Source organism: Hibiscus syriacus, unplaced genomic scaffold (assembly GCF_006381635.1).
Source record: "Hibiscus syriacus cultivar Baekdansim isolate YM2019G1 unplaced genomic scaffold, ASM638163v2 tig00110303_pilon, whole genome shotgun sequence".
Lineage (NCBI taxonomy): Eukaryota > Viridiplantae > Streptophyta > Magnoliopsida > Malvales > Malvaceae > Hibiscus > Hibiscus syriacus.
Genome location: NW_024062672.1, coordinates 1,688,061 through 1,760,149, shown reverse-complemented (window position 1 = coordinate 1,760,149; position 72,089 = coordinate 1,688,061). Strand labels below are relative to the sequence as shown.

The following is a 72,089-nucleotide window of genomic DNA, read 5'->3' as shown; positions in this document are numbered from 1 at the left end:
ACGAAGGTCGTGATTACTGATAGGCAAATCATTGACAACACATATATATTTTATAAATATAATTGTTCGAATTTAATTTTTTTAAGAAAAATAATATTTTCTTTTATCGTTATTTAATTAACATTTAAGTTTTCTTTAAAATCTCATTTGTTTGTGGTATTTTTTTATTTGTGAATTTATATGCATAAGTAGGGTGAACAAATTCGACTCGAATTAACTTTGAGTTATAATTTTATAAACTCGACTAAAAAAACTTCAAGTTCAAGTCGAGTTATAAAATAAAACTCGAATAACTCGAATAGTAACTCGAGTAACTTGAAATTTTTAGTAATTAGTGGATTGATTTTCAAGCTTGAGTAGAGTCCCTCGACTCTATATGATATATGTATATCACATATAAAAAAATGAATAAATATATATGTATTGTAAATGATTATAAAAAACTCATTTAAATTGTAAATATTTATAATTAAATTGAAACATAAACTCAAAAATTTGACTCAACTCGACTTGTCTCGAAAAAATTTGAAGTCAACTTCGAGTTATAAAAAATATGACTCATCAACTCTAATAATTCAAAAAATTTTAACTCGATTTGACTCGATCGAATACTCACCCCTCACATAACTACATATATTATGTGTGAAGTCTTTTAAGTAATTAAGCACCATTATAAACGGGGACTTCATCATCGATTGGATCTCATTAAGGCCCATTTCTCACGCAAATCTTTATTTTTCTTCTAAAAGTGGAAGTGCTTTTATTATTAATAAATCAAGTTATATCGAATTTTTTAAATAATTTTCATAAAAAATATTTCAAAATTCATACATAACATGAAATCTCAAAATTGATTTTATTTAAAAACAAATCGTGAATAATAAGAGAAGGTCAATAACATAATTTAATAAAATTGAAGGATTATGTCTTACATGGAAGTTTATATTCAATTTAATGAATTAAAGCATGAAATAGTGATGGTAATCAAAGTCAATGGAATCCTTATGGAAAAAAGGGCAAGATTTGTCTAGTTCGTAAACAAATGGGGTTGACTGGACCTCTTGGATCATGCTATTACCCCCTTGTCTCATATCATATCCCTAATCTCTGGTCCCCACTCACCATCCTCAAAACCCCTCCCCCCCATTTTTACTCAGCTATCCAATCCCATCATCACCTCTTAACATTGTTTCCATGGACAAGTCAAAATTTGGATTAGGATTACATAGTAGGAGTTACCTCTTCTTACATAAGATCAAATCGGTCAAGGATCCGTATTTATGTAAAGGTGAACACGTATTTATGTAAAGGTGAACACGTATTTATGTAAAAATTTGATTTTTTTTTCTGATAATAATCTATTTTTTATTCTGATCACTCTAAAAATTTATTTTCGTCTATCTTACATGTAAAAGTTTTATGTTTTTAATAAATATGTATTCACCTTAAAAAGTATTTGTAAATCGGTCACTAGAGATGATTGGATACCAAACATAAAATAAAGAAATGAAGAGGAGACGTGGTTTGTTGTGCACACTCTTGTTTCTTTGTGGCTGTAAATGAGAGTTTCTTTGTGATTATGTCATACACAAATATACATTGGCAACTTGGAATTGCATCGGGAATCAGTTCATTTAGATTAAATGATTAATCTACGCTTTTGGTGTGCAGTGGAAGTGAACCATTCGGTGAACTCTTGAATGAAATATAGTTTGATGATCAACCGAGTCTTTTGAAAGAAAAGAAAAAGTGTGCTATCAGAAGTAGCCAAAGTTATATTTTTACTTTTGGACAAAGAATCCCCATGTTCAAGCTAAGTGGATTTCATCATTTGCAGGTTTTAAGATTATGAAATTATTTCAAGTTTCAACAATGGTTCTTGCCAGCAGAAAAGGGCTTCAATTATGAAAATTTTGTATCTATGGAGTAGCCAATTATTGTTTGCGAAACACTATTTACAAAATATTGAACCGATCATACAACACAAATTCCTATGACATTATTATATATTATAAGGTAAGCAAATGTAATCTGCTTGCAGTGTTTGTTTGGAATCATTTATAAGGATTCAATTCTATCTTTTAAAGCTCAAACCTCTTATTATATATATATATATATATATATATATATATATCAAGTTATTCAAACTCTTAAATCATAAAATATTGTATGTTTAAACACATCTAAACTTGTGTCATTCTAAATATTGCAGCAGAAATTATATCAACCCAACTAAAACTCAGTTAACAGAGATGATGCTTTTTGTTTTTATTTTTTATATTTTAGTTATGTATTAAGATGTTATTATAAAATTTAGGATAAACTACATATTTAGTACCTAAACTATAACTTCTGTTCTATTTTGGTACCAAATTCTATTTCTTTTCAAAACCATGTTTAACTTTTACTTTATGTTTCATTTTGGTACCGCGCCGTTAGAAACTTAATAGTGATATTGATGAATTACCATAAGGTAATTCCATGTCATTATTGGAAAAAAATATCACTTCAACATATCTACCAAGTTTTTAACGTGAGTATCAAATTAAAACCTAAACTAAACGTTAGGTATGATTTTGAAAAAAATAGTTTCATTTCCAACATGGAATAAAAGTAATAGTTTAGATACTAAATGTGTAGTTTACCCTAATATTTAAGATATTCATTTACGTTGTCATGTTTTATACTATTTTCTACACCAATCAATGCTTTAATAATTTGTTTATTTTTATATTATTTGTGGCCTGAGTAGAATTATATATAATGGGAGAGTGATCGAAATGGAAACACGAGACAAGTAATCTTATTCCTAATTTCTATCTTATTTTTCATTGGAAAGGCAAGGGATCTTGTGATTTTTTACACCAAATCCTTTGATTGCTCCTTTGTTTTAAAACTAGGAATGACCAAGCATCAATAATGCTATTTTATGCACTCACACAAATACAAGTGTTGTTGATCTATATTATTTGTTTCCCTTATATCATTTGTATTTGTGTTTTTATTTCAATATATATATATATATATTCGAGAGTGAAGTAAAAAATTGTGTCAAGGGAGGTAATATAAATTTATAAATCTTAGAGTTAAAACTAAAGTAGTTGTTGAAAGACTTAATTACTATTGTCTTATGAAGTTGCTTTAGCCACCCATCTGTACTGTTTCTCTGTATATCTCATTGAATATAAACCTAACAAGCTTGTTCATATATTATCAGTCAGGTTCCCTATTAAAAATTTGAAATTTTTTACTGTTCGAAATTACACAGACTCCTATTATTATTATTATTATTATTATTATTATTATTATTATTATTATTATTATTATTATTATTATTATAGTGACAAATAATAAAAAAACAGATGAAACATGTGCGCCCAATTACCAAAGATCTTGGGCACCTGTTGCTTGATCGACTGCCAAACCCTAATCTTCCATATTGTGCGTCAGGTTTGTTGGCCCCCAACCCTTTTGATTTGCTTGCCAATGGATTGTTTAGTAACATGGGGCTTGTCTTTCAAAATTACCCAATATTATATTTAGTGCATTATCAGTATATAAATTCACATATTATTAATGAAATTGTAATATTGAATGTTAAAGGATTTGCATGAATTAAGTGAACTTATTAATTAAGAGATTGTTGTTATATTGAAATATCAAACATAACGTCGGTAGGAATAGATAAATATTTATTATCAAATTGTTGATAATCTTCCGAACAAATATTGTCATGTATTCAATCCAAACTAATAGAAAATGTTGAAAAGTTTAATATCCAAAAATCAATTACCATATTTTTTTTTGGAAATATTGTAAAGATGAGATGTTAACGTGTAATAATTGTCCGTGTAAAAATTTGTGTAATGAGAGTTTTTCACATACAAACTCTTGCTAAAATATTTATTGTATTTGTTAAATCACAAGAAACTAAAATGCATAAATGAAATACTTAGAATTTATCCGACAAGCTTAATGATAAAAAAAACTATTCTTTTAAAAGTCTTGACACGATTAGTGTATAAATATTAATGACTACAAATTTAAATATATATATTACTTTATAATCATCTCGAAATATAATTTTTTATTTCTCTTAGTCGGTGCCATATCTTTTAGATGCCTAAAATAGTCTATACAGTCTCTCTTTGTACTAAATAACCCATATTCTCTATTTCTCTAAAAACAATAAAACAAATCAACATCTTCTCTCAAACCAAAAAGAATTTTGGGTCTTCCATGGAACCAACACAAAGCTCCCTATGGTCATCTAATTTCTACCCTGAAAAACCCCCAAACCCTAACGAAAACCCAGTCTTCGACGGTGAAAGGGAGCCCATGTTCGAGAAACCCTTAACGCCCAGCGACGTCGGCAAGCTGAACCGGCTTGTTATCCCCAAACAGCACGCGGAGAAGTACTTCCCACTCGGCGGTGACTCGGGTGGGTTGCTAATGAGTTTTGAGGACGAGTGGGGCAAGTGTTGGAGTTTCCGTTACTCGTACTGGAACAGCAGCCAGAGCTACGTGTTGACCAAAGGTTGGAGCAGATACGTGAAAGAGAAAAAACTCGATGCTGGTGATATTGTTTTGTTTCAACGACACCGTCGGGATTGTAGTAGGTTGTTTATAGGATGGAGGAGGCGCGGTGCTCCAGAGGTGGCGGAAACGGAGTGTGGCGGCAAAGCCGGTGGCGATGAGCGGTGTGGATTATATCACGTCCATCCTTATCTTGGGCACATTCAAGGCCTTGGGGCTAATGTTCCATACCAACCCGACCGTCTTCATGCAGGTATATTACATTATTGTCATACCGTAAACTCTTATTTTTTTCCTTTATTTTTTTTGAATAGATACTGATTCTTATTTTATAAATTCTGGGATTATTGTTAACTTGGAACTCATTCACACATTGAAGTGCGTGAGAGACACATTCCAACTATATGGGAGCAATGTGCTTCTATACGGTTGTTTTCTGGAATTTGTTTTTGGATGAGTTTCTTTGAATTTTTTAATCCCACTATCATATATATATATATATATTAACTTAATTGTTTTATGTTTTAAAAATATATATTATAAAAAGTTATAAAGTATATATCATTGTCCAAGCAGAATTATATTATAAATAAAAACATCAAATATAAATCTTATTGTGAGTAGATTTTGAAAAGAATGTACAAGTTTATTAGTATTATCACATATGAAATCTGAAAAATGGATGAGAAAATGGAACTTTAATTAGGTATAAAGAAAAGGTTCTATAGACTTAAATTTAACTAATATTACTTAGTATAAATTAATTGAATTACAAAAAATTATTCGGAAGGATATTGGAATATGATAGTTTATCAAATATATTTTAATTCGTTGGTAATATATTTCAATTAATTATTCAATGATATGTATAGGCTTAATGGTTGTATCATGATGGGTGGGGTTATTGATAACATGGGAGCATGTTTCGCTATGTTAAATATATTTACAGGAAGCATGATTCAAAATGGAGGAGGTGGGAAGCCAAATAGGCTGCTACGGCTATTTGGGGTGGACGTGGACGTCGAGTGCCACCTTGATGTCTCCCAACCATCCACGTCGGAAAGCTCATCAGCGTTGAGTCAGGGTCCGACCACCCACCTGTTTTACTCTCAGTCCTAAACTTAAAGAATGGACGGCAACTCGGTAAGCAATGCACATATTCTCATAGGCTATTTCAGTGGGGGGTTTACATCTATTTGAAAATCTGCATGCCTCTACCTTGTTAGCTATATATTTTGTTTAACGTATCTATTCTAGAATTTTACATTTGTTAATTCTATTAAAAAAATATATGTACATTCGCTCTCAAAAATATTTTTAGATTTATTATTAGGCTGTTTCATCACCATCACTGATTCAGTGTTACAACCTTAGATTAATTAATTAAGAATTAAAGACAGTTAATAAACTAGTAAAGTAAAATATTGAGATTGGTTACGTGCTGCCACTTCTGATGAGACAGATTAATCAAAACCATAATTAGTGACGTCGATTGGTTACCACGTGGCCTAATCCCAATAGTTTAGCTAATAAAGCATGGTTAAGTTGCGACGTGGTTTATTTGGGTCCAACTAATTTTAAAAAAAAATCCAAGTAAAAAATATTGTTGGGTTGAAATTGATGAGATTGGGAATGATTGAAATGTCGTCCAAATAATTGAAAATCAACGGGGGTTGGTATGGTCATAATAGTTGGGCACATACTTCTAAAATTGCTGCTGCTCCATTAAAAGCATTGATGATTACAATGTCTCATTCTCAATGCAAAAGAACAACCCCCCCCCCCCAAGAATAGTAAAATACAAAGTTTTTTTTTCCAGGGGGTACAAGCCTACTGAAGGCATTTCTCAGGCTCTGTTTGGTTTACATTTGTGTTTTATTTATTTTTGCAATTAATGAAGAAAAGGCAAAACAAGGAATACTGTGGATCTTAAACAGAATGCAAACCATGTGTTACTCTATACGAAAAGTATTGTTTCTCTTTTAAAGGCTATACAAGGTATCCACAGCTATTCAGGCTACCTCCTCCACATTTTCTTCAGAACCCACTTCGCTCATCTCCATTTCCTCTACTTTCTCAAGCTAATAAGCCTTTAACCAATGCAGAAAGTTCCTCTGGCCTTTAACCAATCTAATAAGCCTTATCATGGGCAATATAGAAAACTTTTTTCAAGGTCTATGAAAGGTTTCAATTAATCAAACTAAATTTTAACATGAGAAAAAATTAGTTATTGAAAATAAGAAGGAATTCTTTCGTCCAAAAGTTGGAAGAACGCATATAAATCAAAGCGGAGAGATCACATAATGATAATATACAAACATTATTTGACTTATAGACATCCTCAAGAAACTCATACCGTGTTTGTTTCTTTCATCTTCTCTAATGATTTTTCTATGATACTTTCTTCTTAACCTCAACCAATTGAGCACGTCCAACGTAACCAATAGACCTAGGACGATCAACTGTAACCTTAACATCCTGAACAAATTTGAAAACGGTAAAGCAAATTAAAACATGCAAGAACAATAAAGCCATTCTGAAAGGTTCATGGTTAATATATCATGCATCACATGTTTCTCACAGGGCTGGCCCTGAGCATAGGCCAGGGGTGCGACCGCCTAGGCCCCAAGCTTGAAGGGGCCCATTTTTTAAAATATTGTTAAGTTTAATAATTAAAAAGTATTTTTAAACGTATTTTTTTTATTTCAAACACTTGAAAATATGTAATTTAGTGAGCCTCAATAATTAAAAAATATTTTTAAACATCATTTTTTATTAAAAAATTCGAAAATATGGTGATCCAATGGGCCCCATTATAATGATGGGAAAGGAAACTAAGTGTAGGCCCCCATTTATCTGATTGTCATCCCCTCCTAGCCTAGGACCCTTAAAATGTCAGGACCGATCCTGGTTTCTCATTCTTATAATGGATGACATCTTTTGTAACAAAACTACAGTTATAATTGTCAACAGATTGAGCTTACCTCCTCATATGCTGACTGATCAGCACTTCTTTTAACACGCTTCTCAAGCTCAATTAGTTCATTCCTTAATTGTTCAAAGCGGTGGATTTCATTTGGGTCTGAATCGAAATTATTGGCATTTGAAGCATTCTGCTCAATCAATTCATTTCCCTGGAAGCAATAAAATTGCAAATAGCTTTCATTTACATAAAATTCAGAGATTTCCAACACCATACTATATGCTTTAGCACCTGGAATATATGTTATCATAATTATAGTCTAAGAATTTTATAACATAAGTGTATATTTGACAGTTTATCTAAGAAAGAGGAGCTAAAAAACATGATTATTGGATGACAGGTTTCTTATCAGATTCTTCACTACCCTCGAACCTTCAATCAATGATCATGTTCAACCTTCCATACAGTTAAACAACTAAAGCTTGATGTACATGTACACAGCTTTATAATATATTGATTAACAAAACAGAAGTTGAAACCAGGCATTATTTAGCTATTATTCCAATATCTCAACAGTATATCTCCAGAGTTAAAAGGTCCAGTTCTCAAGTCCTTTGGAATTAGAGCTTGAGGCCTGATCACTGGTGGTGATATAGACCAACGGGAGAATAGATGAAATGCAAATCTGATACTAAAAGGACCAAATGCTACCAACAAGTGTAAAATGCTACTTGTGAGCAGGTTATACCGATTTCTCTATAGCTTGTAACTCTGTGCCAGGCTTCCTGGATGAAGGGTGTAAGAAGCTCCATAATCCACGATGCTTATTAACAACTCTAATGAAAAAGACAAATAAAATAAAGAGGCATTGTATGGTTGAACTAGCATTAACAATAAGTTCCGTGAAAGCAGGAAAAAACTGTAGTGTACAGCTTAAGTTGCTACCTGTTGCTTCTATCATTTGTTAAAGTTTTTGTTCTAGGATATTCTTGCTGCTCACTAAAAGAGGAATGGGAAGAATCATCACCAGCTTCCTGAATCAAAGTAACTAATTTACATAATTTCAAACTAAGCTCACAAACATTTTTTATAATGTGTAAGATGCAAAGGGGGCATAATTTCAATTTGAACTAAACTATTTATATTGTTGCAAAGTCAAACATGCAGTTTACCAAAAAAGGAAAAGCCACTCGTGTAGTCTATGGCATGTGTAGTGCTGATAGGCAACTAACACCATGAAACTAATTACACTAATTTGCAAATACACATAGCAGGAAATTTTCTTTGATATCAATTTCCTTGGCCATGTACCAAGTGCACTTTTATTGAAGCAGAAGGCAAAAAATTATCTTCTGCATGTGGCACTGAAAAGCCAGAGTCATCTTGCCATTATGGCACAAATTCCATTGTGAAGGCAGTACTAGAATATATGGTATTTAACAAAATTAAGATTAAAAGAAAAAGAGGTAGGCGGGGTAGGAAGAAACCTGTTGAAGAAAAGCTTCGTTTGCTCTGAAAGATGCCTCCAAAAATTTAGCCTCTTTCTTTCATTTCCTTATTTTCTCAAGGTCAGAACAAGCTGCCTGTAATTGTTCTTTCCTGGAGTAAGAACTTGAACAATGCAACTCTTGAAGCAAGTTTTCCAGTCTTTTCAGAGCTTCTCCAACACTCTCTAATGCCTGAAACCTGTTGGGAAATAAATCAAGTACAAGTAATTTCCCTATAACCAGATTTGTGAGAATACGAAATAAAAGCGGAAAAATAATACCCGAAATTGATAACAGAGTTCAGCCAATTGTGCTTACGTCTCCGGACTGCTGCAGATCTTTTACTAAGAGAGAAAATTTACAGGTGTTTACAAAACACTCACTACTCACAAGAAATCTCTCTAGTATTGGGAGAAAGAAATGATTTTTGGGATGGTTTTGAAGCTAAATGAGCTAGGGTATTTATAGTTGAAACTTAAGGACTTAATCTTGTAAATACCCTAAAGCCTAGGGATTAATTATGATTATCCCATTATCATTTTTCAACAAACATCTACCAAACTTTGAAAAACTATTTTTCAAAGAAACATTTACCAAACTTTGAAAACCATTTTTTCAAAGTTGGTTACCAAACTTGAAAACCATTTTAATAATTTCAACAATCTCCCACTTGAAGACTGATTTTAATCTGTCTTCACACCTCGATCAATGCAACAGCTTTTCTAGTCTTGTTACTCTAGCATGCCAACTGAAGTTGAACACAACTTTAGTTTGTCTGTAGTCACCGTCTTTGTCAACATGTCTGCCGGATTTTGAGCTCCACTGATCTTTTCAAGTTTCAAAATCCCATCTTCCAGAAGAGACCGGATAAAATGATATCGCAAATGTATGTGCTTTGTCTTGGAATGAAAAGATGGATTCTTTGCTAGATGTATAGCACTTTGACTGTCGCAATACAAGACATTGTTTTCTTGTTTCTTGCCTAACTCTTCCAAGAAACTTTGGAGCCAAACCATCTCCTTGCTGGCTTCCGTAACAGCGACATATTCTGCTTCCATTGTGGAGAGAGCAACTATCTTCTGTAGTTGAGAAACCCAACTCACTGCGGTTCCTCCTAGAGTATAGACATACCCTGTAGTGCTCCTTCTGATGTCAATATTTCCGGCTAATTCAGCATCTACATAGCATGTCAGTATCGTATCTCCACCTTTGAAACAAAGTGTTTTGTTTGTGGTACCTCGCAGATATCTGAGGATCCATTTGACTGCTTCCCAGTGTACCTTGCCCAGATTATTCATGTGCCTGCTAACAGCTCCCACTGCTTGAGCAATATCTGGTCTGGTACAAACCATGGCATACATCAGACTTCCAATTGCTGAGGCATACGGCACCTTCACCATGTGTGCACGTTCTTCCTCCATCATTGGTGATTGTTCTTTGGAGAGTCTGAAATGAACACCTAAAGGTGTACTTACTGGTTTAGCATCTTGCATGTTGAACCTGGAGAGTACTTTGTTGATGTACTCAGCCTGTGATAATATCAAAGTCCCCGACTTTGTGTCTCTCTTGATCCTCATCCCAAGAATCTGCTTTGCAGCGCCCAGATCCTTCATAGCAAACTGCTTTGACAATTTTTGCTTCAAGTTTATAATCTCTTGCATGTCTGAGCCTGCAACGAGCATGTCATCAACGTACAACAATAAAATAATGAAGCTATTGTCGAACCTCTTGATGTAGCAACAATGATCTGCTTGGCATCTGGTAAAACCACGGCTACTCATGAAACTATCGAACTTCTTGTACCACTGTCTAGGAGCTTGTTTTAAACCATACAAGCTCTTCTTCAACCTGCATACCAGGTTTTTCTTGCCTACCTCTATGAAGCCTTCTGGCTGCCTCATATAGATTTCTTCCTCCAAATCACCATGAAGGAAAGCTGTCTTTACATCTAATTGCTCAAGATGTAAATTCTCTGCAGCTACAATTTTCAACACCAGTCTGATTGTAGATAGCTTCACGACTGGAGAGAAAATTTCATTGTAATCAATACCTTCTTTTTGTTGAAAACCTTTGAAAACCAATCTTGCTTTATAGCGTTTGCTCCCATCGTGCTCTACTTTGATCCTGTAAATCCACTTGTTATGGAGCGCTTTCTTGCCTGGTGGTAATTCAGCTAATTCCCATGTCTGATTTGACATAAGCGAGTCCATCTCATCTTTCATGGAAGACTCCCACTTGACTGAATCCTCTACTTGCATTGCTTCATCATAGCACTCTGGTTCACCATTGTCAGTCAGCAACAAGTAGTGCAAAGAAGGAGAATACCGTTGGGTTGGTTTAAGAATTCTAGAGGAGCGTCTCAGTTCTGGTGTGCCTGGTTCTTCCTCTTGAACTGCTTCAGGACTGATCTGAACATCATTTCCAGAAATCTCCTCGAACTCAGCAAATTCCTTTGTTTCAGCTTCGGTATTACTTGATTCTGCGGTTGACCTGTCTTTGTATATCACATTTTCATTGAAAATGACGTCTCTGCTTCTAATGATCTTCCGATTTTCGTAGTCCCAAAACCGGTAACCAAACTCATCACCACCATAACCAACAAATACGCATTTTTTGGACTTGGCATCAAGTTTACTTCTTTCAACAGAGTTTATGTGTACATAAGAAATACAACCAAACACTCTTAAGTGTGAAAGGTTTATTTCTTTCTTGCTCCAAGCTTCCTCTGGTATTCCGCCATCTAAAGGAACTGAGGGCCCACGGTTGATCAGGTAAGCTGCAGTGTTGATAGCTTCAGCCCATAGAAATGTGGGCAATCCGGCATGTATCCTCATGCTTCTGTCACGTTCATTCAGAGTTCTGTTCATGCGCTTTGCTACGCCATTCTGCTGCGGTGTTAGGGGAACTGTTGTCTCCATCTTGATCCCATTATTTGCGCAGAAATCTCTGAATCTACTATCTCTGTACTCTCCTCCATTGTCAGAGCTCAACCGCTTGACTTTTAAACCAGTCTTATTTTCCACCATGGCCTTCCATTTTCTGAAGGTATCGAAGACTTCTGATTTCTTCTTCAGAAAATAAACCCACACCTTCCTTGTTGAATCATCGATGAAGGTGACATAATATAGTGAGCCTGCAAGAGATGGAACTGGGGATGGTCCCCATACATCAGTATGAACCAATTCTAACCTTTCTGCCTTGGGTGTCTTGCCAATCTTTGCAAAACTGACTTTCTTTTGTTTGCCAAAGATGCAATTCTCGCATAGTCTGACATCTACATTCTTTAGATCCGACAACTTCCCTTTTGACAGAAGTATCTTCATTCCTTTCTCGCTCATATGGCCAAGCCTTTGGTGCCATAGGTTTGATTTTCCATCAACATCTGCTACTGCAATGATATTCTCTAAATTCGAGGTTATATAGAGAGTACCAGTCTTCTTACCACGAGCAATGACGAGTGCTCCTTTGGTAATCTTCCATTCACAGCCTGAAAAGGTTGTACTGTATCCTTCTCCATCAAGCTGTCCTACAGAATTCAAATTTCTTTTGAGACCAGGAATATGTCTCACTCCTGTCAGCTTCCAGGTGGTCTGGTTTGGCAGCTTTAGTCGGATGTCTCCTTTTCCGACGATCTTTAAGGTTTCATCATCAGCTAGATGAACCTTCCCAAAATCACCACTGACATAATTTTCCATGATTTCTCGGCATGGGGTGGAGTGGAAAGATGCCCCTGAATCTAAGATCCATGATTCAATCAGACTGTTGACGCTTAGAATCATGGCATCACCTGTCTCCTCTATCACGTTGGCAGATTACTGTGCGCCGGTATTTTTCTTCAGTGCTCGACAATCTCTTTTAAAGTGACCCTTCTTGCCACAATTATAACAGGTAAAATCTTTCTTTCCCGTTGTGGATTTTCCCCGTCTGGATTTCGATCTACCACGATTTGAATTTCTTTCTGAAGTTCTCCCTCTGGACTCCGTGTGCAAGGCTGAGGAGGTTGATGCTTCACCCGATTCTCTCCGTCGAATTTCTTCGCTCAGTACCAGATCCCGAACATCGTCGAATTTTAATTTGCTGTTTCCCGATGAACTGCTGACTAATGTAACAGTAGCATTCCAACTGTCTGGTAAAGATGATAAGAGAATTAAAGCTCGAACTTCATCATCAAATTCAATTTCCACTGAACTCAACTGAGTTGTGATTGTGTTGAGTTCATTTAGGTGTTGTGCCATCGATGCCCCTTCCGTCATCCGCAAATTGAATAATCGCCTCATCAAGTGCACTTTGTTTGAGGCTGATGGCTTCTCATACATACTGGAGAGAGCCGCCATAAGACTCGCCATGGTCTTTTCCTTTGCTATGTTGAAAGCAACATTGCGGGATAACGTCAGTCAGATAACTCCGAGGGCTTGCCTGTCGAGAAGAGCCCAGTCTTCATTCTTCATGCCCTCTGGTTGCTTTCCTGAGAGAGGTTGATATAGATTTTTCTGGTACAGAAAATCTTCAATCTGCATCTTCCAAAAGCCAAAGTCCGCACCATCGAACTTTTCGATTTTCACATTCCCTTCGTCTACAACCATCGCTCCCACTCGAATCTGGTTTCGTTTGGATCGTTTCTGACAATTCATGCGAACCACCGTGTATTAGAACACCTCCGTCGACAAATTTGTATCGCCGACAAAATTTTACTATTCACGAAATTCACTATTCATGTGAATAGTAACCTCGTAAAAATTGACAAAATTCACAACCAAAAAGCTCTGATTACCAGTTGTTGGGAAATAAACCAAGTACAAGTAATTTCCCTATAACCAGATTTGTGAGAATACGAAATAAAAGCGGAAAAATAATACCCGAAATTGATAACGGAGTTAAGCCAATTGTGCTTACGTCTCCGGACTGCTGCAGATCTTTTACTAAGAGAGAAAATTTACAGGTGTTTATAAAACACTCACTACTCACAAGAAATCTCTCTAGTATTGGGAGAAAGAAATGGTTTTTGGGATGGTTTTGAAGCTAAATGAGCTAGGGTATTTATAGTTGAAACTTAAGGACTTAATCTTGTAAATATCGTAAAGCCTAGGGATTAATTGTGATTATCCCATTATCATTTTTCAACAAACATCTACCAAACTTTAAAAAACTATTTTTCAAAGAAACATTTACCAAACTTTGAAAACCATTTTTTCAAAGTTGGTTACCAAACTTGAAAACCATTTTAATAATTTCAACAAAACCAACATGATGCCACAATTCAACAAGTTCAAAATAAGGCACAAATAGACTGCGGCAAATATGGGAGCAAGAGTTCTATCCATACAAGCATAACAGAAGAGCCGTAGCAAGATGAGAAAGGAGAAAGCAATTATGTCTTTGTGAGTTTTAGATTTACTTAGGCAGTTTTTTATTTGTTATTTCTCTTAGTTTAGATTAGATTCACCTTATCTCTAATTTATATTTCAAATGTTTTGTAATAGTTGTAAGGTTTCCTAGAAGGGCAAAACTCTAGGCGGGCAAAGACTAACTCTGTAAACTTTAATGAAATGTAGAAACACTATAAAACAAACCTGTTTTCTCAGTTTCCACATGGTATCAGCTAAGGTTTCGATTTCTAAAAACATGTGCTAAATCCTTCCGGTATAAATCGAGAAAGAAGCATCACCTAGTTATAAGGTCATGGGGAATCTGATAATCAGTGCCAAACATTATACTGCAGTAATGTTTGTTTATTTATTGATGGTAAAGTGGGCTTCGTAGCTACTACTATCCTATATGATTGCAATTTTCAACCTTTATGATTCTAGTGCACATATATATTTCTGACGATTCTTCTACTTTCAAGGACTCTTACTTTTTCTATGCATAAAACATTTTATCATTAGCTTGCTCCCTCAAAGATCACATGTATGATGGAAAACAAACCAAGTGACACCAATCCAACAATGCAGTTCAACAACAGAATCTGGTGCACACAGAAGCCAGACAAAGAAAAAGGATGGGATGTTAACATTCATTCAAGAACTTTGCAAGCAAAAGCTATGACGTCCTAGGTTTCATGAGAAAAAGACGGAAGCATTAACAACAGATCTGCCTAAAGCATATGAACAAAAAGAAATAGGCCCCACCGTGACTAAATGCACACCATTAGTATCAGCATAGTCAAAGAAGCCAGGACCAAACTACATAAAATCTACTTTGAAAAAACTTATTTCAAAGGAAAAATGGAAAACCTTATCAAATGAATCTGACTCTTTCACATTGACTAATCCAGCCCCACTAACAGGTCTACTCTCAACCATTTCCCTTCTGCATCACATTTCCAGCAAGTATAATCACGTATTAGAAATCATTATATATAAAGCAGTAAAGTACCAATATCAAGGAAACGCAACACTTGTATGGCATAAGACAGACAATAGTAAAGGATTTCAATATTGCAATCATGCATCTACTTGAATTCGAAAGTGCATGCAAATGTGTGAGAGAGAAAAAAGGGGATTTCAAGAGAGAGAGAGAGAGAGAAGGAAGCAAGGAAGACTAAAAGTTAAGCATCCACAGCTAACTGATTAGAGTTTATTAGAAACTCATAAATAAGCATCTTGAAAACAGAGTTTTCTTATGAAAATAGAGAATGGCAGAGAAAGTGTAAGCCTCCTTCGGCAAACTTGATAGAACGGAATTTCAAAATTACAACTATAACATAATCTGCCTCCATCACCGAAGCAAAATAAAATACCCCTTAACTACCAAGCATTATACTTCACATTTCACTGCTCAAAATGATTTCCTTTAGCTATTTTGTTCTGCAGAAATAACAGGTTACCATATAACAACCAGAGGAGAGCAACCTAAATGTCTAAAATCATTAAGGTCCCATTGTGACATTGATATTTATAACTTGTAAAGCCAATTGTAACATGGACCATATTCAAGTTGGGAAAAGATTTCAGATTTGTTTACTGCAAAATAATCTGAAAAGCATTTACACAGATTGATGCTACTTGTGATAAACATTTAAATACACATAAGTTCGTTTATATAAACTTGAACAGACAACAAAATAGACTATACTTGAACAATATTTGTGAAAAGTAAATACCAATGAGCTACATGAAATATAAAATATATGCAATGCACTACCTTCTTTGGACAAATACATATGTATTCCTGTCTCTACTATCACCTCGGGATGCAATTTCGATAGTAGCTTGGAGTAGGGAATACACAGCAGCCTGAAAAAATGCGTGAAATTTTCAGGCTTAAATGATACCTAATAATGAAGCATACATACTTTTTGCAATAAATTGAAAATATTAATAAAAGCTTAAAGAATGAATCAAGACAAACCTGATAAGAGAATGTTTTCACCCATGCATTCCTATCTACACCAATCCAGGCTGTTGAAAACCAAGACAATTTTGATATTGAGCCTTGTTCTTTGATTGATAGCTTGAAAACCCTAGCTGCATCATGTAAAGATTAAACAAGTCCATTACGATAATCTTCACCCTCCAGTGATTGGTTAAGCTTGGTCCTTATGCCATCCAAGTCTGTACTAATACTGGTTTGCGAAGTCCCATTGAAAGTTACACCATCTTCACCTGATGCATGAGGAAAACGGAGTCCCATCCTTCTTGATTTACTAAAGGCTGAAAAATGTTTCCTACAACCCACTAGCCTGTGATTATCTAATGAAGTCTTCCTTATTTCTTCCTCAGATTACCACAATTTGCCAACATATAACCCGAGCTAGCCATTGTTTTGCAAGAAGCATGGGTTCCAAATGAACTCCGTGAAAGACATGGATTTGAAGGCATGCTAAAACAACAGAACCAGCAAGGCACAAGTGTCTTCACACAGCACTAATAAAAAGACACTAAGTGTATCATATAGCTTATATCTTGTTAACTACACTATAGCAGGCATTTTTTAAATTTCCTTCCATCCTCCTAAAGGGTTTATACGTTCTAGTTTAATCCATAAACCAGTAGCCAGATAACTCCTGGTCTTTGAGTCAATTGAATTGGTAAATACATGATCAGTTGAAACTTATTTCTTTAAACTTTTTAGCAATCCTAAATATAATATTATCAAAAACTTCAAACTTAATACCTCATAAAACATCATCTTAATTCATGTGAAGTGAACCACTAAATTTCAGAAATATGTCACTTAAAAATTAAAATAATCCATGAAAAATGAAAAGCCACAATTAGTTTTTGTTCCCAAAAAAACTAAGCTTCTGACACCAGACAGAATAGTGATTATCCTGTAGGCTAGCTCCGACAGACGATTCACAAGAGAAAATTCGCCCAAAAACCAGAGAAAAAAAGTCTCTAGGGTTTAATAAAATATTATAAAATCAATAATCATCCAAAAAGCAGTCCACAAGCCGGACTGTTATAGAAAAAAAATCGTCTTTATTCGAATTTTGCCAAAAATAGCAAAATCTCGAAAATTACTCTAAATTGAAATTCGAAATAAAATAAGCAATCTCCCAAAAATCCGGCCTAAATCAGATTTAAATTGACTTCCTAATTAACAATCGAAATATTACCATAAATAGTAAAAAATAACTAAATCTAGTGATTCGGAGGAGAAAACGGCAGAATTTGAGGTTGAAAAAAAGGCCACATGGAGCATAGCTCCATGTGGAGAGCGTGCGCGTCGAAAAGAGCTTTCCGGATTGGGGTCTTATGCGCGATTCTGACACCTGTAGCCAAAGTTATGGCCAAAAGACTGAAACATACTCAAAACGACCCCAATGAGGAACATGTCACAATCAATTCCCGCCTTTGCGCTGATCTGCCAACTCATGGTATCTCAGCGCCATCAACGTGCAATCTGACAGCTCAGCATCATCTGTCTCGGATCCCCCTGCATCAGCTTCTTAAAGCAGCAATGTGGTGTGGATTTTTTCTCTTCTTTATGTATGTATATCGAGCTGTTTTGATAGCAAAGGAAACGAAATAATTCGCCAGAATCGGACATGAAAAATTAGCCTTCATTTAGCTATTTTCTGCATCAAATTTTCCAGGGAAAACAGTTTAACAAGTATCATAATTTAATTTTAAACGAAATAATTATAAATAATGAACGTAAATCGTTCAGCCGAAACCAAAAGCAAACTATCCGCAAGTGAAAGCAATAAGTTAAAGGGGAACAAAATAAAATCATAGGAACGTAAATCCTTCTATTCGTCTTCCGCTTTCTTTCTTGTGAAAATTGAATGGAAAATTTAGACCCCAGGAAAAGATTGAAAATTGATTCAAATGGTAGCATTTAGTTTTAGTACAAACTACAAATTTAGTACTTAAATTATTATTTTTATTTAATTTTAGTATCTAAATTCATGTCCTATATAAATCTGAACATGAGGGGCATTTGTCCAGGATTCAGAATCTTTATAAAATATATGATAGGGCTCGATTATTTGTAATACTTGTTATTATGGTTTAATTTTTTTCTAATATTTAGGTCTTGTTTGGTGTAAATTTTTAAAAACATTTTTAAATACAAATTCGTTTTGACTGCAAAATCAGTGTCAAATAGATAAAATAATTGCAGTAGAAACGATGTTTCCAAACTAACCACAAAAGCTAGGATTTTTAGCTTTTTTAGTTTCAACTTTCCATGTGGAAGTAAATTATAATTTTACCCTTAGTAATGCATAAGCTCCACTCAGTTATGTATTTATATATTATTTTAATAATTTAGTACTAATATCCTTAAAAATAATTTATTTTAATTATTAATTTATTTTAATATTTTTTTCGTCAAAAACAAGTATTGTCGTAATTAAAAAATATTGATAATATATTTTTTTTAATAAAATATATCATATATAAAAATATTATTAATGAGTTATCTTAAAATAATGTTTATATTTTTACTATAATTTAAGTTGATATAATTTATATATTATAGTATTAATAAGCGTAAATAGAATTTAAATGTTATATTTTAAATTTACAGCATGATGTTTGTAATCGATATTTTATCTTTTCAAACTCAATTTGTAACAATCATCCCAAACAGTTAAATTTTAAATTACACTTCTGTATAGAACTTTTAAAAGTTCGTTTCTACATCACTTTTAAAAGTCAATTTTCAAAAGCTGCACAAAATTGACCCTTATTATCATGAACTTAATTTTTTAATACTTAATATTTGTTATTAGGGGACTATTTTTATATTTTTTTTCTAATATTTGTATAAGTGTATAATTTTCTTACCAATATTTCATTAACATTTGTTGTTAAAGACCCAATCTTTTCAATACTTATTATCAATGACCAAAATTTTTCAATATTTGTTATTAGGGGTATATTTTTTAAATTCAATTTTTTTAATATTTATTTGTTGTTATAAATCCAATTTTTTCACTACTTTTTATTGGAGGTTCAATTTTTTAATATTTATTATTATGATCATACTCTTAAATTTTACTTTTTTAATATTTGTTATTAGGTACTCATTTTTCAATACTTATTATTATGAACAATTACTTAAATAACGGTATGTAATCACAACAATAACTGTTATGAAGTGGTAACGACATCGTCCAAAATGCGATCAGCAATCGTTATGTCCATAATAATATATGTTATTAAAAATCCACAATCATGATACTTGCAATGATCACAATATCATCTATTATGTTCTCAATATGATAAACACAACGCGATCGAAAACACAAATACAAATTATAATTTAAACCTCTGATTAGAGGTCCAATTTTTTAGTTCGTCTAGGGCCAACGAAATCTCAGAAACGGGCATGTATAAACTATATTTATTTTTAAAATCATACTTAACATTTAATTTAGATTTCAATTTAGTACTTATCATTGAAAAATTAACATAATTGTTGATGTGATATTTTTCTAAATTTTCCAATGATGACGTGTCATTACTTTATAGTGACATATCAACATCATCGTTAAGTTTTTAAGGTGAGGTATCAAAATGAAACCTAAACGAAACGTTTGGCATGATTGTGAAAAAAATAAAGTTTGTGTAAAGATAGAACAAAAAAATAATAGTTTAGATACTAAACGTGTAGTTTACCCTTAGTCTTATCGGTAAAGTACAAGTTTAGTACCTAACTACTACTTTTGTTCTATTTTGATACTCGAACTTTATTTTTTTCTAAACCATACCTAGCATTTAATTTAGGTTTCAATATGGTATAATGTCGTTAAAAATTAACAAAATTACTAATGTGGCATATTTTTACTTGTTTTCAGTGATGATGGGGTATTACCTTATGGTGTCACATCATTACCATCGTTACGTTTTTAATAACGAGTACCAAAATTAAATTTAAACTAAACATTAGGTGTGATTTAAAAAAAATAAGTATAACAAAACAAAAGTAATAGTTTAATTACAAAATGTGTAGTTTACCCTGGTTTTATTTATTTTTTATAAAATCAGTTTTATTTATTTTGATAGTAAGTTCAAAATTTTAAAAATTTAATTATATTTTATTTTATTTGTTGAAATAAAATATACTTTACTAATTCATATGATAAAAATTTACTTTAACTAAAATGTAAATGTATTAACCAATAATTGATTGGTCTAGTGAGATGAAATACTAAATTACTTAAGTAGAGTTACATGGTTCAAATATTGACGAACAAATTGGGTTGGGAGGGTTGTTCTCGCCTCTACAGTATTGATCTAGGTTAGTCAATCAATAAATCGGATTCTAGTGATTAATTCAAAATATAAATGTTTAATTTTTTTATGAAAATATGTGTTTCATGTTTCATTTCGTTAGGTTGAATTGACCAACTAATATTTAACACATGATTTAATTTTTATTTTTAAAAAATATATTTTTCTTTTATAGTTCTTTTATTCTATTTGTAATCGTCCTGACTTTTCTTTCTTTTCAAACATTATGTTGTTATTGTTGATCATACTACTTTAACAACCATTCGATCAAAATGTCATCATCCGACCTTCCTCAGACCTTTTTCCACCACAATCATCTTCATCGTCATTGACATCTTCTTCTTCTTTTAAATCCATACTATTAATTATAAATGAAAAATTAGAATATTCTCAAACAAATTATTTTTTATTGAATTTAACATTAAAATGTTTAATTTAAAGAATTATACAAATATATGCTTAATTAAAATATTTTTGTGACTAATAAGTTAAATTTTCATTATTAAATTAAAAATATTTACATAAAAATTAGAAGGAACAAAAATACTTGAATAATGTTGTGGGAGAAGAAAGTTCCTCACATAATGCTCCCGTAAATTATTTGCTAACACTATAAGTTGATGTTGGAACCTTAAACCTCTAATAATAATAACTATTTTTTTATCAACTGAGATAATTTTGTTCATACAAATTATATCAATTTTTAACTTATTGTTATCTTTCATCTATGAATTACTATTTTAATATATTTTTTGTGTTGGTTTTTAAAAATTCAAAAAAATATGTTATTTTTTATTATATATATATATATATTATAAAGTTTTTATATAAATAATTTAATATGTTTTTGATGTTGTAGTAGTATATTATATATTTTATCTTTGGTATAATATTAAAATTAGTATCCATTATTTATCAATATGGTCTGTCACTATTCTTTGGAGCATTATTTTTTTTGGGAGTATTTTGGCCTAACATTTTATTTTATAGTAAAAAAATTATTAACATTTGACAAAATAGTCACTTTAGCCCTTAATCTTTTTTCCAGAGTATTTTGACCCTCAACATTTTATTTTAGGGTAAAAAATTCATATTTGAAACATTAATTGTATGTTAACTAATGTTTTTCATATATAAATGAGGTTTTTTTTTATCTCAAAATGAAATGTTGAGGTCAAAATATTCAAATAATAATAATAATAAAATGACTATTTTGATAGAAGCTAAATTCGATATTAGGCCTTTATCTTTATATGATAAATTTATAGTTTAAATAAAACTTAAAAAATCAAGGATAACCTATCAATTTGTCTCGTCAATTATATTTATTAATAAAGAAAATCAGACTGGATAAATGAAAATATCGTATTAAAGAATAAGATTTATATTAATAAAAAATGGTATTATTTTAAGAACATCTCAATCCAAAGAAATTGAAATTGTGCAATACCGGAGAGGATGACGTTCCCGTCGTTTAAAGGAAAAATATATATTATTAATAATGAAATATTATCATTTGATGGATGGGAATTATTTCAATATTTTTTAAAAAATATTACTCTAATAAAATACTCCCCTTTTAATCAAACAGCCTACGTAATAGAATCTTGAAATATTTAATTTCATTGTAATAATTGTACTTTGCTCTTAGCACGATAGAATCTCATACAGCCAAACAATGATAATTAAAAAAAAAAAAAACATAGGAAATTTTACGATACAAGGTCACTAAATTTTGAGTTTCTCAGTGCCTTTTGAGAGCAAAACCAGAGAGAAGAATCAACACCATGAGGACCACTACGGTGACGAAGGATGCCACCACAGCTCCGCTCACATTCTGGCAAAAATCACCAAATTGTTGGCAGATGGCTAGCCAGTTTGTGTTAGGATTTCCATTGTGAGCTAAGTAGACTATGGCCGCTGCCGCCCCACCGGCCGCCGTGGTCAGAGTCAATGCCACCTGCCACATATATCCGCCAAAACGTTAATGTCTTTCTCTATTCATATCTAAAAAAATATACTTAACTTGGTATTGGATTAAGTTTAAAGAGTTAACGGGAGTTGCTTACAGTGTCTAAAATGAATAACAAGAGTCTGGGTGCAACGGCATAAGGGCGGACGATAGTAACTATGGAGAAAGGGAGCGAAAGGACGAGATAGCCGGCGATCAGTGCCATTGCAATGACGAAAAACCTGCATTTATGTCTCAGTTTTTTCAATTAGATAGATAGATGAGTGCGTTTTTTTTATTTTTATATGTAAATGACGTACATGAATGTGGGGATATCGTCATAACTAGCTTCGAACTGGAAGAACTGAGTGAAGAAAGGAAGAGTTTGGTCGCTGGTACCCATGGTGGCTGCAGCAGCAAGAGCAGCGGCTATGGCTCCTAGTCTCAAAAGGAAGTCGGCAATGCCCAATCCCTTGTTGAGCCCTCTCTTTTGCTCCATCGGAGACCCTATCAGAGGTGCTTTTCCTTTTGCAACAGCGCTTGACTCTGGGACATCAATGGTTGCATGATCATTGCTCTTCATTTTTTTCTTTTTGTGTAAGTTGTGTATGAGAAAATGCTTCGTTTGTGGAAAAAATGGCTTAATGGATTAAGTTTTTATAAGGGGTTCAAATGAGAAAGAAGCATGCTATAATAGTTTAAGAACGTTTAGTGCAATTAATAATTTAAAATATAACATCTTGTTATTGAAGTTGGTAGAGAAACCATTGGATATACATAATAGACTTACATCAGATAGACTTGTAAAATTATAGTCAGACATAGAATAAAAAATAAGTAAATATGAAATCAAGTCCTTTTCTTACCAATTTAATGGATTTGTTAGTTTTCATAAGAAAATTAGACCTAAGAAATTGGTTTTCGTTTTTTAATTAGACCCAAAGTTTTTGCCTTTTTGGTAAATCTAACAACTATAGCTTTGACTTTTATTAATTTAATAATTTAAATATACATAGATTATGGAGTAGAAGTCAGGAAAAATACACAAAAATTATGGCAAAATACTGACTCATAAAACAAAGCTATTCTCTTAACTAATCAACTATAACTCAAACGCCCAGCTGACCTCCCTAATCCCTTAATATCAGAACAAGTTGCTCAACCTAACTTTTCGTATTAATACGTTTTAATTATAGTCTGAGATCAACATCGTTGATGTTCCTTGGGGTCAAGGTGATCATAAAGTAGTATATGTTTTAAATAATTTTAATCATTTTATAATAAATACTTAACCACTGAGGTAAATTGGTTTGTACATTAAATAAGTATATTTTAAAGATTGTATTTAAACACTTATATATATATATATATATAAATGTATGATTTGATAATCTTATAACTAAAATTTATTGATTTTGATCTACTTAAAATTATCTTTCATACCCATATCTAAACTCATATCAGCACGACAGTCAAAAGTTCTTTTGGGTACTAAGATAACGGATATTTCATAACACAACAATAATTTTCTGAGATGATAAATCATTGTGGCTAAATATCTCATAAATACCATAAGAAGTTATAATTTTTTGGATCCGGTCACTGATATATTGATTTCAAACCTTTACAGGTGGTGAAAAGGCCATAATACTTGAAGTAATGTTGGAACTCTTGAAGAGGCCAAAGATAGGTTCAAATTAATGCTTGTTGCTCTTTTGGGCATGCGTGCTTTGCCACTAGCACGAAAATTGTATAGTTCAAGCATACGTTTACGTCGCCTGGCATGACAAGTTGTTTCTTTTTAATTTTGTAGTAACATTCCACATTTGTGTCGTCTCTTTTGGGGAGTTCAATGCCAGGTGTCCTTGTGTAATCCCTAAAAGAAGTTCTAGTTTTCTGGCATTGAAAACTTGACAGAGTACAAAACATTGAAAATAAGTGTGTTTCTTACCCACACCAATGATGATTTTTCCCTTGAATGTGGGTAGGATTGCAATCTGATACAAGGCTTGAGCAATGAGTTTTCTCCACATTATTGTTGATATAAGGGGCTTGGTTTGATTCACAGCCGTCACTTTAGTTTTGGCCACTGACCGACCTACTCGCTATCTCGTGATGAAGCCACAGCTGGACCAATAACTGTGCACAATGATGCGATAATTTTGTCTAAAAATCATCTAAAGAAATCATTATCTACCTAATTAGCATTATTTGATCAATACTTATCAAAATAGTACCTTTTCAAATGAAGCACATTTTGGAAAACACGCCTTAAGCATATGTGGCAAAGCCGCATTCGGTAGAAGGCGTCTTATGATGATTTGGTAACACACGTGGAAGGTGCCTTTTTTTGTAGAATACGCCTTTACCCCAGTAATATCACTCTAGTTTTAGGGTTAGAGTTAACGATTTAAGATTAAAGTTTTTTAATATTTTAAATTATTTTGAGTTTCAATATAAAACCTAACATATTTAATTATTTATATTTTAGTCCTCAATTTACATCATTTATACCACTTAATTCTTTTGTCATGAGTAAGTTAAGATATTTCAATATATAAAAATAATATAAATCTTTAAGAGATTGCAAATGTAAAATGTTAAAAGAATAAAATCAAAAAAATACATAAATTCATTAATATTTATATGAAAAAATATAAAATAAAATTACATAAAATAGAACACCCGAAATATGCAAAACATAAAACACACCACCAAAAATTAAAATAACATAAAATATAATACTAAAAAAATACAATACCAAAAAATTAAAATAATATAAAATATAATACCAAAAAATACAATACGAGAAAATACAATTACAAAAAATAAAATTACATAATTATGGTCTACGATTTAGAGATGCTAAAAGTGATGAACATTTGTTCTATTGTGGCATGAGTTTCTACAATGTCTACACCTTTTAGGTTCTTTTGACTGCTCTCGAATATCTATATCATAATTAATTTGAGTGAATTTTAGAAGACTATCTTCTCTTAATAAAATCGGATCTGGTATAATTATAAGTTAAGTTTTAATATCATTTGGGTCTTTTTCATTACCAATTGAGGAAACTCAAATTCATATACATTGAATACTTGTAAAAGCTGATAGAGAGGATCAACATAACTTTTATAGTCTAAATGAGAATGTGAACAAGCTGATATGACATGGGAGCATGAATTCTTTAGAGTTTGAAAAAAGCCATAATCACACCAACTTTCTTGTAGATCCACTCTGAAAAAGTTAGATCCAATACCTTCAAGAGGTTATGACGAAATAATTCAAGGGTACGAGAAAAATATGTTACAAACATCCCATTTGATGTTGTAACTTTCTTGTGTAAATTTATTACTAATATTGGATGATAAATATGGTCGTTTTGCATCCAAGTAAGAGCTTATCTCCCGAGCTTCGCAAAAAAACTTACCCAAACAAAAATATTTCATTTTAACCAAAGCAATAATAGGTAAATGTCGCACCCCCTTTAAGACTGAATTGATAACCTCAGCCAAGTTGGTTGTCATATAACTATATCGATATCCCCATCTTATGCATTTGTCCATATTTATTTAGTGATGAGTTTGATGTAGTTATAGTATTGTTTATTTTTTTACTTGCAACTCTTGTAGCATATACTCAAACCTTTGAGGTAAGAGTTCGTAACCTAAGTCATATGTACTAGTAAGTGACAAGTATAAGTAAATAAAATGAAAAGGACTGAGAAACCAAATTGAAAAAAAGTAGCATACCCATGCGTATAAGTAATTAGTGTTCATCATTTTTCTTAAATTTTCCATGGTAGTTTGCTGCAATATGTCAGAAACAATAACGATGTTGGAAATATGAAGGTTTTCTCATTCTATCCAAAGAGTCCACTATTGTTTTTACCCTAGCTCCTCGATATAAAATGATGCATATATTATCCCTCTTGACAACATGAAATTGCAAATTTTTTAGGAAAAAAGCTTAAGACTTTGTATCTTCCCTCTTAACTAGGGCAAATACAACAAAAATAATGTTTCGATTATCGTTTTAGATAATTGATAGTAATAAAACTTGCTTGAATTTTTCGTACAAGAAAATATCATTAATTTGGACCAACGATTTGTAGTATTTCACCGCATTAATGCATTGTAAGTAAGTCCAAAAAACATAGTAAAATTGATATTTTTCTTGGACCACTCTATCATTCTAGTACGCATGAAGAGTTTCGAACTCAACTATTGTTTCAGAAAATTCTATAGTCTTCAATATTAGGCATATCAAGAAATTTTGGCGCGAACATTATGTCAAAGTCTACTTTAGATATATGTGTTGTAGGTTTAATTTGTGTTGTATTTATGGAAACTTCATCCGCACTATTATTAGAGTCCATATTAAATTAAGATGATTCTATTTCAATGAATAATGTTGTTTTAGCACCATCCACAATTGGCTCACGAGGTGGTTCTTGTAGTGGAGATGAATAATCATTTGTCTTGTTTGTGGATGACATTCTGATGTTGAGATTGAACAAGTTATTAGAAAATGTCAACCTTTTAACTTGAAGGCATACTACCATATGGGTTCTGAACGGACTATTGTGTCGATGACATTTCAATGTTCAAGTCGAATAAGTTTATAGATGAATGTCTTCCTCTTGAACTCGACAACATATTGTCATATGATTTTTTGAATAGATTATTGTGTCGATGGAATTTCGATGTTGAGGTTGAACAAGTTGACAGATGAATAATTTTCCCTTGAACTTGAGAGGATATTGCTATATGGATTATTCATCAACCCACTTCGCTAGAAATCGTAAGAAGTAACCGATGAATGCCTTACCATTGAATTTGATGACATCACACAATGTGGATTCGCCATTAAAAATGTGAACTCATTACAGAATATTTGAGTTGGGCTCTCAACTTGATAAACATGATCGACTAACCCATAGTAAAAAGATAATGACATACCACAAACCTCACTCATTTCAATAAATTTGGCATATATCTCTGTAAGAGGTTCTAGATTTTCATTTTGAGCATCAACCATCATAGCAATATCATCATTAGAAATATCAAACATTATATATGTTAATGGAACAAGTTTGCTAGGAAATATATTAAAGTGAAGGGAGTCTTCTAGTACTTCCAACATGAAAATTTAAGGAGATTTTTTAAACTTTCTCAAGAGTGATGTTTCTCTTGAAGGATATGCAAATATAATGCTCTGATTCAAAAATAACTCTCGTTTCATATTCATGAATTTGACCATCATAATAAATGATGATAGAAGTACGACTCATTCTTTGAGAGATGCAAGCAAGATGTTGACAGTTTGAGTTTGAGATTTGAAGATAACAAATGTAGAGATTTAAAGAGTGCGAGTATTAAAATGAATAGAAAAAACATATATGTACGGATAATGTTCTCCTTTGGGTAACTATTCATTCTAATAACTCTCATGTCTGATGGGACGAGATAGTATGACATGGCAAAGATTCTCTACAAAAGGTGAAAGTGCTTCTTGTGAAAAAAATAGGATTTCCTATTTTTTGGAGGTTCTTTATATATTCAAAAAACATATATCTCATAGATATTGTTTCCCTTTGGGAAACTATTCATCCCAACAACTCTCATACTTGATGGAGTGAGCCACTATAACATAACAACAATTATTGTAAAAAGAACCTTCATTTTTTTTCCTGAAATTCTTTATATTCTAAAAACATATATGTACATATAATATTTCTCTCCGGGAAACTATTCATCCCAAAGGTTCTCATGCCTAATGGGATTAGACATATGGCATGATAAAGATTTCCTACAAAAGATAAAATCACTTCTTGTGAAAATAGCATCACCTTTTTTAAGAGATTCTCTACATATTCCAGAAACATATTTGTACATGTAATGTGCCCCTTCGGGAAAGTATTCATCCTAAGTTCCAACAACTCCCATGTCTTATGAGATGAGACAGTATAATAGAGTTTTTCTATAGAAGGTGAAAGCACTTATTGTGAAAAGAAATTTTCTTTTCTTTTTCAAAGATTCTCTACATACTTCAGAAACATACATGTATAGAGAATATTTCCCTTCAGCAAACTATTTATCCTAACAACTCTCGTGCTTGATGGGATGAGACACTATAATATGATAGAGATTCCTTGCAAAAGGTATGTTTAAGGTGCGCCTTTTCCATGTATGCTTAAGGTGCGATTGTGCTAAAAACTTATCTGAAAGTGTGATATTACAGTAATATTGGTCAAATGATACTAATTCAGTAAGTATTAATTTTTGGATAATTTTTAAGTAAAATTTCTCAATTATGTACAATTGGTTTGATTTTAATCTATATTATTTGGAAAAGTACAAATTTTTGCTAAAATATTAAATCTATTATTAATTGAATTAAACCATTAATTTTAAATATTGTTTAGTTTATAGGGGAAATCAAATTGTTGGGATTGAATCATTTCAGATTTAGATCATATTTAGTTTAAGTACAGTTCGAGTTGGACCATTTTAGATTTAAAATTAGTTTGGGTATATGATAATTAAGTCGAGTCATATATCAAGTTGAGCTGAATATGATTCCACTCAAATATATATAGAATTATTGATATATTATTGTAAATTTATCATTTTTATCATTTGTACTCAATTTCATCTAAATCATATCATCATTTAGGGACGACGGTAAACTTGAAGTGATTTTTAAGTCTTATTTGAGTTTGTGACCTTTTTAGTATTACTTCGGTCTGAAAAGTTTATGATATGTCATATTTAATGAAATAAAATAAAATTCTCAATTATAAATTTTATTATCAATTAAATTTTCATATAAATGTTTAATGTTTAATATAATATTTTTATTAAATTTTAAAAATATATAATAATATATTTTAATGAACATCAATTTAAATAAATTTATAATGATGTCATACATTAAATAATATTTTATTTTAAATCATAAATATATAATAATATATTATTAAAAAATTATTATCCAATAACCGTATATAGAATTACACCGTCTATACCAAATACAAAACTGCATCAATTATTTAGACCCCAGAACCCATCTATAGTCCAAAAGGAATATTCATCGTCATTATTTTCTCGGTTTGAGTCATTTGATTGCCTTTATCACCCAAAGATGAACTCTCTGGTAAGCTTTCTGTCAACTCAAAACCATATTTAACGTGTTGAGGAACTTGCCGGCTTATCTGCACTGCACCTGCCATTGGTCGCCTGTCTAACGATCTTAAGCATTTTGATTTCGTATACACCCGACACAAGCTAAATTCTTGTCTCAGCTATAAACCCCCAAGAAGAAATTAAAATTATGCAAAGGGCTAATTATACCATAAGATAGTTAATGAAATAGGATTAAGAATTAAAAAGTTTCATACAGGAGGAAGTTGTGCACCATTAGCGAGGGATGCTTCTCCATGGAAAGCTTTATATTCATTCATCTTCCAATCAGTTTTGTGCCCGCCGCTTGGAGCCCTTCCATTGTAGAAAACCATGGTTCTCTTAAACCCTATTGTTCGATCATCAGAAGCATAATCTAAACTAGGCGAACCAGTAGCTTTCCAATACCCAGAATCCGTTAGCCTCTTGGGTCTCCCTCCTCGAGCCTCACTTTCATTTCTCGGGACAAAGAAAACCCACTGCTCTGTGCCCTTATGGCACAAAGAAACCGAAAACTCTGCATGAAAAAAGGAACTCAAAAGGATCAAATAAAAGTACTTTAAAAGAGAAGTCCATGTGGTTATTTATTTACGTGGGGGATCGGTTGGATTGTAGCCATAAATGTCGACCACTGGGATGACTCGGTTGTTAATAAGATTGTTGAGGTGTTCTCTCTTTCCTTCTAACATGTTATGGAGATAAAATGAAAGCAGTTCTTCCTCAGTTGGATAGAATCGAAACCCTGGTGGCATATCCTCCATTGTTTTGGTTATATTTTCCCGTGATAATCAAGTATAAACCTATAAGGAAAAATATGAGAGAAAGGATGACTAAGGTGGGTATTGTCAAGGATACCACAAATGTTTGGCAAAAAGGAAGGCACATGGGACTTAGAAACTTCCTCGCTCTTTTGTGGGAATATTCGGTCTCATTCAGACCGCTTTGCCTTCAAAATAGGAATAGAGTTAGGGTTTAATGTTAGTAACTTATAAAATTTTATGGGTTCGTTACCTTTAAATTATAAAATTTTAGAATGTGATCATAGATAATTAATATAAAATATAATAAAATTTAAAAATTCTAGAAGAGGATTAACTTACTCGCTTTATTATTCATGTCTTTATTGTTCAATATAAAGAAAAATTATAAAATTTAAAGACTTTTTCATTGCCTTAGTATATTCATGTATTTATCTATCTTCTCGATCTTTTTCCTCTACGAGTGGACTTATTGCAGAGAAGGATCTATTCATGGAATTTGGTGAATTTTTATTATAAACTAAAAATAACTTTTTGGTCAAAAAGTAAGAACTTAATAATGCTTGGGACTATATTTTAATTCGATTATATTATTACGTCAAATGATCGAATTTAATACATTTTTTCTTTTTAGTTTTCTTTCCAAGTAAACCTGACGGAGAGAGCATATTATATTTGCGGGGCTTAGACATAAAATTTTATATTAGAAAATTGACTTTTAAAATTTTAAAAAGAGATAAATTTATAAAATATATAAACGATCTAAAATATATGATGATTTTAAATTTTCTCCTTCTTCCTTGATCAATCCCTTAATACACTTATGTAACATAATTCTTAAACATTTACATAATGTGTAGTGTATATGTGTTTTCTTAAACATTTAATAGTATTTATTTTTCAAACATTGATTAATGTGTATATGTATTTTCTTAAAGGTTAGGATTCAATTACATAGTATAATTTTTAAAAAAATAAATTTAGAGACGTAGAAGCGTTAGATGAGTGAAAATAGATGATTGAGATTTATCATACAAAATGAGAAGATATTCACTGAAAAAGTAAAGAGTTAATCTATGTCTTCTATTTCCACCCATCCAATAATCTTACATATATATATATATATATAAATAAAAAATTATATAATGTAAGTGGACTCTAACCTTAACCCTAGTTATATTACAAAAGTCAATTGAATCGGGTTGAGTTGGTTTCATGAAGATGAAGCGAACGCCACAGCTGTCCGGGAAAAGAACAATTCAAAAGAGCAGTCTTGAACGTAAAGAACCTGGCCGTATGCTTAATAAATACGACAAAACGACATTGAAACTCCAATGTAAACTACATGATCAAAACTTTGTCCAATAATATAATGTATGCTTATTTTTTAAGCGAAAAGTTAAAAATATATTATCAAAATTTAAAATTATTTTATATTAATTTGAAAAATAAAATTAATTAAATTATTTTACACAAATCAAATAGTATAAATGAAGAAGAAAAATTCAAAAAATAAATTATATGAAATAAGCATATCCTCAAAATGGATTGGAGATGGAAAATGACTTTATAGTAGCATCTCACTAGCATAAGCTGAGCAATTGCAGGATGGGTTGGGACAAAAGGTATTAGCCTTAAACTTGCTCCTCTGCTTAAGCAATGAATTTGAGGTATACATGTTCAGGTAGCTCAGACGCTAGAGCTATATAGAGGCTTCCAACTGTTGAAAACAGTTTTAAATAACATTTTACACTTCATCACCAAGAAGCTGGAATAGCTCAGTTGGTTAGAGCGTGTGGCTGTTAACCACAAGGTCGGAGGTTCAAGCCCTCCTTCTAGCGTCTAAGGCTTTTGTTTTAGGCTCTAGTCTGAAAGGGCTTCGGTTCAAATCCCACAGCTTTCAAATTTTACGTTTTTAATCCCCTTGAAACGACACGTTCGCAATTGACTCGTTATTCGATTCCTTTATTTACTTGGTGTTCCTTTGTATTGTTTTTTGGTGCATAATTTTCTTTATTCTTTTATGTAAAATCATAAAGTAAAAACATGGGAAAAAGGAATCAGGGGCCCTGAACTTTAAAAAATAACCAATGTGGCCTCTATTATTTTTTTGGAATAATGTGGCCCTTCAACTTGAAAAAAGAATTTAATTAGCCCTTTGACCAACGTTTTTCGTCGTTGATCAGCGTCTCCGTTACTTTGTGCTGACGTGACACGTCAAACAGCCCAACATCATATTTTTAGCGATCAATTTGACCCTCTAACTCACAAAATAACTCAATGTGACCATTTGACTCTGTTTAGGGGTGTTCAATCGGTTAAATTGGTGCCTGAACAAACCGAATTAACTGAACTTTTTTCTTTAACCGTTAATCGAACCAAACTTTTTTTTTGAAAATATTAACCAAATCGAATAAAGCTCGGTTATTTCGGTCGGTTAACCGAATTAACCGAATTTTTATATTTTTTAATTAAATTAATTTTAAATATAATAGAAGTATTTTTTTTAATTTGGGTTAAAATTTAATTAGGTATTAATAATTTAATGAGTCTAGTGTGGTTAAAAAATAATTGGGTCTTAATTTTTAATGGTTTTGAGCTTAAAATATGTATTTAAATATATAATATATTTAATATTTAATACTTTTTGTTAATTCGGTTAATTAACCGATTTCGAACCGAATTAACCGTTAACCGAATATTGAAAAAGACATTAAGCGTTCCCCAATCGAACTAATTTGGCTGCCTACCCATTTAACAGAACTAATTCGGTTCGGTCGGTTAATTCGGTTAAAATCAAAAAAATGAACACCCCTAACTCTGTTTAACACTGTTATAAATGAGAAAATTACACCATTCACCATGCAACTATCTTCTTTCTCCCATTTTAATCACTAAACTTTAAAAGTTTTCAATTTTAATCCCTTAAATTGCTCCTATTTTAATCTTCATGACTTATTTTATTAATATTTATGTATGATGTGGCATTCATTGTTCATATTTTATTGATATATGATTAAAATAATATTAAGTAAATTAAAAAAATCAAAATTCTGATTAAATCAAAAAATATTCCCAAAATTATAATTAAATTAAAATTTCAAAATTATAAACTCTCGGAAAAGACTAATTTTCTCTTCTCCATTACTGGTAAGCGACGGTTGACGCGACATAGTCTAACCGGGAATTTGATTTTTCTAAAAAAAATGATGAACAAGATAAACTTTTCATATAAAAGTTTAAACCCCATTTGATTCAAAAAAATTTATGGTAATTAATTTAATCACAATTTTGAAATTTTAATTTAATTAATATTATTTTATCATATATAAATAAAATAAGAATAATGAATGCCACATCATTCATACATATTAATAAAATAAGTCATGATGATTAAATAGGAGCAATTTGAGGGATTAAAATTGAAACTTTTAAATTTTAGTGATTGAAATTGGAGAAATAAGATAGTTGAGTGATGAATTATGTAATTTTCTCATTTATAACATCATTAAACATAGTCAAAGGGTCACATCGAGTTATTTTGTGAGTTGGAGGGCCAAATTGATCGCTAAAAATATGATGTTAAGCTGCTTGACTAGCCACGTCAGCTCAAAGCAATGGAGACATTGGTCAACGACGTAAAACGTTGGTCAAAGGGATACATTAAATTCTTTTTTCAAGTTGGAGGGCAACATTGATAAAAAAAACGATAGGAGCCACATTATTTTTTAAAGTTCAGGGGCCTTTGATGCTTTTTTTTGCCTAAAATCATTTTGTGTATAAGAATTACTTTTTATATTATCGGGAGACTTATAAGTTCATACATCTATTATCATGCCTAATGATTATTATATATTATAATTATGCAAGAAATTCATAATTAATATTATATTAGTTTTTTTTTCTCGCATATAAACAACTAGTTTTATTAAAAAAAAAAGAAAAATCTAAAATTATAATGATAATTTACAACCATAAGTCTAAAGTAAACACATAATTAGACCATTTTCAATCATTATTAATACACAATTAGTTTCTTAATATCATGTAAGGAAAAAAAGGTTAAAAATCAATCCAAAAACTTAAATAAAATAAAATTTTGAATTGATTTGATTACATCGACAAATGAACCACAATAGGGGGTCAAGCAACTGAAGTATCACCAACAATCACGAATCAGAGTCAAGCATCATGAGAAAATTATCTCCGAACACAAATCGAATTTCCAAATTCATTTGAGAGTCCAAAGTAGGACAATCAATGGGATAATAAATAAGCGTTAATTTGATCAGTTGAAACGATGTCAAATTCAACCATGAAAAAAATAAGCAAAAGTGATTGGGATTTTGTCATGAAAGCAAACATCTGATAGAGAAAATGGAAAACATTCCAAAAGGTAGAGAAAATCATTTCATGAAAGCAAAGTTATTAGAAATTAAAAAATAAAATAAAAATAAAGATGTGATATAAGAAAATAGATGAAAAAACAATGAATACTAGCTGTCAGCAACCAACACTAAACATAAAGACCAAGCAACACTTAAGAGAAAAATATTAGGGTAAGTTACACGTTTAGTAGCTAAATGATCAATTTTGTTTCTTTTTGGTACCTAATTTTTTGTTTATTTCAAAATCATATCTACCGTTTACTTTTTGTTTCATTTTGGAACATCTTTATTAGAAACATAGCCAGACTATTACAACATGACACTTTTTTATGGGTAAATTACATCATTCATCACTCAACTATCTTCTCACTCTTAATTTGGTCAATGAAGTTTAATTTTTTAATTTAATTACTTATATTTCAAATTATTCCTAATTTAATCATTCTAACTTTTAAATTTCTCCAAATTCATTGAAGCAACAACTTTCAATCAATTATAAAGGTGAGTTTTCTTTTTTGTTAATCGATTATTCCCACAATATAATTTATTTTGAATGTGAATTTATTTATTTTTGAATCTAATCATCCACTATTCCTAATTTTCGAATGGGTTTTCAAATAAATTTTCTACAATGTTTGGGTTTGTGCGAGTTTTGAATGGGCTTTATAGATTTTATGAATGGGTTGTTCATAACACTTGAACATTATTGTATAGCTTAGTTCGAAATAAATTTGTGAAAGGTATTCCGTTAGAGTAATTTTTTTTAGTAAGGAACATTATTGATAGCCTGTTGAAATCCATATTTTAGTGTAAGTAGGATAAGAAAATTGATTTATTTTAATAAATAATCTTGTTTGTATGTTTTTAGGTTGGTAGAAAATCTCTAATTGACATGTTCGATTTTTCAACCATCTTTAGTTCTTTTCGACAAGATTTTTTGTATGATGAAGAACACAAAAAGTGTTATTACAATAAATTGGCTCTTAGAGAAACTTCATGGAGCAATTTAAACCCCGCAAGAAGGTATTATATTTTCTCAAATTTTTCGGTAAGAAAATTTAATACTTTATCACTTTAGTTGACTTCTAATAAGAAATGTATATATCAATTGATAATGAATTTTTCTCTTATTGTAGCATGGTTATAGGTATTTTGAATGGTATAATAGCAATATGCCTGAACGAGAAAATCACTTGCTATGACAATTACGTGATAGTGAACATAATTTAGCGAAGGAGGATACAAGATTTAGAAGACAAATTACAAGTTGTGAAGGTACTTCTACTGTTCAAATCAATAATTTACCATTAGAAGAGAGTGAAAGTGTGCAAAAAGAAGTGAAAGATAATGAAAGTGTGAAAAGCAAAGTCATTGATAATGAATTAAAACAAAATATTAAGAACTTGAAGGAAAAATCTAAAGCATTCTAGAAACAAAACGTTTTTATAAGACAATGTTCATTTGCTCTATGTTGTGTGTCATATGTATCTTTGTGATAATAGTACTTGTACTAGTAGTTTAATGTTTATATATATCTATTGTTTAGTGTTCAAATTTTACTATTAAGTGTTTGTGTTAAAGGTTAAGTGTTTGACAATTACTTATTTAGAATGAATTATTATGTTTAGTTATTTGTCTACACTATCTATTATGAGAATTGTAAATACTTAATAAGTTTATCCATAAATAATATGTTTCATGCACAAAGTAATTAACAATATTTGTCATATCTAAAATGATTGATAGTATAAGTTAATCCATAAATAACATATTTCATGCATAAAATGATTGAAGTTATTTTTATCCCTTTCTTATCATGCTACGCAAACACTATCTTTAACTAAAAAGGTATCCCATATCAAATTAGGAAAATATTGGAGTTTGGGCACAAAAAGAAACAACACAATCAAAAATAACTATTGCAATCCATAATTAATAGGTTATTCTTCTTCTTTGGTGCAACTAATTCTTGAGTGCCCATAGGTTCTTCAACTCATTTCCTATTCTTTGGTGCACTTGTTCCAGACTGTTAGAAAATAACAATATTAAAATATTCATAAATTATTAATATAAAAAATTAGTGTAAAAATTTGTTCTTACATAGAAAGTTTGCTCATTTGTTCTCAAACTAGTATAAAGGCCTATCCCTTGGTGTCATTCCCACATACACCTTCTGCATGCATCTCAATTTCATTTTTTATCATACCATTATCACTTACAACATCCCCATATACTACCTCACAATCACTCTCTTCATCATCTTCACTTGTAACAATAGTAGTAGCATTATCAACATCATATCCACCACCTTAAACACAACACTCTCCTACAACAGCGACATGAACACTATCTTCATCACCCTTAAGACCACCCTCTAACCCCCTCAGACCGATGTGGGTAGCCTGATCCGATCCGGAGTGTCACATTAAGGCCACCGGAGTGACCCACCGTAAAAATCCCAGAAAATTAAACTTTTTGTTAAAATGCTTAAAATCATAAAACAATTTATAAATACAAAAGTAAAATTTATCAATATTTAAAAATAAAACAGATATCTGACTCGGATATAAAAACAAAATACAAACTACATGCCCCTAATCAAAAGCACCATACTCCGCAAGCAACGCCGGTGAAACTCCCTACTGACGTATATAGTTGCACTGGTTCAATTCTATTAACCTGAAAAGTGAGTATCAAAATGAGTTTTGGAAAGCTCGGTAATACAGAACTACAGGTGATGATGAAGAACATGCAGATAACAATTAAACATATATTTCCTTATTAGTTCAAACATCTATAGACTTTTTGGCTGAGTTAAGGTCCCACTGATATTGCAGGTAGTAACAGATAGTAAGCTTTCAGTCAGAGGGAAATATTTCAGATGACTAAGTTCAGGAGATCAGAATAGAATATCTAGTGTGTTCCCACAAAAACTAATGAAAAAGTACAAATCTTTTTAAAATATTAGTAGTTTAAAACATATATTTTCAAAAACCATAGTACCCAACCGAACTCCATATGTAGCTCCCTATAGCTGCATAACCTAAGGGAGTACCTTGGGGCTTGAGAGCCTACCCAAGAAAGATTATTGGGGTCACACAGCCTACCCAAAGGTCACCTTAGGTCCATAAGGATTTACCAGTCGATGCTAAAACTATTCAAGGAATTACTAGCAGCGACTGAACTTACCAGAGATATGAATTACCAATCGGTGTTGAACCTATACAAGGAATTACCAGCAGCGACTGAACCTACCAGAGTCTTCATACAAAATCTTAGAGTACCCAGTATAAAAATAATTTCAGTTAGTAAACAGGGATATTAGAAATCAGAGCAGTGATCAGAGATCAGAACAGGATAAGAGAAAACATCTATGTGGTTAGGAAACACTCTAGAGGTTTCAGATATTATTCTCAGGTACTTGCTAATCTTATCGGGCAGAGGAAACACATATCTTCAGTATACCGATAGAATGCTAGAAGTTAGAATCACTATCGGAAGAGTTCATTAACTGACGGAATCATCAGTTATTCAGAATGTGATTTATCATAATCATATAGTATTCGTACATTTTTCGGAGGCACTAAGTAATCAGAAGGGTATTCAGAATCCTTTGTATCTGAGTTACTTGTGTTTTCATATATGACCGGAGTGATTCTATTATTCAGGAAAATCAGAGGCATTTTGGGCATTAGGTTCTTAGAGAATTCATAGTGATTTGAGCTAATAATGGAAATGAAGATTCAGGGCATTTACGACTTGTGTCGATCTATCGGAATATCGAGTTAACTAGAACTGTACAAGTCCCATCAATAATACCTGTCAATCAGTTAAAACGTTACACTTCCTGAGTATTCATGTAATATCCCAAAAGTTGGGTCAATGACCAAAATAGAATTTTGGGTAGTTTAGTGATCAATCTCAGAAAAGATTGAAAGTTTAGGGATTTAAATGAAAAGTGTTGATGTTGGATTTAATAACAAAGTTTGAAAGTAATAAGGGTAATATGGTCATTTTTATGGAAGATTTTTATTTCCCTTTATAAAGGGTAACAAGCACGTGAGAAAGGAAATAATTTCTCCAGAGCATTCTTCAGTCTTCTTCTTCCTCCTCTCCGCCGTGAAGCCTTGTATAAGGTAAGTGGGTCTTCAGTTGGTTAATTCTTTTGTTTTAAAGCTTGTTTTGATTCTTAGGATGTTAAGAAATATTAAGGAAAGCTTTAGGTGGCTTAAAACTCAAAGATTAACAAGTTATGAGAAATTAAGAAAAATAAGTTTTTAAGATAATTCTTGAAATAGAAGGAGTTAATAGATTTTGAAGTTGAATTTGACTTGTCAAGGGTTAAATTAATATATATGAAGTGATAGAATGGGTTTTAAAATATGTTGGAAATTTAGTGTGATTCTTGAATGCCATGTAAATGATAGAATTTTGAGGTTAAAGAAGTGATTATGGAGTATAAATGAGTTTAAGTATGTGTATGAAAGTTAGGAATATTTAAGGAGGTAAAAGATGAAGATTTGAGATGAAAAGAGAGTGAATTTCGTGCTTAAAATGGAATTTCTAGTTGTGTGCATCGATGCATCTTCAATGTGTATCGATGCACTCTCAAATAAATGAACATCGAATGCAATTAGTGCATCGATGCATAAGGAGTGCATCGATGCACCCCCTTAAGAATAAACATCGAAGGTGATTTGTGTACCGATGCACATGTAGTGCATCGATGCACACGTTAAGGAATGCATCGATACACTATAGAATGCATCGATGCATACCTTTATTAAAAGATGAAAATAACATTTCTTTTAGTATAAGAAGTGAAATATTAGAATATATTAATTAGCATACTGATATGTGTCAATGTATACTATGTAGATATAGAACGTAATCCTGTTCCGGAACAATCGAATGATTAAGATTGAGTCAAAGCAAGCAAGGCAAGGTGAGTGCATACTGTTGGACTATATGTATTTTTACATGGGAATTGGACTTGTGATAAGTTTGTTCCCGAGATTCTGAATATATGATACCATGAGTCGAAACATGATTAGGATTGTGTGCTATGTGAATATGACATGCTTGCATTACATGTTATGTGATGTGCATTTAGTGTGTTATATGATAATGATCTATGAAATAATACAAGAATATTATCTAAGTTACTTATTAATAAGTTCTAAGATTTCATGCATATGTAATATAAGTTATAAGATGAGAAAGAATATATTTATATGTATATGAGAAGATATAGAAACAAGAAATAAGTCAAGTGATAAAGGACTATGAAATTGTATGAAATGTGACATAAACTATGTGATTGATAAAGTCATAAGCGATGAAATGAACGTGTGGCATAGGTTTTAAGTTAAAGAATTATTTGATATAAATAATTGTGATCATAAGATAATCAAGTGTAAGTTATATTATATGGGATAAGGGTTTGTATAAGAAAAGGGTTATAAGACTTTAGGATAATAGTATGTAAATTAGGGTGCCTAAATATAAATGATGATACAAAATTATAAGTTAAGTGTTTTGAGAAGAATTATATTTAAAAGAAACTAGGATATAGTAGTCATGTGACATGAATCTAGATAAATGGATTAATTTAGTATATAAATTAAATGTTATGGTATAGATTTCATGATTAGTATAAATGCAGGATAGTGTAATAAATCATATAAATTGATATAATCAATTATGTGAATAAATGGAAAAGTAAGTCAAGATAAGTATTGACTTATAGGATAAAATGAGATTATATGAACATATAGTATAACTTTATTAGGAAGACTTAGGGGTTATATGATTTAGGTATGAAAATGATATATGTGTAAGTGAATTACGTGATTATGTGGCTATGTGTGAAATGTAGTAAAATATGTAATTATAAAGTATATGAATATATGTTTATAAGATAAGTCATGTGATTATTGAGCTATATGAAATCAAGTGATAAGAAGTTATAAGAGTATATGTTTATGATAAAATATAATAATAAGTTATAAGTCATGTGATATGTGATTTAGATGGAATTGTTCTACTTGCAAGTGATTACATGTATAATTTATTCATGTTTTAATAGGACATTATGTGTAATGAGCGGTATTACCAAAGGATAATGCTAAGTGATATATGAAAAGATAGAGTGATCATATTTGTATATGTAAAGTGAATGATGTGTTTTTATGATGAATGATAAGAGAGATATGAAAATGTAAAGTGTATCCACATTTAAGCCCATGTTATTTAATATGAGAGTTCTAAGTATAATTGGCATGTCAAGAGTCGAGGGATTATCAGTGGTCCTTCGGGATATAGTCGTCTTTTGGGACATAGTGGTCCTTCGGGACATATCAGTGGTCCTTCGGGACATAGTGGTCCTTCGGGACAAATATTCAGTGCCCCTAGTGAGAATTATTCGAGCTGTGGTGACAGCATTCGTGCACAACCTCAGTGTACTCACGTACCTTCTATTCTCAATAATATACATGGGCAATTCAAAGATAAATTGAAATGAAATTGCATCAGAAGATTATTTTCATATGTGCATAATATGATCATATGTGTTATAGTTTAGTAGACAAACGTGAATTACACTGTTATATTTGATTCTCTATGAATTGCTCTAAGGGATAGATGATGTGCACATTTAGTGAAGATGATAATATACAGGTGCATGTATGTATATGTTATATGAAATATTATATGGTTATGAATGATAGAATCATATTAAATGTTCATGCATTGTTTTGAATTATAGTTTTTATATATGTTTTTTATGCCTCACTAAGTCATCGACTTAGCGTGTGAGTGTTTCACACGTAGGTTCTGGATAAACGAGAAGAGAAGTAAGTTGAAGCTAGACAGGTCAAACTCTCCTTTCCACAAATCATATCAGAATTGTAGTTAAGTGTATGTATTTGGTTGTTTATAGCGTGTTGACATGTAACAAAATTGTGAATTTCTAATGCTCTTATTAATTTGGTTCAAATTGGGTCCAACTTGTGTAAATTAACATCTTTTATTTTAATGAAAGTTTAAAACTTTTCATGTTTTTCTTTAAGAGTCAAAGTTTGAAAAGTCAATGTGACACTTCGGACTCGTATCCGAGATGGGTACGGGTTAGGGGTGTTTCATTTAATGGTATTAGAGCTAAGGTTTAGCCGATTCTAAGCTTAAATCGAAGTTAAAAGAGTTTTAAAATGTGTACATGCCAACCAGAGTGAGAAATTTCTGATCTAATAGTGTAAGGAGTGTATTGTCTTGCTAATAGAAATAGATTAGTTCAATATAGTAGAAATTTGATTTTGAGAATTTTGAAAGAAGTGAGGTGATAAACCTGATGATGATAGCAATTCACCTGCCCTGGCCAGGCAGGATGAAGAGCGGACACCTCAGGAAGTGTCTCATAAGATCAAAGGTTGATTTCAGAAGTTGAAATCATATTAGAATAGTAATAGAAAGTTTTCACAGTTTTGAATCGAAAAAGTGATGTAAAGTATTCTTGTTATTTTGTGGATAAGATAAAATATGGTGAACAAGTCTCACCATAAGAAAGTTTAATGATCTATAGATGTGTTTAGAATTTGTAGAAGAATTCAAGAATAAGTGCATCAGTGACAAGCGTATAAGATATATAAAGCAAGAGTTTATGAGTTTGAGATAAAGGAATAATATTGTGTATAAGCAAGAATGGGGACATAATAAGAGTTTGCATTTTAGATGGAAAGAGTTAGAGTTGGCTAACCCGATTATGTGATGAAAAATATATAGAAATTTATATTTTGAGATGGTGTCAGGATAAGACAACCAAAGATGAAGTGGATCGGGATACAATTGTATATTTTGATTATAATAAACATAATGAGGAAGGTGAGGATTCATATGTTTGAGTAAAACTAAGGATTGATAAGAAGAGTTTAAGAAGGGTATATCGGTGATCAGTTTACAAGACAAAGAAAGTAACAACGTTTGACTCTCAAATAGAGAAATAATACTATGTACGAGTAAAAGTCTGAGTTTGAAAAGTTGAGTACGATACCGTAGAGGAAAATTTTGACGGAAAAGAAGGTATATGATTGGATGATTAGGGCTTGTGCCCTAAATTGAATAGTTGATGTTTATTAACTGTAATAGTAAAGGTGATAAAGTTGTAAGATTTGGAAAAGATATAAGGTTAAATTAACCAAGTATGATATTAATTTGGATTTGTATATTCATATGAAATTGTAATGCCTGAGTTTGAACCCAAGAAAATTGCATTGTGAATGAGTGAGAATGTGAGTTGAATGAGTCAAATAAATTAATGATGAGTTAGTTTCGACCAGAAAAAGGGTATATGATTGAAGGAACTATAGCTGATTGATAATGTTAAGTGATGAAGAATGTAGTTAAAAGATTAAAGATGATGTCGGATTAAGCTAACAGAGTATGGCGTAAATTTGTAAATGGTTATGTATTTGATTGTGTAAAGGTGATGTACTGAAAGAGTAAATCATTAATATGTTTGAAGTAAGTCAAGGATATGTGTATTATGATTTGAATAAGGACTTTACGAAGAATAAGATCTGTACAAGGAGTGTTGATTATCAAAGTTATGAAGAGATGATAAAGATCAGTAATCAGAGATGAGCATAAGTGAGAGGAAAAGAATATGTGAGCATGAAAGAAAATATATGATTTGTGTATAAGGAGATTTGATTTTGAATGAATAAAGGAATTTGATTGATTACTGATTTTGAGTGATAAAAGCTGATGCTATTGGTTATATGAGAAGTGACATGATAAGAATATATAAAGGAAAAATGTAGTTGAAAAACTAAGGGAAGGAAGATTAAGTAAAAGAAACAACATAAGAACATTAGAAGAAATGTTCTTATTATTTGTGCAGTTAAATTTTGAGGACGAATTTTCTTTAAAGGAGGGGAGATTTGTAATATCCCAAAAGTTGGGTCAATGACCAAAAGAGAATTTTGGGTAGTTTAGTGATCAATCTTAGAAAAGATTGAAAGTTTAGGGATTTAAATGAAAAGTGTTGATGTTGGATTTAATAACAAAGTTTGAAAGTAATAATGGTACTATGGTCATTTTTATGGAAGATTTTTATCTCCCTTTTTAAAGGGTAATAAGCACGTGGGAAAGGAAATAATTTCTCCAGAGCATTCTTCAGTCTTCTTCTTCCTCCTCTCCGCCGTGAAGCCTTGTATAAGGTAAGTGGGTCTCCAGTTGGTTAATTCTTTTGGTTTAAAGCTTGTTTTGATTCTTATGATGTTAAGAAAGATTAAGGAAAGCTTTAGGTGGCTTAAAACTCAAAGATTAACAAGTTATGAGAAATTAAGAAAAATGAGTTTTTAAGATAATTCTTGAAATAGAACGAGTTAATAGATTTTGAAGTTGAATTTGACTTGTCAAGGGTTAAATTAATATATATGAAGTGATAGAATGGGTTTTAAAACATGTTGGAAATTTAGTGTGATTCTTGAATGCCATGTAAAGGATAGAATTTTAAGGTTAAAGAAGTGATTATGGAGTATAAATGAGTTTAAGTATGTGTATGAAAGTTAGGATTATTTAAGGAGGTAAAAGATGAAGATTTGAGATGAAAATAGAGTGAATTTCGTGCTTAAAATGGAATTTCTGGGTTGTGTGCATCGATGCATCTTCAATGTGTATCGATGCACTCTCAAATAAATGAACATCGAATGCAATTAGTGCATCGATGGATAAGGAGTGCATCGATTCACCCCCTTAAGAATAAACATCGAATCTGATTTGTGTACCGATGCACAGGTAGTGCATCGATGCATACGTTAAGGAATGCATCGATACACTGTAGAATACATCGATGCATACCTTTAGTAAAAGATGAAAATAGCCTTTCTTTTAGTATAAGAAGTGAAAGATTAGAATATATTAATTAGCATACTGATATGTGTCAATGTATACTATATAGATATAGAACGTAATCTTGTTCCGGAACAATCGAAGGATTAAGATTGAGTCAAGGTGAGTGCATACTGTTGGACTATATGTATTTTTACATGGGAATTGGACTTGTGATAAGTTTGTTCCCGAGATTTTGAATATATGATAGCATGAGTCGAAACATGATTAGGATTGTGTGCTATGTGAATATGACATGCTTGCATTACATGTTATGTGATGTGCATTTAGTGTGTTATATGATAATGATCTATGAAATAATACAAGAATATTATCTAAGTTACTTATTAATAAGTTCTAAGATTTCATGCATATGTAATATAAGTTTTAAGATGAGAAAGAATATATTTATATGTATATGAGAAGATATAGGAACAAGAAATAAGTCAAGTGATAAAGGAATATGAAATGTGACATAAGCTATATGATTGACAAAGTCATAAGCGATGAAATGAACGTGTGGCATATGTTTTAAGTTAAAGAATTATTTGATATAAATAATTGTGATCATAAGATAATCAAGTGTAAGTTATATTATATGGGATAAGGGTTTGTATAAGAAAAGGGTTATAAGACTTTAGGATAATAGTATGTAAATTAGGGTGCCTAAATATAAATGATGATACCAAATTATAAGTTAAGTGTTTTGAGAAGAATTATATTTAAAAGAAACTATGATATAGGAGTCATGTGACATGAAGCTAGATAAATGAATTAATTTAGTATATAAATTATATGTTATGGTATATATTTCATGATCAGTATAAATGCAGGATAGTGTAATAAATCATATAAATTGATATAATCAATTATGTGAATGAATGGAAAAGTGAGTCAAGATAAGTATTAACTTATAGGATAAAATGAGATTATATGAACATATAGTATAACTTTATGAGGAAGACTTAGGGGTTATATGATTTAGGTATGAAAATGATATATGTGTAAGTGAATTACGTAATTATGTGGCTATGTGTGAAATGGAGTAAAATATGTAATCATAAAGTATATGAATATATGTTTATAAGATAAGTCATGTGATTATTAGCTATATGAAATCAAGTGATAAGAAGTTATAAGAGTATATGTTTATGATAAAATATAAGAATAAGTTATAAGTCATGTGATATGTGATTTAGATGGAATTGTTCTACTTGCAAGTGATTACATGCATAATTTATTCATGTTTTAATAGGACATTATGTGTAATGAGTGGTATTACCAAAGGATAATGTTATGTGATATATGAAAAGATAGAGTGATCATATTTGTATATGTGAAGTGAATGATGTGTTTATATGATGAATGATAAGAGAGATATGAAAATGTAAAGTGTATCCACATTTAAGCCCATGTTATTTAATATGAGAGTTGTAGGTATAATTGGCATGCCAAGAGTCGAGGGATTATTAGTGGTCCTTCGGGACATAGTGGTCCTTCGGGACATATCAGTGGTCCTTCGGGATATAGTGGTCCTTCGGGACAAATATTCAGTGCCCCTAGTGGGAATTATTCGAGCTGTGGTGACAGCATTCGTGCACAACCTCAGTGTACTCACGTACCTTCTGTTCTCAATAATATACATGGGCAATTTAAAGATAAATTGAAATGAAATTGCATCAGAAGATTATATTCATATGTGCATAATATGATCATAAGTGTTATAGTTTAGTAGACAAACGTGAATTACACTGTTATATTTGATTCTCTATGAATTGCTCTAAGGGATAGATGATGTGCACATTTAGTGAAGATGATAATATACAGGTGCATGCATGTATATGTTAAATGAAATATTATATGGTTATGAATGATAGAATCATATTAAATGTTCATGCATTGTTTCGAATTATAGTTTTTATATATGTTTTTTTATGCCTCACTAAGTCATCGACTTAGCGTGTGAGTGTTTCACACATAGGTTCTGGATAAACGAGAAGAGAAGTGAGTTGAAGCTAGATAGGTCAGACTCTCCTTTCCACAAATCAGATCAGAATTGTAGTTAAGTGTATGTATTTGGTTGTTTATAGTGTGTTGGCATGTAACAAAATTGTGAATTTCTAATGTTCTGATTAATTTGGTTCAAATTTGGTCCAACTTGTGTAAATTAACATATTTTATTTTAATGAAAGTTTAAAACTTTTCATGCTTTTCTTTAAGAGTCAAAGTTTGAAAAGTCAATGTGACACTTCAGACTCGTATTCGGGATGGGTACGGGTTAGGGGTGTTATAATTCATTTTTTAATACAGAAAATTATTGTCAAATTAATCATCAGTGTTTCTAGACTTATCCAAGTTATTCACTTAATTCAAGGTCATTGGGGTACTCAATTCAATTAGTCAAGTCTATCCTAGTCACTTCGGAGTTTCTAGAGTAATTCGGTAATTTCTGAAATTCGAATACATACAGTTCTTTCATTTTGTTCAACTAGGTAATATATTTTAGTCATTCAAGGGCTTAGAGATATTTTGGATTATTTTACTCTTCAGGGGTATTTTGGTCATTTTTTACGATTTAAGAGTATTTCAGTCCTTTCCTTTATTTAGGTCTTTCCATACACTAAAATTTGTCTGAACAATGCAAACATAAATAATACTTTCGATATTTTACGCTTTAGGTATTTGCTGATAAAACAATAATTCTAGGTATTGTACCTTCTCGGATGTAAGATCTAATTATCAGTGACTTTCTGAACAGATCAAGAATTTAACAGGTGAATCAACAGATTATCATATTAAATATGAATTTTTAGGGTACCTTTACTGTGAGGGTTAGTTCGAAACATTTTTACCCATAGGGGCAATTTTATAATTTTACAATCAAGTGATTCTGGTATTAAACATTCTAACGAAAATAATTAGAACTTAATAAATATGAGGTCATTTGCTCTTCATATTAATCATTGTACTAGAAATCATTTCTTACTAGTCTTTCAATTTTCTTATGTAATTCAATAGAGTCTTAACCAATTTATCACTTAAACCGTATTCGGTTCGAGTCAATCCATAATCAAACATGCATAATAGACCAATCATATAAATCTATGCATTTATCCATTATCAACATGTTCCATAAAAACATGCAAAGATGTAGTAAAGTTTTACCTCAATTTTCGCTCCCCACCGATCGAACATTTAAACTCTATTCAAACGCCCTCATTCTTTAATTCAATGTCCAATAATTCCTCAGATACACAATAATAGAAATTTCATCAGAAACGAAGCTTAATTATGAAAAATGGATCAAATCGAGTAGTTAATCAGTGAAAAATAGCTTACCGGGTTTAAATTTGGGGAAACGGGCCTAAAAATGGACTCGGGACGTCGAAAAACACAAAATAAGACTTTTCAGAAAATTTAACTTTTTGGTCAAAGTCAACGGGTTAAAGTCAACAGGTTGACTCAGAGGAGTTTACTCGGACGGGTTGACTCGGACGAGTTGACTCAGATAAGTTGACTTGGATGGGTTGACTCGGTGAGTGGACTGCACCAGGCGGGTCAGGTCGGATCAGACGGGTCGGGTCAACTAGACCCGGTTATTGAAATTTCCCGGACCAAAACAAGCCTCACGTCCATACGGCGGCGACGGAGGTCCAGTTTGTCGACCGATTACTCCAAAAGCATCCATACATCCAAAAACAAAAAAATTAATTCTAAACCAAACCAAAATCATGATTAAAATACCCATAAAAATGACCGACGACTTACCCATGGTGGCCGAATAGAGCAACGACGATGGTACGGCGACCCACGAGTCGGGTTTTGTTTGGAAATGAAAAGGAACACATTGGTAGCGGCGATGTTGCAAGACGATCGTCGGATCGATCTAAATCAACGAAAAACCAAGGCGATCGATGATAGAGACGATGAAGCTTTGTAACGAGTTTTATGGCGGACGATGATGGCCTTTGACGATCAACCTTAGGGGTTTTGGTCGAACGATCAAGGTGCTTCTATTGGAGGTGGCGCTGACGCTCACAGGTGGCCGGAGCAAGGCATATTTTGAGGTCGGGTTGAGGTCGATGGTGAGCTCGAACGACGTGAGGGCGTGCTCTAAAGATGGCAGAATGACGATAGATTTGAGAAAGACCGACTGTAATTTAGGGTAGATAACAAATTGGGAAAACTGGTTCGATCCGATCAGGGAAGATTAAATTTTACTAACTATGAAAAATAGACAAATTCAAGAATAGATCCCTGAATTTCCTGAACTTTCTAAAACTTTCCATAAATTTCAAAAACTTATAATTTGACCCCCAATTTAGGGTTTTACAATTCTCTCCTCCTTAAAATAAATTTCATCCTCGAAATTTATTCAAGTCACAGAAATGTAGAAATGAATCTTCAATCAATTCTTCAATATTTTAAAACAACTTTTACAGAAGTATTGGTCCTCTACTAATCCTTAACCAGCTTTGTATATTTTCTCGTCAGAACTCTCCCTCATTCATATAGAAAAATCATAACGGAATTATCCTTGTGGAATCAATTCAGCCTTGGTTACGATGTTAGGATCAAAATTTATCGGATAAGTAACTTTCATATTACTTGTGAGGTATTTTACAGAATTTGGACAAACATTATTGTATTCCTTTATGCATAGGTCAAGCCCTAACGAATAGAAAACATATATTAAGTCATTACAGAGAGGGGCTTGACCTTAGAGTTTCGGCTTATAGAAGTATGGTTGTAGTCTATGGGCATGTACTAACTAGACATCTTTTGACATTCGACCGGCCGATCTATCTAGAAAAATTTGACTCAACTTAGTACTCTGATACCACTAAATCTAGCCCACCGGAGCGACCCACCGTAAAAATCCCATAAAATTAAATTATTTAATAAAACGCTTAAAATCATAAAAAACAATTTATAAGTAAAAAAGTAAAATTTATCAATATTCAGAAATAAAACAAATATCTGACTCTGATATAAAAACAAAATACAAACTACATGCCCCCTAATCACATGCATCGTACTCCGCAAGCAATGCCGATGAAACTCCCCTACTGACGTCGATAGTTGCACTGGTTCAATTCTCTTAACCTGAAAGAATGAGTAACAGAGTGAGTTTTAGAAAGCTCAATAATACAGAACTACCAAATGATGTTGAAGAACCTGCAGATAATAGTTAAGCATATGTTTCCTTATTGGTTCAAACATCTACAGACTTTTAGGCTGAGCTAAGGTCCCACTGATATCTCAGGTAGTAACATACAATAAGCTTTCAGATCAGAGGGAAATATTTCAGATGACTGGGTTCAAGAGATCATAATAGGTATATCTAGTGTGTTCCCGCATAAACCAGTGAAAAAATATAAATCTTTTTAAAATAGTAGTAGTTGAAAACATATTTTTCAAAAACCATAGTAAAACCCTCCGACCGAACACCATATGCAGCTCCCTATAATTGTATAACCTAAGGGAGTACCTTGGGTCCTAAGAGCCTACCCATGAAAAATTCTTGGGGTCGCAGAGCCTACCCAAGGGCACTTTAGGTCCATAAAAATTTACCAGTCGGTGTTGAAACTATTCAAGGAATTACTAGCAGTGACTGAACCTGCCAGAGATAGGAATTACCAATCAATGCTGAACATATACAAGGAATTACCAGCAGCGACTGAACCTACCATAGTCTTCATACTAGATCCTAGAGTACCCAGTATAAAAATAATTTCAGTCAGTAAACAAATATATCATAAATCAGAGTAGTGATCAGAGATCAGAATAGGATAAGAGAAAACATCTGTGTTGTTAGGGAACACACTAGAGGTTCCAACTATTATTCGGAGGTACCTGTTAATCTTATCGGGTAGAGGAAAACATAGATCTTCAGTATACCGATAGAATGCCGAAAGTTAGAATCACTATAGGAAGAGTTCATTAACTGATGGAATCATCAGTTATTCAGAATGTGATTTGTCAGGATCATATAATATTCGTACGTTTTTCAGAGGCACTAAGCAATCAGAAGGGTATTCAGAATCCTTTGCATCTGAGTTACTTTTGTTTTCAGATATGACCAGAGTGATTCTATTATTCAAAAAAATCAAAGGCATTTTGGGTATTAGGTTCCTGGAGAATTCATAGTGATTTGAGCTAATAAGGGAGAAACGAAGATTCAGGGCATTTACAACTTGTGTCGATCTATCAGAATATTGAGATAACTCAAACTATGCAAGTCCCATCAATAATACATGTCAACCGGTCAAATCATTGCACTTCGAGAGTATTCACTTTTTAATACAAACAATTATTGCCAAATTAATCATTAGTGTTTGTAGACTTATCCAAGTTATTCACTTAACTCAAGGTCATCGGGGTACTCAATTCAATTTGTCAAGTCTATTCCTATCACTTCGGAGTTTCTAGAGTAATTCGGTCATTTCTGAAATTCGAATACATACAGTTCTTTCATTCTGGTCAATTAGGTCATATAATTTTGTCATTCCAAGGCTTAGAGATATTTTGGATTATTTTACTATTCAGTTGTATTTTGGTAATTTTGCAGTTTAAGGGTATTTCAGTCTTTTCCTTCATTTAGCCTTTCTATGAACTAAAATTTGTCTAAACAATGCAAACATAAATAATATTTCCGATGTTTTACCCTTTAGGTATTTGTTGATAAAACGATAATTCTAGGTCCTTCTCGGTTGTAATATCTGACTATTAGTGACTTTCCGAACAGATCATGAATTTAAAGGTGAATCAGTAGATTATCAGATTAAATATGAATTCTTAGGGTACCTTTACTGTGAGTGTTAGTCCGGACCATTTTTACCCCATAGGGGCAATTTTATAATTTTATAATCAGGTGATTCTAGTATAAAACCTTTTAACAAAAATAATTAGAACTTAATAAATCTGAGGTTATTTGCTCTTTATATTAATCAATGTACTAGGAATCATTTCTTACTAGTCTTTCAAATCCCTTATGTAATTCAATAGAGTCTTAACCAATTTATCACTTAAATCATATTCGGTTCGAGTCTATCCATAATCAAACATGCATAATAGACCAACCATATATATCCATGCATTTATCTATTATCAACATGTTCCATAAAGCATGCAAAGAAGTAGTAAAGTATTACCTCGATTTTTATGCCCCATCGATCTAACATTTAAACTCTATTCGATCGCCCTTGATCTTTAATTCAATGTCCAATAATTCCTCAGATACACAATAATAGAAATTTCATCAGAAACAAAGCTTAATTACAAAAAACGAATCAAATTAGGTGGTTAATCAGTGAGAAACATCTTACTGGGTTTGAATTTGGAGAAACATACCTAAAAAATGGACTTAGTACGTCGAAAAACATAAAATATGGATTTTCAAAAAACTTAACTTTTCGGTCAAAGTTAACGGGATGTCTCAGATGAATTGACTCGGACAGGTTGACTCAAACCAAGTTGACTCGAACGGGTTAACTCGGTGACTGGACCAGACCAGACGGGTCGGTTCATGTCAACCAGAGCTGGTTCTGGATATTTCCCAAACCAAAACAAGCCCCACTCGCATATGGCGGCAGGTGTGGCGGTGACAGAGGTCCAGTTGGTCGGTCGATTACTCTAAAAGCATCATACATCCAAAAACAACAAAATTAATTCCAAACCTAACCAAAATCATGATTAAAATACCCATAAAAGTGACGGACAACTTACCCACGGCGACCAAACGGAGCAAAGACGATGGTACAACGACCCATGGATCGAGTTTTTATCGAAAATGGAAGGGGAACACATTGGTAGCAGTGGTGTTGCAAGACGGTCGTCTGATCGGTCAGAATCAACAAAAAACCAAGGTGATTGGTAGCGGAGACGATGAAGCTTTACAACGGGTTTACGGCGAATGACTTATTTCGATCAACCTTAGGGTTTTTGGTCGGATGATCATGGTGATTCTACTGGAGGTGGCAGTGATGCTCACCGGCGGCCGGAGTAAGGTAAATTTTGATGAGGGAGGGCGACAGGGGTTTTGGGTGATTTCTCCTACCTTCGCGATGGACGACAACCTAACAACAATATTTTCTCCATCTTCACTAACCCTTTCAGTAGCACATTCATCCATACCCTCACCCACATCACCACCCTCACCAGCAATTATTAGCAAGATGCCATTAACAATATCAAGGGTGTCTACTTCATCATCTACATATATGTATATAAACCCAGATTTAACCCAAAAGTTAAACATGACATTTGTACTTTTATCACCAAAGCACCTTCATATTATCTTGTAAATGACTACCAAAGGGTTCATAAAAGTATATTATCTTGGTCGCATGCATATGGAGGGACCACTTTTCCAATTAAAAACAAAAAAATACTGTCCCCACCACTTATATAATAATCCCAACATATACTCTAACATTTATATGGGTCCCCAACAATCATATATGCATCAATATATCTATCCCCACTACTTCGATTCGTTACTAGAAACCCAAATATAAACTCAACATATAACCTAACAGAAAAACCAAACAAAACATAAATCACATAAAATTGTAGGGTTGTGAATAACCCATTTATAAAACTCATATATCTAACAAAATATAAGAAAGAAATCGTAAAAAAGGCACAAACCCAAACATTTAAGTAAATCCATTCAAAATTTAACATTTATCCTAAATAAGCAAATATTCAATTAGTAAGTTTGAAAAATTAAACTCACATTCTATGAATGAGAAATGTGTAATTAATTCAAAATTCCTACTTGATTCGAATTTAATGGAGATTAAATTCAAAGGGGAAATGATTTGATATATTAGGGTTTATAAACTAATAGTTTGAGAATATTCGATTAGAGGGAAAATGAGATTATGAGAGGAGTTTGGCAATAATTGGGTATAAAGGAAAGTTAGATTATAAACAAGTGTTTTAATTTTTTTCCATTAAATTCAAATTAAAATATCTATTAAATAAGGTTTGTTTCATTATTTAACCAAGTAAGAACCTTGGTCTAGTGACAAAAGTTGTGCCATCCCACAACCCTTTCCCAAGTTCAAGTTCTTTCCGATGTAGTTTCCCTTTTAATGGTTCCATTAAAGAATATAAATAATAATAATAATATTTTTGTGTCACACTTTGATTAGTTACAAATTATTAAATATAAATAATAATATTTTTCCATTTTTTGATGAAATAATTATTTATTATTTTAAAAACGATTATGACTTTAATTTGGAAAAATGGGTGATTTTGGATTAATTGGAATTAAATTGAAATGAGTCGTCATCAACCTTTGGGTTAGGTAGGTCGAATAACCTAAAAACATCTTTTAGAAACAATTTTAAGGAAAATTGTTTTTTAAGACAAAAATGGTATGCATTTACCAAATATTCGATTAAAACGGGTTCGAGAGTCGATTATACGTGGGGAATGATTAACAACGCACAACGCCCAAAATTGGTACTGTGTCTCTTACACGTTGTCGTAAATGGTGAAAAATATGAATCGAATATAAAGTTAAAATGTGATTCATTTATTGAAATTTAATTAATTTGCTTCGAATTAATGAATGTTAGGGAAAATTCTTTAATTCAAAAAGAAATCTCGAAATTAGTAATTCTCCATCGAAAAAACTAATTTCAACTATTTCTTATTAGTAAGAGAATATTCCATCATAAATAAATATACGAATTGAATATAAAGGAAAATTTATGATTTGCATTCGCATACAATGAAATAAATTATGAATTAAAATACCACATATTGCATCATTAAAATAAATTAATTAGTAACATAAACTCGATTTATTTCAAGTTACTATGTCGTTAAAATGCCGTACAGGATCACACCACTTCGACCAAGTGGTATTTTCCACGTTCATTTTACTAATACGTGTTTGAAACACATTCAGATGTGTAAACCTTTTAATCAAGTACGAGAGACACATAATATTGATACAAAGACTAATTTAAAAATTAAATTAATATGAATGAGATAAAATAATATAATGAAATAAATAATATATAAAAAAACAAGGATTAAGAAAAATTAATTATATATATATATAATAAAACATATAATAACATAAAAATAAACATATTAATTAAACTGTTTGAACTAGGATAATAAAATGACATTAAAAAAAAGGACTAAATTATAAAAGGACAAAATAATAAAGCATAAATATGTAATAAACACTATAATTTCACTTACAAAACCAAAAGAATGACCAAAATGGGCTAAAAGTGAAATCTAAGATCTATGATACAAACTCAAAATTTATCTTCCAAAATAATATTTAAGGACTGGAACAAAAGACAAATAAATTCAAGAACCAAATCATAAATACAGATAAATTCACTACTACACAAATAAGGATCTAAATGGAATAAATCAAGAATTAATAGCCTAAAATAGACATTAAACCAAATTTATATTAAAGAACAAATAATGATTAAAATACAAACAATCAATACTTGAAGCTAGAAATTAAAGGATTCAAAGTTCTCTTCAGTGACTAATATGTAAAATTACAAAATATGAGTCCAGATGTAAACATCCACGAAAATGGTAAAAGACAAAAGGTAAGAACTTAAATATAAATAGAGAAAAATAGATGCCCTAAAACAAGATTTCATAAAGTTCCATTAATGATTAAAACAAGAAATTACAAATGAGCCAGGACCTAAATGTAATTAGCCCCTTTTCTCTAAAACACATAACTTTTCCTCTTCAAAACAGGGTCGTTCAGTGTGTGGGTTATAACCCACTTAAGGGTTACAATAAACCTTAAGCTCATTTACCTTTCTCAGCTGAAAATAGGAAAATGATAGAGTTTTAAACTCTCTCCCCAAACCCCTTAAATAATCGCCGATCCACAGCGTTCCCAACGGCCAAACACGACAACCGGAACTTAAAATAACTACCCAAAAGACCCCTCTTAGTTAACTAAAGCCGCAAAGCCTTTCCATTCGGCCAAAACCAAACTCGAAAAGATGAAAGGGTTACTTTTACTGACTCAAACGTGTCTCTTGACTTCAGTGAAGCATCGATGGTGGTCGAAAAAGGGTAAGCTTCTCACTCTATCTCTCTTTTATTTTGAGATTTCTTCTCTTTTTCTCTGGTTTTGGTTCGAAAGCTTTCTCTCGTTTTTTTCTATTTCCCGAATCAAATGCTCTTACCCTTGTTTCTCTCGGTATTTTTTCTTGTCCACCCCATCCTCTCCTTTGTCATTGCATGTATTTTTTTATGGTGCTTGGGTGAGAATCATCATCTTTATTCGGTAGGAATGATGTTCCTAGGCTCGGGTTAGTACCAAAAGTCAGATATTTAGGGATTTAGGACTTTTTAAATGGGTTTTCAGATTTGGTTTTGGATAGGTGGTTGATGATTTGGGGTTACTATTGATGTATTGTTTGTAGGTTCTGGTGATGATGGCGGCGGCGGGAACAATCGACGGAAATAGAGCTGATGTTGGCGGCAACTCGATGGCTCGGTAGTAGCTCACTTGTCAGTGGGAAACTGGAGGGTTAAAGGCGGTGTGGCTGAGCTTTGGTTTAGGGTTTGAAACCCTAATATGAATGGGTTCTCTTGTTGGGCTCGGGTCAGATCCAGCCTTGTATGCACTGGGTCGGGTCTTGCTGGGTTCTGATGGGCTTGTGAATGGGCTCTGGGTTATTGTAATGGGTCAGGTGGGTCACTTGTAATCAGGCCTTAATTTGGCCTGCAAAAAATATGTATTTGTATTAATAATAATAGTTAATAAACATAATAATAATAATAATAATAATAATAATAATAATAGGTAATAATAAATAGAAAAAACCCAGACAAAAATAGGTGTCTACAGCTGCCCCTCTTTGCACATTCTTATGTAAATAAGAATAGGGCAAAAACGACATGACAACATATTTTTGTCTGGTTCTCCCCCTTTTTGCTTAGAAATTGGATTGTTTGTTGTTGGGGATGACACTGCTCATACGCGATGAAGAGGTCTGTTCGTCTAAGGGTGATACAACTCCTACATGATGAAGAGTTCTGGTCAGGGGATGACATTGCTCATACATGATAAAGAGTTTTTGGCAATCTTTAGGAAGTGTGATAACTCGGTTCCTACGTGATGAGGAGGTCTGGTCGGTGGTTGACATGGCTCATACGTGATGAACAATTCTGGTCATCTTTAGGAAGGGTGATAACTCGGTTCCTACGCGATGAGGACGGCTAGTTATCTATTGTTGACACGGCTCCTACGTGATGAGGAGGTTTGGTCGGTGGATGACACTGCTCATACTTGATGAAGAGTTATGGCCATCTTTAGGAAAGGCGATAACATGGTTCCTACGTGATGAGGATGGCTGGTTATCTATGGTTGACACTGCTCCTACGCGATGAGGTAGTCTGGTCCTCTTTAGGGATTTTGGTTTCAAGGGAAACCGACTCAAAGATTTGTTTCAAGAAAAACAAACTCAAAGATTTCTTTCAAGAAAAACAAACTCAAAGATGATGTGTTTTAAAAGCAACTGTCTCGAAAGAGATGAAATTCGTTTCAAGGGAAACAACTCAAAGATGACGTTTAAAGGAAACTGTCTCAAGCAAGACAACATTTATTTTTAAGGGAAATGTTCTCAAAGCTCGGTGTTTCATGGGAAACTGTCTCAAATGAGACAAAATTCATTTCAAGGGAAACGATCTCAAAGATGTTTGTTTTGTTTCAAGGGAAAAAAACTCAAAGATGGTAAATTTCGATTCCCAAATAAACAGACTAAAAGATTTTTTCTCAAAAGAAATTGTCTCAAGAGAGACAAAATTTTGTTTCTAAACAAACAGACTCAAAGATGAATTACGTATTAAGTGAGACAAAATATGTTTCAAATGAAACAATCTCAAAGGTTAGTTTTCATTAGAAACTGTCTCAAGAGAGAAAAAATTTATTTTTTAAAATAAAAGACTCAAAGAGGATTTTGTTAACAGAAACAAAATCAAAGATCTTTTTTTCAAAAGGAACAACCTCAAAGATTTGTTTCAAGAGAAACTGTCTCAAAAGAGACAAAATTTGTTTTCAGAGAAAAAGATTCAAAGATTTTCGATTTTGTTTCTAGAAAAACAGTCTTAAAGGTGCTTGTTTTGTTTCAAAGGAATTAATTTCAGGATTTGTGTTAAAGTGGAAACTGTCTTATGCGAGACGAATCGGTTTTGAAAATTTCAAGTGAGATTAATTTTGTTTCAAGTAAAACAACTTTGAAATTTGTATTATGCGGGAAAATGTCTCAAGTGAGACGAAATTTGTTTTGAAATAAACAACAATCTCAAGTGAGATTAATTTTGTTAAAGTGAAGCAAATTCAAAATTTGTATATCAAAGGAAAAATGTCTCAAGCGAGATGAAATATGTTTTGAAAGAAATAACAATCTCAAGTGAGATTAAAAGTTGTTTTAAAATTATCAAAATTTGTGGAAAAATGTCTCAAGCGAGAAATAATTTTGTTTCACGAAAAACACCCTCAAAGGCGATAGAAAGTCTTCTTATTCCTGCATGTTGAGGAAATGTCTTGATTGTTGACTTCAGGAAGTCAAATCATTGCTTCTTCAAGTTAGAGACATCTGGTCATTTCCGAGCTTTGATTTCCTGAGATATCAAAATGATGCATTTTTTACTGACTATCTTGGATGTTATGATGGATGTCAAAATGAAATATATTTTGATCTTTTTATTGAATTTGTCCTCAAGTGAGGAGAAAAATGTCTTTAATGCACATGATGATAAATGTTTGATGCAAAGATGCAAACTCATGTAACATATATGTATTGATGTATATTTTTCAATCTGTAAGGAGAATGGTTGTGAGAGCAGTTTGCACTCTATCTTTGATTCAGTTTGTCTGCATTTCCACGAGGGTGTCTTTTAAACATCGACCTGAGATAATTTGTTTCCTTGCCCCAACAAATTTTGAACCAAAAATTGGCTTCCTTTGCCCCAGCTTCAGTCTTGAGCTTCGAAAAGGTACTCATTGAATTCTAAGATATTTCCAGAGATTATCTTGTTTGAAAATGTTTTTCTTCTTTTGAAAACAACTTGATGAAGAAAAGGAAAAAATGTTAATTTTCATTGTCAAATGAACTAAAACAATGCCCCTTCTTCGGCCTCACAATTGGACCAAATCACAAAATATAAATTCATTGAATATCAAAAATCAACTGCTCTTTTAATCTTTGATAACTACAAATCTTTGACAAATATCTAGATCTAAAGGTTGGTTTAGATGTTGGCTTCCTAAATCATAAGGTTTGTTTCCTCAATTCGGTCATCGTGAAGGTTATGGCATGCCCCTCTTTCTGAGTTTGGTATTTTGATCGGAGGCGGACAAAATGTCACAACTAGCATAGTTAATTGCTAGAATCTTTAGAACTCTTTTGTTTCAGTTCTCTAAAATCTTTCATTTGTTCAAGCTTCGTAGGTTCCTCTAGTTAAGGTAGTGCAGAAATATCGGTCTAAAAATGAGATTAATGAGTGCTCGTGTGATTTCGACTATAACAGATGTTCCTCAACTCCCTTAGTCCATATTCACCGAAACTCCTTATTTAGTAAATTTCATTTAATTTGCCAATTTTTGGCTAGCTGAATTCAACTTTTTTGCACATATATTTTATAATTGCCTTTATCAAGCTAGCTAAAGGATTCATGTCGTTACAAATTCTTCGACTTGACAACCACAGTGGAGCATACACCGGATCGCCAAGTACCCGATCAATGTCATGGTTTGAATGCAATCTATTCATAAAGTCGGCACTTTAGAGTTTTCTCTATAACCAATTGCTTTAGCGGAATAGCTCAGCTTTATTGTGTATATATATATATATATACATACATAATATTATGGGTATACGGGTTCCATTTCTTAAGCTCGCAAAGGAGAACCTGTTATAGTCTCGGTGTTTGTTGAATGTCAGAAAATTTCATCGTTAGAGTTCAATTCCCAAGCAACTGACCTAAACTAGATTCGCCTACTTGACCATTCCATCTGAGAAGATCATAATCATCATTGAACGTCATCAACAAAAGTAGGAACTAATTTGATTTGCAAACGCATGTGCTAGTTGCCCCATTTTGTCTGCTCCTAACACATACCTAAATGCCAAGATGATTGACTGTACATGCAAGGAAAAAGCTACCTTAGTTTCTTCAAGAGAAGGGTATGGATTCTAGTCCATATTTAGATTAGGATCAAGGGGCCATTGTTTTGCAGGGGTTCAATATTGTCATTTGTCAAAGATTTACACCCTCAATTATTAAAAAGCTTTTAATTAAAATGATATTCAAAGAATTCAAGATTAAAATTTGCTCATTGTTCATTTCCTAAGAAGAAAACATTTTATTGAAAATGTTCAAAAGTCAAGTGGTTTACAAACATTTAAACATGAAAAGTACAAAAGAAAAACACAAATTCAAACAAGATGACATGCATGAGATGCAACAATGCTCCTGATGGATGCCCCAGTCGACTCTAGATCAAAATGCCCCACTATAAATTGAAAGTCAATGCCCCCGAATTGATCAGATCTTGGACCTTGCGCTTTAATGCCCCACAGTTCTCATTGGTGTTCCCTGAGCTCCCAATGTGATAGTTGCATATGGCGTTTATATCATGGCCTTCAGGATATGAGACCTCTCTTGGTTTGGATTGAACTGAAGTCACAAGCTGCTTCTCAACTAGCGTTGGGAGTAAATCCTCATATGTCATTGGAATTGTACTGATGTGAGTCTTTTCACATAATGCATTATGAGATTTGGTTTCCAGATTAGCTAGATAAGATCATGTTATGTTGATCTCAGCTCATTCCTCACTATCAGTACTGCTAATGCTTATGATCTGGCCATTCTTGATAGCTCTTTCGATCATTTTTCCACACATGACAATGTCAGAGAAACTCTTGGTGGCAACTCCAACCTTGTAGTTGATATATGGAGACTTCAACGTATCAATGAATAGAGCGATGAACTCTCTTTCAGTCATTGGTGGTTGTACTTAAGATGCGATATCCCTCCATCGTTGAGCATATTGTCGGAAGCTCTCACTATTCCTTATCTCCATATTCTGTAGCGTTGTTCGATTAGGGGCCATATCGATCATGTGCTTATATTGACTCAGAAAGGTACTAGCCAAATCCTTCCAAGAGCGGATTTGAGTACTACTTAATTGATTGTACCACCTTGAAGCGGGTCCAATTAAACTGGCTTGGAAGCAGTGGATCAACATCTGATCATTTTTGTGTACCCAGTCATTCTTCGAATAAACATCGTAAGATGGGCATTAGGGCAACTGATTCCACTGTATTTTTTAAAGTCGGGCATCTTGAATTTGGGCGGAAGCACCAAGTTAGGAACTAGTACTAAATTATGTTGTATATATTCCATAGTGATAGCTCTGTCATCACATTCCCTTGAATGTCTCTCTGCACCACTGTTTCAGATTCTCCGGGATCTCGTTATTGGCTCTTCTCATCTTATCAGGATTTGGCATGTTGTGATTATTAGAATTACCCTAGGATTTATCACATTTGTACGAGCTTTAGTGGTTGAGAAGCCTACTTGACAGCTTGTAAGCTTGTGGGGCGAAATAATTAATTGGGGACTAGCACAGGCTATCACATATTCGGAGGTTCCTCTAGTCGAGGAAATCTTCTTTTTGCCTCTTTCTTGGTTGAGCCCAACCAATTTTTCTACCATTTGATCCATTAGGTTGCTTTGATTTTGTAAGATACGATCCATAGTGGCCTTTTGTGCCTGCTCCATTTTAACTTCCCATTCTACTTTTCATCTTTTGCAAACTCTCTTCCAGCTCTTTCTTCAGTTGCTCGAATTTCGCATCCATTCGCAATATTATGTGAATGTAGTTGCACAATTAGAGGCGCTTCCTTAAAGTTTCCCACATGGTATGATTAATGCATGTAAATTTCTTAAATGAATGTTGTGCAAAATGCAACGATGCAAATGCAAATACAACAATGTTGATCCAAATAATGAATATCTTAGGATAATCTTCACCAGAAATAAAAGCTTTCACATTACAAGACAGTCCACATTACATACATGCTTTTTCTTAGACATTGAATCTGAAGTGGATCGCTGCTTCGTCTCGGATCTTCGTCCTCGAAAACGATGCCCCTCAAACGTTCTGTAATATAACTCCGCTACTGCCCCGACGGTGGTGAAGTCAATGCGTCGCTCCTTGATGGTTACTGATGAAATGTTCGTAGATGAGAATCTATTGTTAGATTACTCCTTGGATCAGTGGATCATAATTTCAGTCTCGAATGATGCACGATCTTCGAGCAAATCTCATTTTTGTATTTTGAGCTTCTTTTAACCCTCAGTGCATGTCTGTATACGAGACTGCTTGATTGAAAGCTTTCACCTCTTCTTGTGAAATTTTTCTCTTGACTATCCCCTTGTGGATCAACATTTTCGCATTATGTCATGTAGATGAAATGTAAATGCAAAGAATGATGACAACATGACACAAACAAAAGAGAAGAAACAAGTTAGTGTACACAAACAAAAGAAAAGAAATTAATTAGTACTACTGAGATAATTGATACAGATAAAAATGTTATTCAAAAATGAATATAATAATACATGCCCGACATGATATCTACCCAAGCATGCTTTAAATAGATAATAATCCTACACGTACATGTTATCTACCCAAAATGAATACTTTCAAAGAAATGATCCTAACCACATGGTATCTAATTCGCATGTTTTTATTCAACAAAATTTAAAGCAAAAAGGAAAGGTTCAGAAGCTCCTCCTTTGTGTATACCTATTTTGGGTACCTACTGATGGACAGAGGTTCAGTATGCCTATACCTAAGGTGAACGTTCTACGGTTCACTATATGCATTATTTCAGCTCTAACAGGAAAAGGGTACTCGAATTGTCCTTGATGTCGGTGCCCCCTTGGGCTGTCAGACCCTCGATCTTCACCCATTACAGGCTTCGAATATAATGAGTTCAATTCTAGGGGATTCACTGCCTTATACCCATACGAGGAATAAATCCCTACGAAGGTATAAGGTATGTATCACATGGGTATTTGCTAAAACTCATACGAAGAATAAATTCTTACGAGAGTAAAGCATTCACCCCGACTAATTTGGATCGAAGCTCGTGTCTAGAGCTTATGTTATGCAAATGTATGTGACGTGTGTGAGGAGGAGCGTACCTACTTTCAACTCAAAAGGAAAATAAAACAAGGAACAAAAATTGATAAAAACCTCGACAAAGCTAAAAGTCAAAAATAAAATGTTAGTATGATAAAAAAATGAAGCAATTAAAAACTTCAATAAGCGGATCATAAGTTAACTATGTACTCAAACTTATAATTTTCATTAAGAAGACAATGTGTAAGCGACCTACAGCTTGACTCTCTAAAAAAAAGTCCACAGCGGAGTCGCCAAGCTATCATTACCATTTTTTGGTGAAACAATTATTTATTATTTTAAAAACGATTATGACTTTAATTTAGAAAAATGGGTGATTTTGGATTAATTGGAATTAAATTGAAAGGAGTCGCCATCAACCTTTGGGTTAGGTAGGTCGAATAACCTAAAAACGTCTTTTAGAAACAATTTTAAGGAAAATTGTTTTTTAAGACAAAAATGGTCTGCGTTTACCAAATATTCGATTAAAACGGGTTCGAGAGTCGGTTACGCGTGGGGGAAGGATTAACACCCCCATAGCGCCCAAAATTGGTACTGTGTCGCTTACACGTTGTCGTAAATGGTGAAAAATATCAATCGAATATAAAGTTAAAATGTGATCCATTTATTGAAATTTAATTAATTTGCTTTGAATTAATGAATGTTAGGGAAAATTCTTTAATTCAAAAAGAAATTAGTAATTCTCCATCGGAAAAACTAATTTCAACTATTTCTTATTAGTAAGAGAATATTCCATCATAAATAAATATACGAATTGAATATAAAGGAAAATTGACGATTTGCATTTGCATACAATGAAATAAATTGTGAATTAAAATAACACACATTGCATCATTAAAATAAATTAATTAGTAACATAAACTCGATTTATTTCAAGTTACTATGTCGTTAAAATGCCGTACATGATCGCATTACTTCGGCCAAGTGGTACTTTCCACGCTCATTTTACGAATACGTGTTTGAAACACATTCGGATGCGTAAACCTTTTAATCAAGTACGAGAGACACATAATATTGATACAAAGACTAATTTAAAAATTAAATTAATATGAATGAGATAAAATAATATAATGAAATATACAATATATAAACATACAAGGATTAAGAAAAATTAATTAAACATATATATATATATAATAATAAAACATCTAATAACATAAAAATAAACATATTAATTAAACGGTTTGAACTAGGATAATAAAATGACATTAAAAAACAAAAGGACTAAATTATAAAAGGATAAAATAATAAAGCATAAATATGTAATAAACACTATAATTTCACTTACAAAACCAAAACAGTGACCAAAATGGGCTAAAAGTGAAATCCAAGATCTATGATACAAACTCAAAATTTATCTTCCAAAATAATATCTAAGTTCTATGACCAAATTTATATTAAAGAACAAACAATGATTAAAATACAAACAATCAAATACTTGAAGTTAGAAATTAAAGTATTCAAATTTATATTCAGTGACTAATATGTAAAATTACAAAATGTGAGTCCAAATGTAAACATCCACGAAAATGGTAAAAAAATAAGGACTTAAATATAAATAGAGGAAAATATATGCCCCAAAATAAGATTTCATAAATGATTAAAACAAGAAATTACAAATAAGCAAGGACCTAAACGCAATTAACCCCTTTTCTCCAAAACATGCAACTATTCCCCTTCAAAACGGGGTCGTTCAATGTGTGGGTTATAACCCACTTAAGGGTTACAAGAAACCCTAAGTTCATTTCCCATTCTCAATCAAAAACAGGAAAAGGAGAGAGTTCTAAACTCTCTCCCCAAACCTCTTAAATAATCACCGATCCACGGCGTTCCCAACGGTCGAGCACGGTAGTCGAAACTTAAAATAACTACCCAAAAGACCCCTCTTAGTTAAGTAAAGCCCCAAAGCCCTTCTATTCAGCCAAAACCAAACCCCAAAAGATAAAAAGGTTACCTTTACTGACTCAAATATGTCTCTCGACTCCGGTGAAGCAACGATGGTGGTCAAAAAAGGGTAAGCTTCTCACTCTATCTCTCATTTATTTTGAGATTTCTTCTCTTTTTCTTTGGTTTTGGTTCGAATTCTTTCTCTCGTTTTTTTCTATTTCCCGAATCGAATACTCTCACCCTTGTTTCTCTCGGTATTTTTTCTTGTCCACCCCATCCTCTCCTTTATCATTGCATGTATTTTTTATGGTGCTTGGATGAGAATCATCATCTCTATTCGATAGGAATGATGTTCCTAGGCTCGGGTTAGTACCAAAAGCCAGATATTTAGGGATTTAGAACTTTTTAAATGGGTTTTTAGATTTGGTTTTGGATAGGTGGTTGATTGCTTTGGGGTTACTATTGATGTATTGTTTGTAGGTTCTGGTGATGATGGCGGTGGCAGTAACAATCAGTGGCAACATAGCTGATGTTGGCGGCAACTCGATGGCTCGGCAGTAGCTTTCTTGTCAATGAGAAAACTGGAGGGTTAAAGATGGCGTGGCTGAGCTTCAGTTTAGGGTTTAAAACCCTAATATAAATAGGTTCTCTTATTAGGCTCGGGTCGAATCTGGCCTTGTATGCACTGGGTCGGGTCTTGCTGGGTTCCGATAGGCTTGTGAATGGGCTTCGGGTTGTTGTAATGGGTCAGCTGGGTCACTTGTAATCAGGCCTTAATTTGGCCTGCAAAAAATATGTATTTATATTAATAATAATAGTTAATAAACATAATAATAATAATAATAGGTAAAATTAAATAGAAAAGACCCAAAAAAATGGGTGTCTACAACTTTCTAACATTGCATTACCACATCATCATGTACTCTGAGCTGGACAAGTCATTTCAGCATCACCGTCCACATGTACATGCTTGGTCAGCATCAGGCGTTGATCGTTAGTTGACTAGCGGCTTCCATCCATCGAGGGTGTTTTTTGACACAAAATGAAACATTGAGTGATCAAATGTGTCAAAAAAAATAAGGGTAAATTTAATAATATTGTCAAACGTTAGGGTTATTTTGCTGCAATATGTCTTTAATTTTTCTTGTCATATTATGTATGTATATTGCTTTTTACCATTTATTGCTTTTCTAAGTTGTGTACTTATTATTTTACTTTATTATTTTTGGAAGTTTTAGTATATTTTTTACAATTAATATTTATATTTTTTAGATTTACATTTCATGCTTTTAATTATTTGTATATTCTATGTATGTCTTAAATTTTGATTGTTTTCATTATGACTCTAGCTTTTTAATTATATTGATTCTTTTATTTGATTCTTTAAATAATTTTTTTGAAGCATGTTGGTTGATTTCATGACATTTTTAATTAATTATAAGCATGAGAGCCTCATTCGCATCACTTGATATCTTTTCATAAATAATTAAAAGGTTATGCGTATTTTAAATTATCGAAGAGAGTTATCCTAATCCCCCTAGGTAATTTATTTCGTAATATAAAATGAATAGGTATCCTCCATTGAAACCAAAAAAAATATAACTTTTAAAATTGAATAGGAATGTAGAAAGGAAAATGTTCTCATATTTAGATTTATCGAAAATGAGCCTCTCAGTTCTATTCAGAGGTTTAGTTTCGATACTTATAAATATTCTAACATTCTCTATATATTCCAAAGGCTCTATAATTTCTATTAATAAACCTTTTGTTTATTGTACAACTTTAGATAAAAAAAATATAATGATTATGATATTTCTTGTTTCATTCCGAGTAAGGGAAGTCGTCGCTCTACCTCATATTTGGTGGTGTTTCCCTTTGGTTTGAAACGTTGAAATGTCAACAATTTAACTTAAATTTTTTTAGAAGAAGATCGATGATTCATCACTTTAGTTAGAAATAAGAGGGGTACAACTCTACCTTATATTCGGTGGTTAACTTTCTCCAATTAAATACACAAATTGTTAATTTTCTCTCTGAAATTTTAATTAGTTAAATAACATTGTATCTATTTAACTAAAAAGGGATCATGAATTAAATTTATATTCAAATCCATAAATTTCATTACAAAGATAATAATGAATCGACTAGGTATCAATTTGCGGACGTTGTGGGGGTGTTAATCCTTCCCCATACGTAATCGACTCCCGAACTTATTTTTCCTGGAACACAAACCTAAAAGTTGTTTTGATAATTTTTAAAATTAAATTTTATTAAAATGATAATATTTTTTTGGTGATTCAATCACATCCTAAACAAAGATTGGTTGTAACTCCATTGAATCATATTTTTTTAAAAAGGAAAATCTTATTTCAGTCAAAACGAACCTTTTTTTTTTAGATGTTACGAAAATATCTTATTTGATAAACACCGTATAGAGATTCATGATATGAATGTTCCACACAAAGGAGGGAGAGGGAGGTCTCGACTTCAACGAGATGTCATCTCAATTGGACACTGTTATTGTGTTGATATATTTATTTCTGCTATTGATTCTCAAATACAAGAGATAAACATTAGATTCAAGGATGACATGCTGGAGTTACTTAAACTTAGTTTTGCTTTAGATCCAAGGAATGATTATAAATCATTTTGCATTGATGATATATACAAGATTGCAACAAAAAAAAATTATTCAGAAGGCTTCACGGAGCAAGAAAGGTTTCACTTGAAAGTTCAATTAAAACATTTTTAATTAGAATCTAAATGGAGCATTGAATTGAGAAAGACATCAACAATTTCATAACTTTGTCAAGTATTAGTAAAGATTAAAAATTAAATTATTTATCCTCTCCTTGATCAACTTGTTCTTCTTGTTTCTACTACGATCATAGAGCGGGCTTTCTCGATCATGAAGCTGGTGAAGACTCACTTGCGTAATAAAATGGAGGATGATTTTTTTTCAAACTACTTAATAACATATATTGAGAAGGAAATTGCTTGTGATTTATTTATAAATTCTCTTATTGATGACTTCGATCTAATGAAAGAGCATCAGACACAATTTCCAATGCCTAGTTTTGATAATTAAAAAGATCCTCTTTGTAATAATTTGTAGGTTTATAATTAATACTTCTCTAATTTCTTAGGAGTTGATTTTAGTTTATTAAATATAAAGTTCGTCTCTTGACATAAAATCATGCGGTCGTCGTTGTGCACGTCGAAGCTGGAATATTGGACTAGGGTTCTTTTGTTACTCTCTATTTCATTAAAAAAATTCTCTTATTCAACCTCATTTTTAGACCTAATATTTTTATTCGAACCCTTTCAAATTTCGAACAATATTTTAGACTTTCCAGAGCGGGGGCTAATTCTCAAAGTACATACATTCTCTCACAAGATTTGAACCTCATTCCCTCTATTCTCATCAATTCCAACTTCATTCTCTCAAAAATATGAATTTCATTCGTTTTATTCTCACTAACTCTAATAATTTTATCATTCAGTTCTCTATCATATATTAAATAGAATAAATCAGTTTCTATCGCCATTCAAATATTGTATCAACATATGCAATGATATTTTTTTTTTCATTTAACAACTATCAACAAATCAACATTAATATTTTACCTGTATTTTAAAAGATAAAAATTAAATGATGGTGATGGAAACAAATATATTATGTCGATCGTTAGTGATTTATCTATTTTGATTTGGGTGGAGAACTGTAACTGGAGCAAGACCAATCATAAATCGATAATTCATTGATAGTGAGAGGAGGAAAAAAAAGACGTGAGAGAGAAGATGAATAATATAGACAAAACAAGAGAGAGAGAAAAAGAGAGAAACAAATGCATATTATTATTTAAGTTTAATTGTTAAATTAAAGTTATCCACGACTAATATACTAAATAATAATCCATTATATGATCAAACATATTTGGTTGATTGAATAATATTTAATGAATTCTAGACTTATTAGACTTATTCGCTCATCTTGTCCTAAAGTTTTCATTTTCCTTCTCCTCTATATAAAATTAAGATTAATAAAAATAATAATTCATTATATAATAGCAAAATAAAAGACTTTACTAATACTTTATTGGGGGGGCATTTACTAATGAAAAATTAAATTTTATAGTTTACGAATAGGAAAAATAAATCTATTAAAAACATTATGTTTTAATTACTTTAATTTGTATAATTTGATTTTTCTATTCTTTAGTCCAAAACATTAACATGGTTTCATTTTATTTTAGTCAATATATGTGGATTTTTTTAACACACGAAACCTAAAATTAATTAAGTCATTTAAGAAGTGAAGTTAGAATCTTCAACAATTACTTTTCATTAATTTACCTTTGAAAAAATAAAATAAAAATCAACTCAATATTAAGATAATTCTATTTTAGTTTTTAAAATTATACATCAACCAACGAATAAAGTTTTTTTCTTTTTTTTTAATTTATGTAAAAAAAGGTTTTTTAAATTATGTTAATGATTTGGGCTAAAACATAATATTGATGATAGTAAGATGAATAAAACAAAAACATTAAATTAGAGGGACCAAAACGAACATTTATGCAAGTTAATCTAATTCAAGGTCCTTTTCGTCATTCAAACTGAAGGTTGTCAAAACCCTTAACTATAAAAAAGTTTTAACTGATTTCGTATCACCTCTTCTGCAATGGCGCTCTCAGAAAACCCTAATTTGATAACTCTCTTGCATTTTGCCTGAAGCCATGGTAGGTCTCGATTTTCATCCTTTATATCCATGTTAAGCTAAATCTTGTTTGGTAACTGAGAAAACGAGTTTAGCAAATTGGTATAGAAACTAAGAGTGGGCTTTTACGGATTAACTGTGACAATGTAGCAAACCATGTGCTCTCTTTATTTATTTAATTTTGGTATTATAAACATTGCAGTAGATAGCTATAATTGCGTTTTCAGGCTTGAAAGACACTGTGGCTAAATAAAAACTGGAAATGTGCAAAGCCTTCTCTTTTATTCTTTGGAAAAAGGAAATTTCTTATTGGAATCATTTACTAATTAGATTAGACTTAAATTTGTATTTATTGCGCATGGTGCTTGTTTAGATTCTTAGGATCGTTTTTTATTAGTGTTTTTTGTTTGTTTAAGTCAGATTTAGGTTACACTTTCATTGGTTTGTGGTATTTTGTAGTCGTGGAGAAAGGCTAGGGAGCCCAAGGAGGAGAATACAAACCTTGGATCAGCTGTCCAAGAAGGCGAGTATGTTTTTGGAGTGGCTCACATTTTTGCTCCTTTCAATGACACATTTATAGTAAATGATAAGTTTCTTTGTTTTACATTTGATTTTGTGTTCTGACTTCTGAGAGTTCGTTCCATTTAGAATGATGTCATTGAATGGCAATTGCAGCATGTGACAGATTTGTCTGGAAGGGAAACAATGGTTCGCATTACGGGTATGGCTTGTGCTGATCTTTTGCAATCATGGGTTTTTGTCATCTCCTGATTTGTGTAGCTGTTTTAGTTTGTCCTGTTTATTCAAATGCTGACACTGGTATTGGATTTTTTAAGCTATAGTAGTTAATAATAACCTGTTAATCAAACATTGCTGTACGCTGATCTTCATGTCCCTGCTCGAAGTTGTTTCTATGAAGAGTATGCTTAAATATTTTTTTACAACATAATCCCTGAATTTTACATAGGTGGGATGAAGGTGAAAGCTGATAGGGATGAGTCTTCCCCTTATGCAGCCATGCTTGCAGCTCAAGATGTTTCTCTATGCTGCAAGGTCCTTATTGCTTTCCCATTTGAATTGTTTTGCACTATGCATTGGCTCGATTTTAATTTTTGTTCATGAATGTTATCTGTAGGAGTTGGGTATTACAGCCCTTCATATAAAGCTCCGTGCTACTGGAGGTAACAAGACCAAGACACCGGGTCCTGGTGCCCAGTCGGCACTTAGAGCCCTTGCTCGTTCAGGCATGAAAATCGGGTGCATAGGTACAAATCTTTCATCCTTTCGATTCAGTTTCATCGTGTCCATTTACTTCATCTCTTGTAAACTGACAATGTAACATTTTCTTCACCGCAGAGGATGTTACCCCTATTCCTACTGATAGTACCCGGAGAAAGGGTGGCAGACGTGGAAGAAGGTTGTGATTTTTCGCTTCATATCTGCTACTCAGTTGCTGCTGCTGCTCCTTCGACACTGGGAGTTTGTTTTTGAAATAAATTTCTGGTTCAAGTTTGCTTTACCCTGTTCTGTTGCACATTTATAGACCCTAAATGGTGATGGATTTTGATATTGAATCTCGATTTAGAAAGTTGTGTACTCTTTATGCTCCTTTTTAATTCAAAGATAACTTTTTTTTGTTCTTGGTTTTACTTGTAGACTCATGGTGTGTGTTTGATTAGAGGAATTGCTGATTTTTGGGTAAATGTCTTTTTTTTTGAAAAATAAGTTTTACCTTTGATTTGCAAGTATTCTTTCCCTTACGTTCTCTCGCAAGCTTAAGATAAAGAATGTAGGTTGAGAGAGAAAATATTGAGGAAAGAAGCTCGTGATCTAGGAGTGATAAAGATGCACACTAATTTCAGAAGAATAAAATTATGAAGATAATGTTGAATCCGAGGAAAAAGATTTCCCACACATCTTATCTGTTCTAAACACTCTCAACCATGATAATGAATGTTTGATCACTCTATTGTAGGAATAACAATCATTCATTTAACTACGGATGTAATTTATTTTATGTTCATATATCATTGCATTCACTTTGTTAAAAACGTCACGCTAGATTGTTCGTGTGAACTTTTTCAGTTTTGATCCTACATCGGATTCTCAAAACTTCATGGTATGATGCTCATAAATCTGTTGATGAAATTTACAAGTGTCGCTTGATATATTTTCAAGCATTTTTAGAAAAGTTTCGATGCTTCTCTATTGAGGACATTTTCAAAATATCTCTTGAGAGAGAAAGTTGAGACAACGCGAGTCATATGACTTGGACAAACAAGCATGAAAAGGGTTCTATCGAAAGATACAAGTTTAATATATAGGCAATGTATTCCATGATAAAAGATGCACCAACCAGATATACCATTGGGATTCGAGTATAATAAATAGAATGCGCATACAGATCAAGTGCTTACCCAGAAAGAAATATGCCATTGAAGTCAC

General features: G+C 32.2%; 6 protein-coding genes, 1 long non-coding RNA gene and 1 other non-coding gene across 8 annotated transcripts in view; 3 read left to right on the top strand and 5 right to left on the bottom strand.

The window, feature by feature from the left end:
• Positions 1 to 4,239: 4,239 nt before the first annotated feature.
• LOC120116877 (B3 domain-containing protein At2g36080-like) lies at positions 4,240 to 5,655 on the top strand. Its single transcript, XM_039137268.1, has 2 exons — positions 4,240 to 4,789; positions 5,486 to 5,655. The coding sequence occupies exons 1-2, from the start codon at positions 4,240 to 4,242 to the stop codon at positions 5,653 to 5,655; spliced, it is 720 nt and encodes a 239-aa protein (XP_038993199.1).
• Positions 5,656 to 6,927: 1,272 nt separating this feature from the next.
• On the bottom strand, positions 6,928 to 8,145 carry LOC120116876. The gene is made up of 2 exons (XM_039137267.1): positions 7,521 to 8,145; positions 6,928 to 7,014 (listed from the first exon to the last, which is right to left on the bottom strand). The coding sequence occupies exons 1-2, from the start codon at positions 7,767 to 7,769 to the stop codon at positions 6,928 to 6,930; spliced, it is 336 nt and encodes a 111-aa protein (XP_038993198.1). The 5' UTR covers positions 7,770 to 8,145.
• A 7,375-nt stretch (positions 8,146 to 15,520) lies between these two features.
• On the bottom strand, positions 15,521 to 16,651 carry LOC120116822. The gene is made up of 3 exons (XR_005515586.1): positions 16,297 to 16,651; positions 16,090 to 16,181; positions 15,521 to 15,920 (listed from the first exon to the last, which is right to left on the bottom strand). It is a non-coding gene; the product is annotated as an uncharacterized LOC120116822 (long non-coding RNA).
• A 5,726-nt stretch (positions 16,652 to 22,377) lies between these two features.
• Positions 22,378 to 23,167, bottom strand: LOC120116816 (casparian strip membrane protein 1-like). The gene is made up of 3 exons (XM_039137232.1): positions 22,905 to 23,167; positions 22,703 to 22,826; positions 22,378 to 22,593 (listed from the first exon to the last, which is right to left on the bottom strand). Exons 1-3 carry the CDS (start codon positions 23,165 to 23,167, stop codon positions 22,378 to 22,380), a joined length of 603 nt encoding a protein of 200 aa, XP_038993163.1.
• Positions 23,168 to 29,656: 6,489 nt separating this feature from the next.
• Positions 29,657 to 30,529, bottom strand: LOC120116834 (NAC domain-containing protein 90-like). Its single transcript, XM_039137245.1, has 3 exons — positions 30,361 to 30,529; positions 29,987 to 30,285; positions 29,657 to 29,890 (listed from the first exon to the last, which is right to left on the bottom strand). Exons 1-3 carry the CDS (start codon positions 30,527 to 30,529, stop codon positions 29,657 to 29,659), a joined length of 702 nt encoding a protein of 233 aa, XP_038993176.1.
• Positions 30,530 to 32,293: 1,764 nt separating this feature from the next.
• On the top strand, positions 32,294 to 32,367 carry TRNAN-GUU. The gene has a single exon. It is a non-coding gene; the product is annotated as a tRNA-Asn (tRNA).
• Positions 32,368 to 69,599: 37,232 nt separating this feature from the next.
• Positions 69,600 to 71,230, top strand: LOC120116711 (40S ribosomal protein S14-like). The gene is made up of 6 exons (XM_039137118.1): positions 69,600 to 69,666; positions 70,104 to 70,223; positions 70,320 to 70,365; positions 70,612 to 70,697; positions 70,780 to 70,909; positions 71,001 to 71,230. The coding sequence occupies exons 1-6, from the start codon at positions 69,664 to 69,666 to the stop codon at positions 71,066 to 71,068; spliced, it is 453 nt and encodes a 150-aa protein (XP_038993049.1). The 5' UTR covers positions 69,600 to 69,663; the 3' UTR covers positions 71,069 to 71,230.
• An 831-nt stretch (positions 71,231 to 72,061) lies between these two features.
• The window catches only part of LOC120116821 (glucosamine 6-phosphate N-acetyltransferase-like), a 990-nt gene continuing 962 nt past the window's right edge, over positions 72,062 to 72,089 (bottom strand). The window contains exon 2 of the mRNA XM_039137238.1: positions 72,062 to 72,089. This exon is cut by the window's right edge and continues 540 nt beyond it. The gene's annotated coding sequence lies outside the window, so the exon portion shown is untranslated.

Bases quoted from the DNA above. Each gene is read 5' to 3' on its own strand.
- LOC120116877 (XM_039137268.1), top strand. From the start codon at position 4,240: ATGGAACCAACACAAAGCTCCCTATGGTCATCTAATTTCTACCCTGAA. The intron at 4,790-5,485 runs GTATATTACATT...ATATATTTACAG, and splicing joins ACCCGACCGTCTTCATGCAG to GAAGCATGATTCAAAATGGA.
- LOC120116876 (XM_039137267.1), bottom strand. From the start codon at position 7,769: ATGATAACATATATTCCAGGTGCTAAAGCATATAGTATGGTGTTGGAA. The intron at 7,015-7,520 runs GTAAGCTCAATC...AAATTTGTTCAG, and splicing joins ATCAGTCAGCATATGAGGAG to GATGTTAAGGTTACAGTTGA.
- LOC120116816 (XM_039137232.1), bottom strand. From the start codon at position 23,167: ATGAAGAGCAATGATCATGCAACCATTGATGTCCCAGAGTCAAGCGCT. The intron at 22,827-22,904 runs GTACGTCATTTA...ACATAAATGCAG, and splicing joins GACGATATCCCCACATTCAT to GTTTTTCGTCATTGCAATGG. The intron at 22,594-22,702 runs GTAAGCAACTCC...TATATGTGGCAG, and splicing joins TGTTATTCATTTTAGACACT to GTGGCATTGACTCTGACCAC.
- LOC120116834 (XM_039137245.1), bottom strand. From the start codon at position 30,529: ATGGAGGATATGCCACCAGGGTTTCGATTCTATCCAACTGAGGAAGAA. The intron at 30,286-30,360 runs GTAAATAAATAA...TTTTTCATGCAG, and splicing joins CAATCCAACCGATCCCCCAC to AGTTTTCGGTTTCTTTGTGC. The intron at 29,891-29,986 runs GTATGAAACTTT...GGGGGTTTATAG, and splicing joins ATGGTGCACAACTTCCTCCT to CTGAGACAAGAATTTAGCTT.
- LOC120116711 (XM_039137118.1), top strand. The intron at 70,366-70,611 runs GTATGGCTTGTG...AATTTTACATAG, and splicing joins AACAATGGTTCGCATTACGG to GTGGGATGAAGGTGAAAGCT. The intron at 70,910-71,000 runs GTACAAATCTTT...TCTTCACCGCAG, and splicing joins CATGAAAATCGGGTGCATAG to AGGATGTTACCCCTATTCCT.